Genomic DNA, 72,089 nt, shown 5'->3' on the forward strand with positions numbered 1-72,089 from the left:
AGGGATGGTGACTCCACCACCTCCCTGAGCTGCCTATTGCAATACCTGATCACCCTCTCAGTAAAGAAATGTCTTTCTTGTAGTGAAGGGCCCAAAACTGAACACTATTCAAGGCGCAGCCTCACCAATGCTGAGTACAGGGGTATGATCTCTTCCCTGTCCTGCTGGCCAGACTATTCCTGATACAGGCCAGGATTCTGTTGGTCTTCTTGGCCACCTGAGCAGACTGCTGGCTCATGTTCATATGGCTGTCAACCAACACCCCCAGGTCCTTTTCTGCCAGGTAGCTCTCCAGCCACTCTGCCCCAAGTCTCTAGCATTTTGTGGGCTTGATGTGAGCCAAATGCAGGACCCAGCACTTGGCTTTGTTAAACCTCATGCACCCAAAAATACTGAGGGAGCTGGCTGATGATAAAGCTAAGCCTCTCCTTCATTTTTTAAAAGATCACAGAGAACAGGAGGCAAATTTGAGGGCTGGAGGACAGCCAGTGTCACTCCAGTCTTCAAAAAGGGCAAGAAGGAGGACCCAGAAAAGGTGACAAAACAGCTCATTCTTAAGGTCATGTGAAGGAATAGAAGATTATCAAGAGTAGCCAGCATGAATTCACAATGGGGAAATCATGCTTTAGCAATTTGATAGCTGTGTATGATGGTCTGACCAGCTGGGTATATTAGAGGAGAGCAGTGGATGTTGTCTACCTAGACTTCAGCAAAGCTTTTGATAGTCTCTCATAACATTTTCAGAGGCAACCTTAGGAAGAGTGAGTTGGATGAGTGGACAGTGAAATTGATTGAGAACTGGCTGGAGGACAGAACATTGCAATTAGTGTTGCAGTCTCGTTGGAGGCCTGTAGCTAGTGGTGTTCCCTAGGGGTCAGTACTGGGTCCAGACTTGTTCAACATCTTCATCAATGACCTAGCAGAATGGATGGAGTGTACTCTCAGTAAGTTTACTGACAATAGAAAGCTGAAAGGACTGGCTGACACACCAGAAGGCTGTGCTGCAGTTAAGTGATACCTGGACAAGCTGGGTGGAGAGGAATCTAATGAAGTTAAAAAAGAGAAAGTGTAGAGTCCTGCACCTGGAGAGGAATAACACCAGTACAGATTAGGGATTAACTTGATGGAAAACAGATCTGCAGAGAAGAACTTGGGAGTCCTGGTGGACAGCAAGTTAACCATGAGCTAACAATGTGCTCTTGTGGTCAAGAAAGCCAATGGTATCTTAAGGGAGGTTCTCCTCTCCCTCTAGTCTGCCCTAGTGAGGTATGACCTCACCAGGGCAAACTAGAACGCAGGAAGTTCTGCCTAAACATAGAGAAAAACTTCTTTAATTTGAGCATGATTGGAGCACTGCAACAGACTGCCTAGAGAGACAGCGGAGCCTCCTCTGGAGACTTTCAAAACCCACGCGGATGCAACTGTGCAACCTGATCCAGGCAAAATTGGTTTTGTAAGGGGGGTTGGATTGGTGATCCCTAGAGGGTTCTTCCAACCCCCACCATTCTGCAGTTCTATGATTTATTAGTTCTTACTATGTTGAAACAATGTTTATAAGCAAAAATATTCTCAGAAACTCTGATAATTCAGATAATTTATACTGTAAAGTATAAAACCTGTTAAATTTAAATGCAGTACTTAAGTAAGGAATTAATGTATCCTGATGTAATAAAATTGAGTTTTAAACATAAAAATGCAATCTGAAAATGAAATTAACTTGCATATAGCAGAGTGGTTGGATGTTGACCATATGAAATAGAAAGATTTTTTCAAGAGCTAAGGGAAAAGAAATTTAAAAAGATAATTATTTCTGCTCAATTCATCTAACTTTAAAATACAAATCTAATGGATAAAGACAAATGGCTGAAAAATAAAATAACTGCTATGTTTGGGTAGTAGAGAGATTTTTACTAAATTTGAAAGAATCGTTAAATATACTGTGAATGCAAGAAATAGTGGAATTGCTAAAATTCAAAGACAAATAAGAAAATCTCTACCTCAATAAGTTTTATTGTGAATAAATCAATCCTAAATCAGATACAGCAAAGTATAAAAACTAAAGATTATTTTGTCTTTGTGAAGTACTGTCACCAGCTCCTCGAGCAAAGCAAAGCAAAGCAAATCAGTCTATCAAGCATAGAGCCAGGGAAACTGTCAGACTCTAAACCCAAGGGAGTACATGCTGACTAGATTATGCATGAAATCCATTCTTCAGGATAACCCATCATTTTAGGCATTTTCTTCCACATGTAAGCACCATTATGGACTGGAAAATGAGATAATTCAGTAGGTTTCAAAACAGGTGTATTAAAGATGTGATAGTAGCTCTTTTATTTCCCCTAAAACCCTGAAGAACCAAGGGAATATTCACATGACATAACTCAACAAAGACAAGTTTATTAAAGATGCATTAGTAGCTCTTCTGCATACACTAAAGCCCTGAAAACCAAAGGGTCCTGTTAAAATCACATTTCACCACAAAGTAATTTGGCATAAGTCTTTTCGTAATCCAATAAGGCAGAGAAAGAACAGGCCAGGAAACTGATTAGTGATTGAAAGTGGAGGAGGAGAAAAATAGTTTTGTGAGCCGTGCAAAGACAGAGAAGTTGCTCAATCTATTAAACATACCTGGCTTAAAAATCTGTTTTGTGTTGACTTCATGTAAGAGAAGATTGCCAGGAAATGGTAAAATTAAAGCAAGTAAAATGCAAATATTCTACCTTGTTCAGGTTTTCCTCAGGTTTTCATGTTAAATAAAGGACAAAAATAGAGTCCAACAGAGAAGAAAGATTTGGCCATGTAATTACTAAATCTGCTCACAGGGAACCAAACTGTGTCTTTTAACATGTTTATATTCAATTGAAGCCAACATGAAAATGGGCAGAATAAATGCAATTTATATTTGATGTTTTCAATTAAAATTTTATCTGTTCTTCCCAAGCCAAATAAATGAGTGACAGGGTGAAAAAAAAACAAAACCAAACAACAAAAAAACTGGGACTTGAGCAGCTGAGTCTAGCTGAGAGCTATCCACATCCATGGTGGGGAGTTTGGAGTAGATGATTTCTAAGGTCCTTTCTAACATAAGCCAAACTATGATTCTGTGATTCTATATTTTCTCACCACTTATGACATTGATAGAGCACACCACTAAAAGCAGTGTAATAACAGAACCAAGACCAAGATGTTTCGAACAAAAAATCTTGAAGAATGGGAAACCAAAAAAGCCTCTAGTGGAAACAGCAGAAATAAAAGAATAGATAAAAAAATAATAAAGAGACAGAATGAGAGAACAAAATTTAACAATTAGGTCCCTACAAGCTTCTGAGATATACAGGAGGATATTAATTTAGAAATAGTGTAGTATGTTTGATAGACAGCAATGTTCCAGCTATCTTTTATGTACACAAATACATTTTAATAAGGAACTTTTGATTATCACCTTCAGTATTAACAAGACTGAACTTATTAATTAAGCACTATTTTTTGAAATTAGGTTTTAAAGACTAAACTGCAGATTTTGTATGGATCTTCTGATGTCCTGCAATTTGGCATTCTCATTTAGTGCTCAAGAAAGTTCACTAAAATCTATTATCTAAAAAGCATCATGAAATTTTCATCAGCAAAAATATATGTTAAATCATAGTTATTAAAATAATATGACATCAAATTAGGGCTAGTCTGAAGTCAATAATAGTGCTTTTAAAAGTATATTGTCAAGTCTGCAATGTCTGAAATGTCTACCTGAAGACAAGAAATTTCAGTATAAGGGTAAATGAGGCACTACTGAATTGCTGTCATATTCAGCTATGCTGAGCTATGCGGCTTCATCAAAAGTGAAAGTGTATTTCAGCCACTTTAATTTGGTACAGAGAAACATTAAAACCAGCTTTTCTCATTTTCTTTGGAACACATGCAACACTTGACAAAAGTCAATTCTCACAAGATTTTAGATTGATTTACTAAAATACATTTCTGCATCTGAGTAGATGTGAAAGCAATGACTTTGTCTGTGTCCTGAGGAGAGGTGAGCTCAGCTTGCTTCCTTTTCATGCAAATTGGAAGTCGCAGACTAGTAAACCCTAGAGCACATCAGCACATCTCTCCAGCCTGCTTGCTCCTGTCCAATATGGAGGTGTTTCCATATGACTAAAATTGTAGGTAAAAGTGAAAGATCATCATCCCTTGAGTGTGAATATTAAACCAAGAACAGGCCTCTGGTAACTTGGTGAGATGGCTTTCACACCAAAGGTGGCATGCATGTCTACAACTACCTGTCTGGAATTGTAACCATATCTTACTTTTTACTTTTAGCATTTTCTGAATAGAAGATAATACTTTTTCTTCTGAAGTAACAAAGTAATTTCTTGTGTAGTCACTCAAACCATACAGGGGTCCTAAAAATATTTTCCTGTTTCTTTGAAGTGAGTTAGAAGGAAAAAGGAAATCCAAGGTAAAGCCTATACTATTCAAGGTGTAGGATAGATCAGTGACATCATGACCTGTGACCTGTTTTGTGAGTCACTACAAGCAATCTGACATATTAACATCATAGACAAGGTGCTATGAGTAATACGGTCATATCTGAGACACTGAAATTTAATAACAGACCTGTGAAACCTGAAGAATGTCTTTTCCTGAATTGGTGAGGTGGATTGAGCACTGGAGAATATATTTCAGGACTGTGATATTGTAATAGGTTTACAAAGCTGTAACTGACAGTTTTCTCAATGTTCATTCAAGTGTATGATAGCAACTAGATGAAAATATAAAAATAACGAAGCCACCAAAGCAGGAATAATTCAATGGACAATATTATTCAGGATGAAAATCAACAGCCTTCTGAATTTGAATATGGAACACAACTGCAACCTATATGACTTCTATATGATCTCCAAGGTGGAGTGAAAATGTAAAGAGGGAGGGTTGTGGAAACAAAATTAGGGTGTCAAGCCACACATATGACACCATCACCTTGTTACCAAAAAAGCCCACAGATCTTATCAGAACTTTATATTTTTATTTATTTTTCTTTTCATGGGACTAAAGGATTGTACTAGATAGAAAAGTAAAATTTCTACTATTAAGATGTTCCTTCACGTTTTAAAATTTTAGGCATAATGCTTTTCTTAAAAGGAGATGTTATTAGTCATAGCTGTCCAGAGTAAATTTCTGGTTTATACACTTAGTTAATACATAACAGAACTCTATTTCTTAGTGGCTTTCATGGCAATAGTCAATTTATATTGCTGTGTAAAACACTTCTTTACTTACTTCTTCATACACTATAATGATTTTTTTAAAGACCATTTTAAAGGAAAAGCTATATGGAGATGAAAATTATTTAGTAGCACAAGCCCAATTTTTATGTCACAAACCAAAACACACTTAGAATTTGCCACTAAATTCTGGGCCAGCTGTGGATTTAGGCAGCTGTACAATTCAGGAAAATGAACCCCCCATTATTTAAATTGGTATTCTAAACAGAATTCTGAGAACATTCCTCACAATCAGGTCTGGTATTATTTACATATTTCAATTACATTAATACCACTACACTAAGTTAAGAAGACCTCAGAGAACTAGAGTGGATGTAGTATCTCCATAATCAGATTTTCTAGAATAATGTCTTGACAATCTCTGTAGCTAGACCTAGAGACTTTTAAGTAGCCCTTTCTATTTTTAAACCCAGAATTTCTCTCCTGAAATGACATTCTATTATTCCTTCTTTTCTGTGTTGTTTAATAGATCCTCCCTAGATGGTACAATAAAAAAAATGATCAAACTGCCCTGTTCTGTATTTAAAACTAATTTGGTAGCCAAAAAAAACCCAAACCAAACCAGAACAAACCACAAACAATATTCATGACAAATTATTATTTGGAGAATGGCAATTTTAATAACCTTGGCTAATTTTTAGCTTTTTGAAATAGCAAGATAAATCATGAACCTCTTCAACTGTGCCTTTTTTACCTTGCACATGTAGATGGATCTTGGACCCTCCCTACTTTGATGTTCAAGATTAGTGTTGAAAATAACTGTTCAAAACTAGTAACGTACATAATATACAGTCATATGCAAAAAAATATTCTGACTAGAATCTTCTATTTGCTGTTCCATTCAATTTGATACATTATCTAGACTTCTTCAAGACTGAGGGCTTTTAATAATAATTTTAAATTACAGACCTTGAAGCTTGACATGGAAGAACCACAGTAAAAACAGTCAATAGCAATGCAGAAAGAAGACCATATATTTGTCCAGTTCCTTTTCAGAGACACAACTTGAAAGTATATTTAATTCCAGGCTTCCTAGTCACAAAGGCTGCTGATGCTCAGAGCTGACCATGCATATGCTAATAGCATTATTCAGAGATCATGAAGAAAAGGCAAGTTCTTTGTTTCATGCAGCAATACCCCTTTCAATCAACCTCATGCTGAGAACCATTTATTACCATAACATATGACACAGGAAATCTGAAGAGGCAGTAAGGGGTAAATTTTCAGATTATCACATGCCATTCTAGCTGTGACTTTCTTATTAACTTTTGAAGAGTCATGTGTCTTAGATCAGCTCCAAGCTCTGAAATGCATCCCTACACATGCCCTCAAATAAATCTTTACAGACCTCATAATTTTCCATATTTCCCTTAGTTTCTATAAAATAACAGACACTACTACCTAAGCAGACCATTCACAAATTTTCTTCAAACTTCAGGTAGTGTTTAAGGTGACCTTGTAGTATGCATGGGTACAAACCTCAGCTCTTCAGCAGTTTCAGGTCAATAAGGGAGATTAGCGAAGAGAAAATTCTAGTCATAATGCACCGGTAATGATCCTACACTATGCAGAGAATAGGATCTTATTATTCATTTCCTTTACCTCAAAGAAGCTTTGCAAAATAGTTAATAAGAAATTTATAAAGAAATATATATATACAGAAAGGAATTATGTTTTATTAGATAGACATCCTGAGGTGGTGTACAGGTTTATCCACTCAAAATGAGGATGTAACAAGGATATGCCAACTTTTTTATCCTGTCTTCTCAAGTGGAAAATTCTGTACGCTTGCCTACTCAAAGCTTGCTGTCTATTATATGCTCAAAGGCCATAATTATTTCAAAAATAGACTTTTGAGGAAACCACATAATTAGTCCATTGCAGCTGGTATAAAAATTACTGGCAGAAGTAGCAGTATCATTAAAAAATTGGAACTATACCATACCAGCTATACTCCAGGGCAAGTTAAACACACAGAACCCCTAGTAAATATTTTAGAATCCAGGATGGTATACACTGAGGACACTCAATTTCATTCTTCCTTATTTTTACACCACTGATCCAGACCCCACAGAAAAAAATCTCTACCAAGATGGAACAATAGTGGAGTCTGGTTTATATAAGTCTAGTAAAGCGGAAGAAGAAACTCAGGGGTTTGCATAATGACAGAATGTTATGCGTTTAAAGGGATGTCTGAAGATCACAAAATTTATTTCAACTGCCCTGCAGGATCACCTAGAATAAACCACACAGGAATGCATCCAGACAAGTTTTGAATGCCTCAAGGGACTGACTTCACAATTTTCTGCTTAGCCTGTTCCAGTGGGAGTGGGCAGTCTTGAAGGGATTCACAATTTTATCATAATACCCCAGCAAGAGCTCCTTAAATATAAGGTGGCTGGGATGCTGTGTTAAGTTTCTCTGAGGATTCAGTGTCAGGATTTGATGCAACAGCTCCTGAAATTTTCCAGTTGTCTCTTCTCTTTCCAGTTCTCTGCCACTCTCAAAGTGAAGAATTATTTTCTTTAAGTTTACATGGAACCTCCTGTGTTCCAATTTGTGTCTCCTCAGTCATGCAATGAACTGTAATGCAAACTAATCTGTAATATCTGTGATTCTGTAAGGAACCTGACAGAGTAGCTTTCTCAGATAAAAAATTTCCTCTTTAGTTGTGACTTTTTTACAATTATTCAGGAGCCTAGCACTGGCTGCTTTTAGAACTGAGATGCCTACACCCTAAATTATGCTTCTAGATACATCTTTTTAAATGCTCCAATGAAACTGCACTTATAGATACACCAGCATCTTATGTTTAGATTTTCCAAGTGCTTGAGGTGTGCTGTGGTGTAAGTACATCAATTTTTAAGGTCAAGTGGTTTTCAGCTTTGCTAGGGTCAATATGGGGTTTTTGCACCTTAAAGTTCTGAAGGATCCAATCTGGAAATTGCATTTCAAGCCTCTCTAATTCATCTAACACCAAAATCCCACAGATAGGAAAAGAGTCATCTTATACATTAGCCTAACTGCTACAAAAAAACCCCAAACCAAACCAAACCAAACCAAAACAAAAAAAACACACAACGAAAAAAGTTTGAGTTTGGATTCAGCAATCTTCATGGTCTCTAGATTTTTAGTCACACACCTCCACAGTGATGAGAAAGACTAAAGTGAAGGGAAATTGCTGACTGAAATTTTTGTATAGCACTACAAAGAGCTGGAGTTTTGCAGATGAGAGGGAAAGATAGTATTACTTTGGGTATCAGGAATCTTACAGGTTATATATGCAATTTGGCTTTCCCTGCTTTTTATTGTCCTAAATACCCCTAAATGAGGGAGCAACAGACAAGGAGAGGACTAGGAATCAGAGCAAGGAACAGCAGCTGGCCCCAGTGGTCAGTTAGGAGACAATGAATTAAGCAGACCTTGATTTCAACCACGTTATGAATGTGTTCCAGAAAGTATGCATATTGCAGTAGGCTCAAAATATCTCTTTCTTTAAAGCTGGATATTTTTTATAACAAACCAGAAAAATTGGAGCCTAAGCTATGTATTTGGAGATTTTTCTTCCTTTTTTCTCCCCTGCATTTATACTAATATAATATAGCTGCTTCATCTCTTCTGTCCCTTCATCCTGCTTGCTTCTGTTTTCTTCCTCTCCAACCTACCTTTTAATATATTCATCTGTGCTTTCTTCCTTCATTCAGATCTTTTCTGTGTGAATGTTATTATCATTGTCATTGCATTCTTACTGATCATGAAAGGTAAAAACCTGAGAAATAATCACTGCACAGTGACCAAACAGAAAGTAATCCTTCCTGTAAATACTACTTTTGTGTCATGGGCATGGTCAAATCAGCACTAGAAATGTAGTGAGATCAGTTCATCTACATCTTTTTTTTTTGCTCTACAAAAAGTTTGCTGTGGGCTTTTTCATACTTTAGAGTCCATGAGAATTAATCTTTTTTCTTTTTTTTTTCTTTTTTTTTTTTTAGCTCCTATTCTTTCATACTTTTGCTTTATGAAAAACAGACTTCTGTCATAATGACTGTCTCAAAGTCATCCTTCATCCATGTAGTAAGACTTGTCTGTGAGCTTTCTTTTTTTACATCAATGACAATTTTCTTTTGACTCCTGAACACTTTTTGTTCTTCCTATTTTATAATTCATGCACAGTTGTGTTATAAAGACTCATCAAAGTCACCACTGTTCTACACTTATCTGCATTGAACTGTCTTTGTCATTTATTAGTCTTTTAAATGTTCTTTATATTTTTTATCTTGTTACATTCTCCTTCATTATTTACTGTTCTTCTATCATCTTTTTCTAATTCACGCTACTCTCCTCTTTCTCTTTAATTTTCTGGGCTTCAAACACTTTCAAATTAATCTTCAAAGTCAAAAGTCTTAACAGCAATTTTATTGTAAGTTAATAATGTGACTTTTTATTAATTAATATTATTTGAATCAAGGCACCCTTTCCTATTTTGAAAAGTTGGAAGTAGTCTTGAAGTACTGTGGGAGGGTATGTCCATGAAATTCCCATTGGTTTTGATGGGAATTGTAGTGCAGAAACCCTATGACATGCTTTGGCACTTCAAACTAACGATCTAACAGAATTTTTATAAAATGACCACCCACTTTGTATCTCAACTGCTAAATTCTGTCCTTAAGCCAACATGCAGCTTCCAACAGTTCCGAGTGTGTGGCACGTCAAAACAAAGGGTAGACTTTTGTCCACAGAATATGTAATCACTTACAAGATCAGTCACTTTCCTTTAGTTTTATTTAAGTCACGGGCATGGATTTTCAACGATTCATACTTTTTATGTATCTCTTATGATGGTATCAAGCTCTGCTAAGTTTGCACATCTATTTCTTTACCATATAAATATAAAAATATTTCTGTCTCATTTGTTAGGTACTCTGTTATTTAGTCAGTTGAAGATGAACCTGGGTAAAGTAGTTCTACTGGTGAGGTGGACTGTGGGGAAGAGATGCAATATTACCCTCCAACAATATGAAACATTTCTATGGCAAGTACAGTTGAGAAGACTTCTTTCCATATGGGATTTTTCACTCAGTTGTGAAGTTTATTAGAAGTACTGTGCCAAAATCAGAGCTTTACACTCAAGGAATACTGAATATGCTATAGTTCAATAGCAAAACAACTTTCTTACAAGCCTTGCAGATGAGGCAGGCATTTGAGATTCTTGCTTTACAGTAATTGCTTCCATTTGTGTGTGTGTGTGTATGGGCTTACACAGAAATGCATACATTTTATTGCTACTTAATGCCTAATTTTTAGGCAGCAAACTGAGATACATCATCTGTTTTAAAAGAACTGAAAGCATCCATCCACTTTCCATCTTCTGGTGTTGTATACATGCATTGTAACCATCTCATAAACAGTAGAATCCATGCCTACTCTTATCCATGAAATTAAATATTGAAAATCTCATTTGTGAATTTCTTAGAATAGAATTTCTTAGAAGTTCATAGAACAGAATAGAAGGATATTTTCAGCAAAACATCTCTCCCCTTTAAGTTTAATAATTAATCTTCAGTAGTAAAGTTCCATCATAAAGCCTTACAGAAATCTTTCATATCTGAAGTTGGTCTCATTACAAAAGGAAATTACCTCTAAAAGCTAATATTTCAATACTAGGAACTATATTTCTAAACTATCAGAAGCATTACATCTAGTATTTGTTATAATGTGTGTATGGGCTAACACATAAATTTATAAATTTTATTCCTTTAACAAAAGTATGACTTTTTTTAGGTGTCTGTATCATTTGATACATCAAGAATCATTAAAAAATCCAAGAAATTAGAAACTATGTACCATGCAGCTGTACAGGACATGATTTGTACATAGGAATCAATATTCCTCTTGCATAGAATTCCATAGAAAATTTTTTCTAATCAAAGTTTTACCCCAAATTACTAGGTAGATTCAACATCCAATTATTGCAGTCCCTATCAGTTGAACAAAACAGCACAGTTTGAAAGTAAAAATATACCTGCTGCATGATTATAAAGGAACCAAGGGCAGTTTTTTTTAATGATATGCAATATATTTCCTTTGAAAATTAAGAAAATAAAATTAGTGCTCAAACAAGTTTTAAAGAACTTGATCACATTCATACTCCAACTGATATCAATACTAAAGAGTGATGATAAACATCACACCTTTTCTGAAAAATCTCTGGAGCAGTGAAAAGTGTCTCTAAGCCCAGAATATGCAAGGTGGGACTAATTCGTTGCCTATCCAGTTGTTGATCTGATATGGTCATATTCAGAACTTGCTTCCCCAAGACAATGGCAAAAAAACAGTATCATTTTTGTTAATACAAGGCAAAACAAGCTCAGCAGTTAGTGGTGCTTCCATTAGCAGTCTATGGTACTTCACAGATAATTATGTCTACCAGCTGATATGCTGGGTGGATATTTTTGACTTTCAGTAAACACCCGCACTTTGTCTAAGCTTTCTCTCCCAATATCAATGTTCATCAATAAACATTTACTTGTGACATTTAAAGTCATACCTACTTCTGATTTTACAAAGATGGAATCTATTAACAGACAGTTATTAAAGACATTTGTCTGACACCATTTCACTAAGACATCTAATTGCATGTTACTTTAAAGTTAAATGGAATGAACGATTTGAGCATGTCCCTAAAAATAAGCATGTTTAACTAGATTGTGAATGAGTACCATGAGAGATACCTTCTCACAGACAGAGAGCTTTAGGCTGATTAATGTAAATTTTTTTTTTTTTTACACAGTAATAAACAAAAAAGCTATCAATTAATTCGTATTAAGAGATAAGAACAGACATCTGTAACTGGTTTATTTTGTAAGTGATGCACATGTGCATGCATTCATGTATAGTGAGGAGTCACAAAAAACCCAAACCAAATCAAAACAAAAACCTGAAAAACCAAAACCCAAACCAAGTAAGTCTTTAATATATACCAATAATTTCCATGTAAAACAACAAAGAAGCACATGTAAGGACAATTAACATTTAGTGTGAATTGTCTTATTGCACTAAGTGATTGTGAAAAGGAGAAATGAAAGAAACATTTTTATGCTTCACAAGCTTCTTCCTAATTTCCCTCATAGAAATGCAGGAGCTACCTGGATCAGATGGCATTACGCCAGTTTTGCAACACAGCTGCTCAACCCAAGAGTGCTCCCTTGAAAGAAAATCAGGTGGATGGTGGGTGGTAGCCATGTAAGGTCTTTAAATTTTGTACCTATGCAAGAAGAAAATGTAAACTCCTTTTCATGACCACAGTAGCCTATTTCTTAGAATTGCCGTACTTGTTTTGGTAATTCACAAAAAGATTCACATAAATCCTTTTTATTGTACTTAAAACATGGTGAGTGAATTAATTTGTCAAAAAATTAATCAAAGGCCTGTATTGTCTTGTTGTGTTTTTGGTTTTTTTTTTCCCCATTGGAAGAACATTTATATTCTTACAGAGAACAAAAGATTGTTAACATTTCAGATACTGCAATTCCCTTGTCTCCCCCTAAGTTTCAGTAAATGTTCTCTATTGAAAGACTTTTCATTCTATTTCTGTTAGGCAAAGTCAGAGTCAATTACAGAGTCATTATGTCTACATTTTCTTCAGACATCCTTTGCATCTGACTGGCAAATAAAGATGGTTTTAATTTTTATTATTATGTGTCCCTAAGGGTTTTATATTAGAAGTATTTATAGTTTCTAGTTTCCAGACTTCTCAAGGTTTTAAGAAAAAAGAATAATCCAAAGGCGAAAGTAATAAATAAATAGATTTCTAATCCAGCCACAGAAAAAGTTATCTACACAAGAGTTCCAGTGTTCCATTACTGTCTAATATTTATTGCTACAGTATATACAAAATTCAGTATCACAGAATTGTCAGGGTTGGAAGGCACCTCAAGGATCATGTAGTTCCAGCCCCCACGCCATGGTCAGGGACACTTTCCACTGGATCAGGTTGCCCAGGGTCACATCAGCCTGGCCTTAAAAACAGAATAGAATACATAGAATACATAGAATAAACCAGGTTGGAAGAGACCTTCAAGATCATCGTGTCCAACCCATCAACCAATCCAACACCACCTAAACAACTAACCCATGGCACCAAGCAGCCCATCAAGTCTTCTCCAATGATGGCGACTCCACCACCTCCCCAGGCAGCTCATTCCAATGGGCAGTCACTCTTTCTGTATAGAACTTTTTCTTAACATCTAGCCTGAACCTCCCCTGGTGTCAGCCTGAGACTGTGTCCTCTTGTCCTGGTACTGGCCGCCTGGGAGAAGAGACCAACATCTGTCTGTCTACAACCTCCCTTCCAGTAGTTGTAGAGAGTAATAAGGTCACCCCCCTGAGTCTCCTCTTCTCCAGGCTAAGCAACCCCAGCTCCCTCAGCCTGTCCTCGTAGGGCTTATGTTCCAAACCCCTCACCAACTTTGTTGCTCTTCTCTGGACATCCAGGGATGGGGCTTCCACCACCTCCCTAGGCAACCTGTTCCATTGCCTCACCACCCTCACGGTGAAGATCTTCTTTCTGATGTCTAATCTAAATCTCTCCCTTCCTCTACCTTGGATCTGTTTCCCATAGGCCTATCTCAGCATCTTTCTTGTAGGCCCCCTTCAGATACTGAAAGGCCCCAATAAGGTGTCCTTGGAGCCTTCCTTTCTCCAAACTTAACAACAGGGAAACGACTGTCAGAATTTCTGTTACATGTGTCCCATAGTACAATATAGAAAACAAAGACTTTTCCGTCAGCTGGAGTTGTGACTTCTCAAATAATTCCTAGAGATAACATAGATTTTTAATGTTTTCACTCAGTTACATTTTATTTTCTTGACATTTCAGCATTAAAGGAAAGGAAAGAGTGTTCTTTATGCTAAACTAAATTTTGGAATCTTACATACATGTGTGTTATTGCAAGTGTATACACTACTAAAAAGTAGAAATCTGGGTCCAAGGTGTGGGTCATGTGAAATTCTGATATTGGTCAAAATAAATCAAATAAAATAAATTATGCTACATCAGTTTTAGCAAAAAAAAAAAAAAAAAATTTCTAGAATTTGCCAGTTTTCTTAAAGATGAGTTAGAGCTTAACTCCATTACATTTATTTTTGTTTATCTCATTTGAAGAAATGTATCATAGGTCTTGGTCAGACACCGCCTCATTATCGTTTATTCATCATAACACCATTTTAAGCAGCTAATAATTATTTAGAATGATTTACTGTAAGTGACTGTGTCTTATGTCAGTTTTCATTAATCAATGACAAAATGCAAAATTTACAGTTTTCACCCTGATTATTCGAGTACAGGTCTCTCCTCTTCATGTTTGATATAAGATGTGATTAATGAATATTTTGTTAATGATAAAAGCAATTATGTTTTTGTGACACATGATTTTTATTTTGCAGATCTTCTTTAACCAAAAATAGTGGATGTAAGCATTGCTTTAAGTTAGCAGGGAAAAAGTAAAATTATTTGAGTATGAGAAAGCAAGGAGAATAATATCCTAAAGGTAGAGTCCTTAAATGCCAAGTGCCCTTTCTGAGCCTCAACCATTCATTCTGAAAATAGCCTATCAAAAAGGCTTAGAGGGAGCACTTTAATTACTGTTCCTTTGACATATGTAATATATTTTCAGAAGCAGGCCCATACATTTATTTAAGGCCAAATGTTGTACAACAAAACTGTCCTCAGATGTATTTTATTCTACCATCCTGGGTTTTTTTTCCACCTGGGTTACACTGCTGTTTTTTCAATAACTATAGTATTTCAGGAGAAAATTTAAAATGAACCTTAAATCATGTTCTCTTTTAACAGCACATAAGCTACCTGACCAGGTGTGAGAAAAACAAAACATAGTGTAAATAATCACAGAGTTTTTACAATTTTCTCATAAGAAATCAAACACCACCACCCTATGTCACGCCCTACAAATACCCTTCATGAATACAGCTGAAAAATCCTGAAACCTGTCATGGATATGTACAAATAAAGAGTCCAACATATTTCCATGCAGACACTTCTTCCCTGCTCTGTCTCAGGAATTACCATATTCCATTGACTGCTGCATTACTTTTTTGAGGTTAAATGGAAACAAATAATAGGCTGGAAGGGAGTTTTGTCTAGAGGTCAGCTCAGACACAAGTCCTGGAGGTGAAGAGCATTTCCAAAAATCCAAGTGGCACAAGCCAATTTCATGAATAGATCTGTGTAGCTATGCAGTAGGAATAGGTCTGCAAAACCTTTCTGCTTTTGATACATACTGAGCAAGCAAGCTATTGTATGTTCAATTATCCCTGCACAACAAAGGAGTGGGGGCGCCTGTTGATTTGCAAAAATTATTGTGGCAAGATCAGAATAAAATGGGTATTTTGAAAGTTTATATAGAGACTAAATTTAAAAAGACATAAAAGATAGATATCTTACACACACACAAAAATGAACCTAGTAGCTATCACATAATCCTAAATAAATCCAGTGCATTGGCCCCAGTTGACATGCAGATGCTCCTATGACCCAATCCTCACATTAATTTCTGCAGAATTATTTTTTTTCACACTAATAGGTTCTATTTATCATATAGTGTTACAAACACATTTGTTTTGTCAGCTTCTGTATGAAGGTGAAATTCTTCAGTTAGTTTTTGAGCACCATAGAGCTGTCTCAGTACTCTGTTTGTGCACAAAAATAAATAAATAAACTAATTAAACTCTTTTCATTACAACTTATCCTCAGTAGCAAGAGAATCATGTCCCCAGTAATTAGAACTGCATTTGGCAATGCTTACATACTGTAATTGAAAAATCTGTGGGAAAAGAAAAAGGAAGGAAGGAAGGAAGGAAGGAAGGAAGGAAGGAAGGAAGGAAGGAAGGAAGGAAGGAAGGAAGGAAGGAAGGAAGGAAGGAAGGAAGGAAGGAAGGAAGGAAGGAAGGAAGGAAGGAAGGAAGGAAGGAAGGAGGGAAGGAAGGAAGGAAGAAAGAACATGGAGTAGTGCAGCTTTTTTCTATATTCAGATTTGATGAATTAAATTAAAGTGATTTCTTTGGTAAATTAAATGACTTTAAAATTGAAATTAATCTCTGAAAAAGAAACAGAATTTAAAAATGAGTAATGGAATTGTTTTCAAATAATGAAAAATAAAGCTAGCTGAAAGAGTTTTCCAGTTTGGTGCAAATGAGGGACAGTTAATCTCTATTTCATCTTTTCCTTCATCCAAGGAGAATATAAAATAATTTCCTTTCTTTCTAGACTATTTAGCCCAAGAAGGAAAAAACAAAACAAAACAAAAAAACCACCTGATTCTTGTGGCTTTCTTTTCTGGATATGCATGATCAGTCACTGCATGTGTCTTGACTCCATCATAATCTCAGTGCCTGTTTCTGTTTTTACATTCATCTTTGGTATCATAGGTTTAGTTTTAATATAGTCCGATTGATTTATCTGCAGCTACAAGACTGTTTTCATTCTGTTGCCCTCTGAAACATCTTTATAGCACAAATACAAACCTGTCCATACTCTCAAGCTGTGTAAAATTGATTTCTGAGAACAGATAGCAGAATTTAAGTGTATGGTAATATATAGCCCAGCTCTACAATGCCTGCACTAAAGATGGTAGAGTGGAGGTAAGAAGTATGTGATTTTTTTAGGACTTTTCAAAAATTCCAATCACCTTTACTCATTTTCATCCCAGCTCTCATGAAAGAAATGGGAATCAAAATATCTTTGTACAGTATAAATGGAAGTGTCTATGCCATTATGCACAACGGAACACCATTCCTTATAACATTTCTAGTTGTCTCAAGCTATTTATTATTCAAGGATTTAATGCTGTGTCCTTCCTAATCAGCATGAGCTCTGCCATGACTTTCAGAGGACTCAGCAGATAAGTAAAATCAACAAAATGAAGCATATGATCAAGCCTATGGGTAATTCTGGGAATGGCTCCTGGAATGCCTTTCATCTTCTACACATTTGAATGCAATTAATACCACTCTTGATTTAAAGCAGTTTGGCTATAATCAGTTCCTCACTTACGTTTACAGTACATCACTTACTCTTTTTAGCCATTCTTACATTGTTTTTTTGTAAGTTATAGGGATTATTTCATCTATTTATTTTTTCTAATGGATTTCAGAAATGCTGTCATACATTGAAAATTATTGTATTGTACCACACAGGACTGCAGGAAAACAGCACTAGAAATAAACAATCTATTCTTGAGATATTATGAGGAGAGTGGTCCTAACTAGGCTTAGGTATTTAGAACATGTTAACTAATATCTGAATTTATTATAGATATAATATCAGCAAGTAGAACCAAATATCTGAGCAACAGACCTGGAATAGTTTGATTGATGATGCTAGTAACAGTCATTAATTTGTGCTGGAAACTATTTTAAAAACTAGATGTTGTTATTAATAATTTTCTCAATGCATCAAATAAAAAAGAAGATGAAAGTTATCATTGCATAAAAATATTTTTTTCTTTCTCTAATTTCCTGAGTCATGAGTTTAAGTGCATGAGATAAAAATAAAATCTTGAGTTCTGCAGAATAAAAATACATGTATGACCAGTTGGACAGTGCTTTGGAAAGAAAGATCTATTCCACTAATTCTGTTGTGTTGGAAAGTTTTAGAACCTTCTGTTATTCCTAGAATCTCCGTGTGTGTAGAAGATCAGGTTCTGACAGCACAGAATGAAAGCACACGCTAAGTAAAAAATATGGTTAATAGACTAGAGGGCTCTGCTTATCATGTTTAAAACACAAGACATCTCACATTTATGCCACTGTAATAAAAGCCTTAAGGACTTGCATCATTTAGTTAATTTTTACAAAGCATTTTGAATAAATGTAGGATTATTTTTCTATTTAGAAATACAGAGAATGATATTCTACACATATTGATAATCCAAGGTAATTTTTCTTGAAGAATCAGAAGGCAAGCCCATATTCAGTAACTTGAATTATTGTGTGGGGTGGTAGTTACACTTTAAACTAAGAGACTGAAATAGGACATTGGAGTTCAGGAGTGTCAAAGAATTAGTTGCAGCAGTACAAGTTCTGAAGAAAGTCTAGAAATAAACTTATTCTCCTGAGACTAGAAAAAGTTCTGAAGTAACGAGTGTTATAAATTATGGAAGCTGCTAGAGCCTAATTGAATCAATCTCTAACAAAAAAAAAAAGGACATGGAGCAAAAAGTCAAAGTTTATTTCTATAATTTGTAGATGGAAGCATGTGAGACAATTAAGCAAACCTTCTCAGCCCGGCTAAGCTATAGAAATCGTAGCTGTACGACTTTCTTCACCATTCCATCCTCTCTTGGGAGGCCAAGCCTCTTTTTAACTGAGCCTCTTTTTTACTGAGAAAAACAGTGCAGAAAAATACTCTGGGTGGAGAGAGAGGTATACAGAGAAACATAATGATTTAGTAAAGATACAAATAGGATATGTTTTTTCAATTTTTTACCAAAATAGTTATGTTTCATTGTCATCACCCCCCACCCCCCAATTATATTCATAATGATAATGATTAATCACATCAATTCTACTACAGAGGAATGACAGGACAGTTTATGAAATGAGGGACTATGAGAAGATTTGTACTTTGTGACACCTATAAACCAAAAAATGGAAAATACAAGGAGTGTTTGTGAGGAAACTATGGTTATCAAAACATCTAAAACCCAAAAATATCGTAGCAAAAATATCCCAAAATCTCTCACATTTTCATTGTGTTGTTACAGATATCAAAGGGATTTGGAATTAACTTGTATCCTGACTGTTCTGTACCATTTCATATTGCCATAGCAGTTGTCATTTCTTTCTGAAGTACAGAAAAGAATTGATTCAAATGTTTTCTTCCATGCATTCAGTGTATTAAAGCATGGTAAACATGACAAATTCCTTGCAGGCTGGTAAATTATTTTAACCTGACTTATGTCGAAGTTTGGAAGTCATAAAAAGCAATCATTTGAAGACAAGTCAGGAGAGTAAATATTGCTTTAATGGAGGGATATGTCTGACTGCCTCTTCTCTGTCTTAGTTTCCATTGCTAACAGGTGGTTACACATCAGAGCTCTTGTGTAACCACATAGGAATAATGAATAATCACTGGTTGGTCAGTGGGCATCAAGTTAAGCATTGTACATCTCTCAGAACCAATGGAAGACAATCATACTTCCTATTCCTATCTATGACAGATTTGAAAACACAAACAAAAAAAGAATTATTCCTATATTTTTAAAAAAAATCATTATGTAGGAAACTATTTATTTGCAATACTGACAACTCTCACATGGTAATATTTAAATTCCTACAATTAAAATCAACAAGTACTCTCACTGTAATTCTTTCCACTACATGCTTACGGTTTTCACAAAATACACTTACTGAAAATTGTTTTTCATTTATTCATTGAGGCCAGTGCAATATACAAATTCAATTTAGTGTCCACTTTAACTAGAGGTCTTCAAAATACAGACTCTTTGACTTGATTTTATTCTAACCCAGCAGTTGAAATAAGCAGAGTGACTGTGTGAAATTGTATCCACTTGCAATTTCTGAAGTATTTTATTTTGCAGTGAAGTTTCTCAATGCTCTTTGTCTCAGGTGATATTTTTATCTACCTATGAAAGTGCTTAGTGGATTAGAATACATTTATCTGTAAAGAGCATGAAATCTGTCTTTTTCCAGATTATGTAAAACTAATACATGGAGGAACAAAAAACAATAGGATATTAGCCAAAAGAAAATGCTATCCAAACTAATGGTATCTCAATAAAGACAATTGCACTTTTGTTCTTCTGTCCCCTCAAAACCTATCTAGTATTGTTCGAAATGTTTCAATTCTGATACGTCTGTTTCAGTCTTTTGTATACTCTTCTAAATAAAAATCTTTGGTTTAAATATCAAACTGAAGATACTTTCTTGATTAAAAAAACAAAACCAGATCAAAACTGTTTAGTATGTCACAAAACTATTGGAGCTGGGGTTTCTCTTTTTTTTTGTTAAAAAAAAAATATACGTATATATATTTAACAAGAACAATTCATTACTGAGATGACTTGCAAATCAGTTTTATTTTAAGGGAAATTTGCATATTAGTGGAACATATTCGTATTGAACTGTCCTCAACCTTACCACCAATTCACAGTTCTTACAACTAAAGGAACAGGACCACTCTACATAGTGTTTGAATCATTCAGTTTCAGGAGATTTTTGTTCTTTCTCCTAAGCTTCACCTACCTGTCTGAATACAAACCATGGACATGCATGAGTACAGTGAATGCAGTGTGTTTCCTCATGCTCTAAAAACATTCAATTCTGCTGTTTGCTTACTTTGTGTGAGCAAGACACAAGTAGGATCACCAGTAACATCTTGTATGAGCGTAACCCATAGGAAAATACAATTATTTTTAAAATCTAACTATCTTTACACACAGCTTTACAAACTTTGGCTGAATAAATGTCTATTTATGCCACAGATCTCTCTCTTTCTCACAATAACTAGAGAGTTTATAAGGAAATTTATTATAAAGTTGACTTCCAAAGTGTTTCTTTTTTCCTTTGTTTTTTTGTGCTTTCCTTTCTTTAAAGGAATCAGAAGTATAATTTGATAATTAATAATATCAGCCTCACACTCACTATCATAGTAACAACTCTTTGTGACGCTTCCTTTCCTTCAGTGACTTCTTCAAAACATTATAGAATCATAGAATGCACTGGGTTGAAAGGACCTTTAAAGGTCATCTAATACAACCACCCTGCAGTTATCAGGGACATCCTCGACTCGTCATGTTGCTCAGAGCCCCATCAAGCCTGACCTTTAATGTCTCCAGGGATGGGGCTGCCACCACTTCCTTGGGCAACCTGTTCCTGTGTTTCGCCACCCTCATAGTATAGAATTTCCTCCTAACATCCAATCTAAATCTGCTTTGCTCTAGTTTTGCTATATGCCTTTGTAAATATTCCCTCCCTAGGTTCCTTGGAGGCCTCCTTCAGGCACCAAAAGGCTGCTAGAAGGTCTCCAGCAGGTCCACATCCCTCTTGTGTTGGGTATACCAGACCTCAACACAGTACTCCAGGTGAGGTCTCATCAGAGCAGAGGAGAGTGGCATAATCTTCTCTTTTGATCTGCTGGCTGTTCTGGAAGAGGCATTAACAAGCTAACTAAAACTGGCCACTGCCTTTTCTCCTCCCTCCCTGTTGCAGGGTCCAGGTTTGAGGTCGAGCCAATAGGCAGGTGCCGTTAAGGCTGCCTGGAGGGGGTGGAAGCTGGACCCATGCCTCAAGTTTCAGAGAGGCAACTGCATGTGTCAGATGCTATACGAGAAGGCATGCACAGTTTTGCCTGCCAGACAATATTTTGAACTGATTGGCAGCATTTGAATAGCTAATGGGCCATTGGGCCATTCAGTTTTCAAAAAGGGAATTTATAGGGGATGATTTCAAAGTCCACATCTCTGTCTCTCCTCTTCTTCTCCCCCGTTTGTTAATGGATTCCAGGCAGCATAGTGTTTGAGTCACAGATCTCCACCACAGCAGCATGCTCTCCTCTCTCTCACTTACACTAATTTTGGATTCTACCTTTCAGATTACTCCTGCCTTTGGGATTACAACTACAAACTCAGAGAATCGTTTCATTCAGCAAAGGTTTTAGTAGCTAACAGCTCAGCAGTTTGTGAGTAACTTACACTAATTTACCTGGCTGTTTCTAAGGTTTACGGTCTGTTTACCTGTTGCTTAATTCCATTGTGGTCGATCTCGCCACCAGAGGCAGCATTGTCGTTTGCTTTTGCATGCATAAGAGCTTTCCAGGACTGCTTCCAGGTTGCATGGTGTCTTCTTCTGCGTCTGTCTTTTTCTCTCTTTGTTTTCCCTCCTTCTGAGTAGGCATTACTCAGGTCTTTTATACAGTTTTTTTAGTTACAAAGTTTTTTAGGTATGTGTCCAGGTATTGTTCCAAGGGAATCTTCCTGTGTATTCCTTGTGTGCTTACAGGGGTCAGGCAGAGGGCAGGGACCTCTGCCTCCTCCTTCACCTTTTACCTGCCCATACACACAATAGACATCAGGGGCTTACCATGCCAGGTGGTGTATCCATTGTATAGTCCAGCCTTTTCAGCATCTTCCCTTTCTGAGAGGGATGTTGTGGAGGACCATGTCAAAGGCCTTTCAGAAGTCCAGATATATTACACCCTTGCATATTAGACACATGCATATTATCAGTAGTCACAAGGTGATGAGATATAATAATGCTTTCTTCCCTTATTCCAGTCAGGAAACTCTCTTTGTAACTGTGTGGTAGAAAACATTGATAACAATACCTGACCTCTTCACAGAAGAACTATAAATAAAAAATGTTATCATACTGAACTGATCTATCAGTGCTTGTTTAAACATTACTAAGATGATGCATACTCCACTACATTTATATTTAGAAGTAATAATTACCTTAAAGAACATATTGATGAAAGTAGAATTATCTCTTTCGGTAAGGATAATTTGTTTTTCAAGAGTTGAAAATGAGTGTAAAATATGTGCTAGTTTAATTTTGTAGACCTCCCTGTGTAGCTCATTAAACTACTTTGATATAAAGAGACAGTAATTTACTAGTGATGAGCAGATTATGGCCATAAATAAATAGTTACTGCAAATTTTCTAGGGAAACAATGTAAAAGTCAGTCTGAAAGACAAATCCTCTGAATATAATATTGTAGTAGCTTTTCAGTGTAGTCATAAAAGCTGGAATCAAACCAGTAGTTCAAACTACAAAAATTTAATCCTAAACAAACTACTCTATGTTCCAGCAGTAACATCAGAGGATGACAAGTTTCAAAAGCAATCACAGAAATCAAAAATACTTTAAAGGATTACTAGGTTTTCTATAATTCACAGTAACTACTTATGATCTTTCATATCACAGGAGCAACAAGCAGTTGTTTTCTAAAATCAAAAGTTCCAAAGAGTGTGAATATTTACAAGAAGGTGAAATTTATTAGCCAGTCAATATTTTTCTTGGGGTTTCATTCGAAACCTTTCCTGTTAGTATGGAATCAGCAATTTAGACACTTGAAAAGATCTGCAGAGTCAATCTAGTCTACCATCTTACAAGATAGTTTCACTTTACTGCACAAAAAAACCCAACCAAGTAAAGCAAACAAACTAAAAAAAAACCACAGGCAAAACAAAGCAAAAAATGTGAGGTCATTTTAGATTCTCAGACCAGGCCTGGTTATGTGCTAAGATGAAGGCCAAACAAAATCTCTAACACAGGATAAATACATAGGATAAAATTCTACACAGAGAGGTGTCCCAAAAAAAAGATATTTCAAGGATTATCAGAATTTGCTTTGGTTTTTTCTGCATATTCTTTTTGTGTTGCTGGTGCCCTGTTAATGCATAATGCAGTAGTAAAAATATTTTTTTTTAAAAAATAGCAGTGGTTCATGTGCTTTTCCTCTCATTAGAGCATGAATATCCATGGAAATACCATGTCATCAAATAATTCTGTTGTTTGGCTTCTGCCTTCAGGAAATACTTTGCATTATCGTCCAGGTGATTGTTTGCAAAGTTGTAATATGGATTTCATCTCAGTTTGATTGACTAAACCCCAGCTCATATGACACTATTTCCTAGAGCCAGGATTTAATCAGAGTGACTTGATAAATGTCTACTTCAGAGTTTCTCCCATGAGAAATATTTTTCACCGATAACAAGACCATTTCATACATATTTGCCCAATCAAATGAATTGTATTGGTTAGCAACGCTTAATACCTATTCAAGCAACCATCTCTCTAGATGTTTTAACTTTTAAAACTTCAAATCTTTTATATTTGAATATTCAAATCAATATTCAAACATTAGCAATGCACATTTATTTTTTGTCACTGCTTAGAATACTGAACTACTTAAAGAGGTGCTACCTCTTGGGATTGAGATTAGTATCACTGGCTTTCTAATAAATATTCAACTATGGATACAAAGCATTTTCTCAGTGCAGGGCACCTCTTGTGCTAGATGTTTCATATAAATATTGCTGAATGCACTAAAACTGTCATGCTGATTATGAAGGAATTCAATTTACATCTGAACTATATATTTTTCAATATGTTTTTCTATCTGCTTTCATTCATTTGTTCCATCAATTAACAAATATTTAACTATGTCAGTTTCAGTAATTTTAGCACGCAAATGTAAATCAAGTTAAGTATGACACAAAACCCAAGACTTCATTATCTCTGTCCACATAAGTGGTAACTCCAAAAGCAACCTATGAAAGGGTTTGTTTTATCATGGATGAAAACTAAACTGGTGTATCAAATGTAAGATGCTTCCACTGTCACGAAGCTAAACACTTTTTGCAACAATTTACTGCTTAGACTTACAAAACTTAAACAAATTTTGTTCATGCACACATAAAAAAAAAACAAAACACAACATAAAACACAACATACCCCTCACTACATTAGAAGGACTTCCACAACTTTCCATGGTTTTATGTAGTATTTGTCACATCTTGGAATAGGTACCAATTTCTGAACCCTTTCATGTTTGGGATGCGCTCAATTTCTCATTTAAAGTGATTCCAACTTGCTTCTGTTGTGCTATGTTCCATCCTAAACTGAAAGCTGCAGTGTCATTCTGCTGCCTTTTCTTATTATTCCTAAGAAAGCAGAAAAAGTTTAAACGTGGTAGGATGAGAGGGCATTGTCCCTGAATACTCAGGGACTCATATGAGCCAAAAATAGATTTTCTGAATTGATCGTAATGTATGTAAAATGTTTGGGGTTTGATTGTTTGTTTTGTTGTGGTTTGGGTTTTTTTTTTTAGTAAAACTCCAACACTGTCAACAAAGTTGTACTAAAGCTAATTTTGCAGTAATGTACAGCTACAGCAGCAGCAGCAGAATGCTTGTCTCATTCACTGGTAGGTAGTCATGGCAACATGGAGCTGACTCACACTAGGGACTACATAGAGCAGTAGTAACAAAGCTAATGTCACAGCCCTTGAGCACTGTAAGGCAGCTTCTGATTTGGACTCATGCAGGTTATGTAAATGGTGTACCACATGGTAGCAGTATGAATTGGATCTGTGACTTGGGATCTAGACATAAACATCATTGTTTGTACGTGGATTTTTCAAACGCAAAATAATTCTGTGTGCAAAAGGCAGTTCAGCAGCAGTCAGCATTCCTGTTGGCTGAAGAAAAAAAATCACAACTGTTCTCTTTTGCTTTTTTATTAGTCACAAAATCAAATTCTACAGCTGCATGAAAGTTGGTTATCCAGAATACTGTGGATGTCTAGGTTATATTAATTACCTTGTTTAATCATTCTCTATAAAACAGTCTGCATCAAAACTTTATCAGTGAGTTAACTTTTCTGTTAGATGAGTACTGCAATGCTGTAAGATGAGCATCCATCCTTCAGAATAGAACACCCATTTTAGGTGCCTGTGATCTTTTTACGTGTTGAGAGAAAGTGAAAAATGCATTCTGATCAGACAGGCAGGTACAATCAATACTTTTAGGATTCATCTGTGTTAGAACCTGGCTTCCTGAGCCAACTCTGGACATCAGGCAAGTCATGTTAAGATTCAAAAATTTCCTGTGGAGTAAATTAAAGTGAACTGGCATCAAATTGCTGATGAGTTAGGTTTACTAGATCAAATTAAAGCTCTCAGTCTCTTGCACATTAAGGATGCTTGGATGGACTGGAGAAGAGGAAAAATGGAAGAAAAAGAAGAGGAAAAAAGAGACAGAGTTAAGAAGAAAGAAAGAAAGAAAGAAAGAAAGAAAGAAAGAAAGAAAGAAAGAAAGAAAGAAAGAAAGAAAGAAAGAAAGAAAGAAAGAAAGAAAGAAAGAAAGAAAGAAAGAAAGAAAGAAAGAAAGAAAGAAAGAAAGAAAGAAAGAAAGAAAGAAAGAAAGAAAGAAAGAGAGAGAGAGAAAGAAAGAAAGAGAGAGAAAGAAAGAAAGAGAGAGAAAGAAAGAAAGAGAGAAGGAAGGAAAGAAAACTCTTCTGTGGTAGATGGAACATGGAATGTGGAAGTTGTAGTCTTTTTATACCCTTTTGGTGGTATGGGGAGCAGTCTCTCAAAATCACAGAGAGGTGTGCACTCCAGTGTCTGCCATTGACTTTTTCGTGACACTGTTGTAGTGGTTCTAAAATATTAAGCCATCTGTCAAGCCTATTCAGGATGTTGGGAAAGTCATTAAGGGTCATTGGTTAGACTCTGCCATGTTCATTGTATTGAGATGATAGAGTCATTAAGGCAATCCTATAGTTAGCAACTATGAAATGATGAAGGTAAAACTCTGTCTCAGGTCCTTTCTTTCACCTACCTTACTGAAAACTCCCCTGAACCAGCCCTAACCAATGATCCAAAGACTCTCTGAAAGTCAGACATCTTTGTCTTTGCTGTCAAAAATGGAGCAGAGCTCATTCTTCTCTTCCGAAATATAGCAGGTCATGGTGGCATCTTGTTACATAGTAATTACAGCCCTTAGAAAGAAGGTGATACTCAGTATCCTCCCTGGACATGCAGGATACAAACCTCAATCCTTCAGTCCTGGTAAACTATCAGACAGAAGCCACTGCAGGCTGTTCTGGATGCAGAAATAGAAGACAATTACCAGATCTTTTGTGGAAATTTTTCCACCATGCAGCAAAACAATGATTTCAGTCCCCATTAAAGATAACAATGAATAAGAAAAAAGAGGGAATGAGAAAGGCTATCAGATGGCTTTGCCCCTTACTGATTGGGGCACTTGAGCGGCATCAAGGAGATTTAGCATCTGTAACTATTTTTCTCTTTTGTACAAACCATGACTGCACATGGTGGCTGACATGTACTTTTGAAAGGAGCCCAGCACTTTCATTTAGTGTTTACTGAGCTTTATGGCTGCTTATCCAGTGTGAAACTGCCATAACTCTCTTCAGGGAACTTAAAGACAGGGACAGATCACTCCTGACTCAGTGCAGTGTTGGCTTGAGCTAGACACTTCACCTTCTGTATCCACCAGAATAGATTCTGCATGCACATGAATATAGGTCTGGGCTGTCTCTAGGGTGCAAAGAGTCCTGTTGTTGGCAATCCTATTTAAATAGGATTTTAATGTAACAGGATAATGTACACCATATGGAGCTTTACAAGAGCTCCCTCACTCCTTGTTCATTATGTGCATTGATATATTTTCAAACTAAAATACACTAAGGAGAAACACTCCACGTTCTTCTGTAATCCTGGAGTGAGGAAAGCCAAAATAATATTATCTTTATCTTGCAGGTAATTCAGTCAATTTAAATATCACGTGTTGCACCCAGCCTAAAGTAGCTCATTCTACCACCAAATAGCCATATTTCAATCCTGTGTTCTCTACCGAGGAGGCTTTACAGTAAATCAAAAGTTTCTAAAAGTAAAACAGGAAAATAAAACAAATAAACTAAAATGTTCAAAAAGCAAACAGAAAAAAGAACACAAGTAGTTTCTACCTGAGAGTATGAAGCCATTATTTCCTGCTGTTGGGCTACATCCCTTAAGTCACTTAAATTGTGTTGTATATAGTTACACAGCAGTTTAGTGTCTGTACCTTAGCAATAGCCTTTGTTGCATGATTCAGGTGATTATGTTGCCACTTTTGGAACTCATTATCATTTGGGCAATCTTTACCACTTCTATTTTGTTTTCATTTTCTCCATCATCATAAATAATTAAAAATCCCCTCTGTATCTTCATTAAATGGCTTCTATTCAAATTGGCCTCTATAGGTTAATGAAGGTTCTAAATATGCTTCAAATGCACTGAGAGTTCATAGGTTGTTGATTTATTATTTTCCTGTGACAGAACACTGCACTAAAAGCTATTTCCTTTCATTTATCTGATGTACTATGTTCACAGTTATTATGCAAAATACAGCAAGATGTAGCCTCTGAAATTAGAGATATTTCTTCATTTACAACTATGCATGAGTATGCACATGTATTAAGTACACTATAGGATTAATTTTGAATGTCTGATTCATGACATATAGTGGTGAAGCAGTCTGCAATCCCATAAGTTACTATTTCCATTGGAGACAGTGGCTTATGAATTTCCAGTTTGTTCCTCTGTATTCCAAGTTTCTGATTTTCCTAGACTCTTATTCCTCTGTTTATTAGCATCCTATCATGTGTAATCATCTTATCATTGACCAGGCAAATGAATCTGGATCAAAATAGCTCAGAAAAATAATTTCTGATAGCTAATAAATCATATCCATATTTTATCATATTTCTGGGTTATAAATTTGATCATAAACAATATCAGTTTGTCACACTATTCCTGATATAGGTTAAATGCCACTGGCCTTAGGCACCTGGACACACTGCTGGCTCATATTCAGGTAACTGTCTGTGAACATCTCCCCCAGGGCTTTCTCTGCTGGGCAGCTTTACAGCCCCTCTTCCTCAGGCTTGTAGCATTGCCTGGGGTGGTCGTGATCCAAGTGCAACTGACCGCAACCCATCAATCCAGCCTGTTCAGAATCCTTTGCAGAGCCTCCCTACCCTCAAGAAGATCAACTGTCCCTTCTAGCTTAGGTTCACCTGAAAACTTACTAAAGATGCACTCAATCCCTTCATCAAGATATTAAACAAGACTGCTCCAAATACTGAATGTGGGGAAGACCACATATGACCAATTGTCAACTGGATTTAATTCTATTGACCACCATTTTTTGGGCCTGCCATCCAGCCATTTTTTTACCCAACAAAGCGTCCACCATTCATGCTGTGAACAGCCAGTTTCTCCAGGAGAATGTTGTGGGATCTAGTGTTGAATGCTTTAATAAAGTTCAGGTAAACAACATCCAAAGCTTTTCTCTCTGTTAAATGTGTCACCTTGTTATACAAGGGGATCAGGTTCATCAAGCAGGATCTGCTCTTGGTGAACCCATGCTGGCTGGGTCTGATCACTTGGTTGACCTGCATATGCTGCATAAGGGCACTCGATATGACCTGCTCCATGACCTTCCCTGGCACAGAGATCAGACCTTCTTGTAGACGGGCAAAACCTTTGCCAGTCTTCAGTCAGCTGGAACCTTCCCACTTAGCCAGGACTCCAGGTAAATGATGAAAAGTGTCTTGGGAAACACTTGGCAAGTTCCCTTGGTGCCCTTGAGTGCATAACATCTGGCCCATAGACTTGTGTATGTCTAAATGATGCAGTAGTTTGCTAACTCCTCTTGGATCAGGGGGGCTTTGTTCTACCCCCATCACTATCTTCCAGCTCAGGGGGCTGGGTACTCTGGGAAAAAAAATCATTAAAAAAAAAAAAAAAAATCTCCTTTTCATGTGTATCTTGGTTATCTCACATGAACTTTTTGGCACAAATCACTCAAACAAATGTATTTTGTTCTACAGCTACAAGCTACATATTTGTGCTTATGTGTTTATTCATTTAAGCTTTCACATCACTTAAGAATCAGTAGGCTAAATACTCTCATAATGTCATAATTTCAAGTAAGTTTCTCTGAATATGCATTTTTTTGAGGGCTCAGTGGAAAGAAGTCCAACTTTAACAGAGTAGCATAATCCTGTATAGGATATCTAGATGGTTTTGGAGTAATAACAGCATACATGGCTTGAGATTTGCAAGCTATGAGCTTTACTGGGGGAGAATAACCTCCCTGTATAGAAAAAGTTTCTTTCTTTTTATCATTTTCTTGTTTGCTTCTTAATTTTCTTCTCAATTATCTTCTGTTCCTGGAGTAGCCACATATTCCCTCTGTGTCAATTTACATGCAAAAAACAAACAAACAAACAAAAACCCCACAAGCAACAACAACAAAAGAAAACAAACAAACAGAAATTACAAGCCATAAAATAAAAATGAAGAGAAGATGTCTCAAGGGAAATAAGACATTGATCAACAGAATTCCTGTGAAATACAATAATATGTTGATGCTAAATGAACATAACTATAGACAGGAACTGCCATTTCTAGTGTGATATATGGTTTAGTCATGAGGTCTGTGGTGACAGGTTGGATTTGATGATCTTTGAGGTCTCTTCCAACCTTGGTGACTCTATGATTCTGTGATTCTGTGATATTGAGTTGAACCTAAGAGGGAGATGATAAGGTGACAAGAAAGTTCTTTGCAGAAAGAGTAATTGACCAGTGGAATGGGCTGCCCAGGGAGGTTGTGGAGTCACCATCCTAGGAGATGTTCAAAAAAGGACTGGATGTGGCACTTAGAGCCATGGTTTAGTTATCAGGAGGTATTAAGCATTAGGTAACAGGTTGGACTTGATCTCTGAGGTCTTTTTTATCTGTTATTCTGTGGTAAATAAAATTATTGTAATCTTATGCATTGTACACCCAATACACAATAATGAGTTTCTACTTCCTTTCACATCATTTATACAGTAAAGAGTTTGTCTAAATCAAGCAAAAAAACCATGTATTTGATAAATAAAAGCCTTTTAGAATCATCTGTCTGAAGTATATTATATTACAATTCTTAATAATCTGTTATTGTTATTATTGTTGCTATTTATGTTGTCATTCCAGTAATACAATAACAATTTTAATTTCTTTTCATAACCCATACAGTAACAATACGTATGTGAAAAATACTTTGCCAGAATTTACCAGTTTTACACTCAATGCTGGATTTGTTTTAATCAGAAACAGAAAGAAAATGTGCATATGCTCAATTATATTCAGAGAGTTTGCAGAGCAAGAGGTTGTTTATTTTTGACCAGTATTAACTCATTTTCTTGAAACACAAATTGTAGCCGAAAAGTACCAACCTGCTTAATCCTGGTCTCATTACTAGATGAAAATTTGAAGAAGTCACTTTTTATTTGTAGTACTCTCACACAACAAATCCCCACAGTAAGTAATCATCAAGTGTTTGAGGCAACCCTTTAAAATGACCTTAAAAACAATGTCATTTTTAAAGATGCCATTTTATGCTGATGAAACTACTGACCAGTTGTCATGCAGAGTACAAAAGCCCAAATAAACATTGGAACATATAAATAATAGTAGCTTTTTTATTAAAAGCAGTTAATGAGATTCTTGGCTTTTGAGAAAGAATTGGTGAACATTTAAAAGACGAACAACAGAAGAATAGTTGAATCATGCACTGTTTGGTTGATCTGCAACTCTGAAGAAAGTCAAGGAGAAAAAGGCGTACTTGATCTAGTAAAAATACTAACATAAAAACTCTTACACCTAGACTGCAATTTTTTCCCCCCTTCTTATTTCTCTTTGTGAGGGTGTTTTTACTTTCAGCACTTTCCAACTATTTTTAAAGAAGAAATGCATTATATTCATAGCACTGTCTGTAAAGACAATCTTTCTATTGAATGATCTGTGTGCAACAGAACAAACTAATTTTTGCATGATGATGTTCAACACAGCTGGATTTCAGGTGCAAAGTTGTATGCATTTAATGGATTGGTTAGGGCTGGCAGGCAAGATGCTTAAGGAACAGTTCTGAGAAAAGGCTGTTTTGCTGGCAAAATTTGAGAACATGTTTTGAAACAGAAGCTCTGCTACACTTTGTTCAAGTGTATTGTGTATTCCTTGTTTATGGTGGACTAGAAGAGAAGTAGTAGCAAACTGTGTAGTATTTTACCAAAGATTTACTTCATGCAGTTATCTTCTCTCTAAATGACAATGGGTCAGAATACTGCATGGACATCCATAGCTATACTGTGTCTCAGGGCAACAAAGAAAAGTGATTGAAGAAATCCTGAATAGTACATAATGACCTAGAGCTGCCAGTTAGAAAACAATCTGCACTAATGAGATCTTGCTCATAAATCAGGGTTGCAGACAGATATCTCTGCACATTCAGCATTCAAGTCTGTGTCTAATAGTGACACTTCAGACCTGTGGTCTGCTTCTGTCTTAAATGTCTAACAAACTCATTTACAATCCAAATTATTGTTTAATGTCTATTTTCATTTAAGAGCACTACTGTGTCTTTTATATGAGGAATCCTGATAGGACTTTCTGGCAGGCCTTATGTGAGGCCTTCTTGCATATATACGAGCACCTTAGTATTTGAACCTGCTGCTCTATTTTTTTGTTTTCCACAAAAACTGTCAAAGCTGCAAGCATTTCTTTTAGATTAGCTGTGTTTTGCTTTAACATATCCAGATTCTCATGCTATTCTTGGAGATAAAGAATACCAACTCTGTGCATTGAGTTTCAGTCTGCTGGGTTTTGAAACAGAAAATGGTGAATGGTTTGGACTTTAACCATGAGCAGCAAGGACCAATATGTGTTACAGAGAGAGGTTAATTAGAGTAGAAAGCTGCCAAAAAGATATCAACAACGTACTTAGCTGAGCTAACTTTGGTGAAGCAGTGTACTTGGGAATATTTTTTACAACAGAAGTAACCTTGATAATATCAATAACAGCTTTTTGTTTGCTTGAATTTTCTGTTTGCTAAATATAGGTTCCCCAAACAGTTTTGATTAAATTTCAGATTTGTGTTTCTAGTTTGTGTGATTTTATAGAAAGAATCATTTTTATAGAAAGAATCTTAAAATGCACATAATACCTCATTATACTCACTTTTATTTTTGCCAGAAAAAAAAGCATTAACCAGGAAGGAAAGACTCCGGGAAACAGTGTTATAAATAAAGTCATACTTTGGATCACAGACAAAGGTATACCAGAGAGAAATTGAAAGAGTAATCTTTCAGCACATTAAAAAAAACCAAAAAAACCCAAAAACCTGAGGTTGGTGTGGACTCTTAATCTAGGACTCTTCATATCACATCATTTGATAAATTGTTCAGATTCCAGTAACTAAATGAATATTTGGTCAGCATGTTCTTCACTGAGGCAGATTTTAATAAGTTGTGTAAATAAGTATATAAATACAGATTTTTTTCTCATGGTGGTTCAGTGATTTAACCATCCCCTTGCATTTGAATCCATTTGATCTTCTGCAATAGCTTCTAGTTTCATTAATTGTCCTTTAATGATACAGAGATTTACAATGATGTTTAGTGAAACTGGCGGAGCAAAGACACTTGTCTGCTTACAGCACAGATGTGGCCCATAGCTTTCCTAACTACAATGATATGTAAATATGTTTCTTGTGTAGTTTGTTTTTGCCATCACTTTAGTTCTAATTTCTCTCCTTAATGTAGACAAAATTGTTTGGAAAACCCTAGGAGGACTCATTAGCCCCTGCATTACATATATTATTTGTTGACACTTTCTTCTGTGTCACAAGCCGCTACCTGCAAACGGTCAGTGAAATGTTACTAGCCTCCAGCAGAATCTGATCCAGTTGTTAGTCTCCTAATCTGTGTTTTGCTGATAATGAGATGCTAAAGATTTTGATTAGTTGGATTCAGCCCCTTACAGCTGATGATACAGCTCCCAGAACTACAGATTCATTGTAATCCATGTTAAAAAAATCCCTCTTTCTCCACAACTCAATTACCTGGTTACCTGTAGGAAAATGTGTTTTTGTTAATACACCCTGTATTTTGCTGGTTTTGAGAAATATTTGTGTTGTTTGAAGAGCTGTGTGCTTTCAACATTTCTAAGTTTCTGTATTCTTCCCTTATGTTGGAGTTGTTAGATCCTCTTACACTCAGAAACCTATTTATGGAGGGTGAAGTTCGTTTTATATATAAAAATTAGGCCAATAATTGTTAACATAGCGGAAATTTTAACAGCCTTTTTCAGGAATTATCACTAGTCTAGATCTAATTATTACAGAGAAATAATGGATAATGATGCAGTTAGAGTACTTACATACAGAAAAGGTTACCATAATATCAATAATACAATTGTGCCATGTAAACTTAGTTACTATCACTTTTCCTAGTGTTACGCTTACCCTTCCACTGCTGGTCTGGTTATGAAGAGCACTGTTTTCATGCTGATGTTGCTAGTAGAGTTATGACAAATCAGCAACCAGAGTCTTTTTCCAGGAGGAATATAATGTTCTTATCAATGATTTCTTCCCTTATTTTCTTTTCCTTTCCACCTCAGGCCATTTTTATGTGTTTGTTAGTATCCTTAAATGGTCCATGGTTCCAGGTTACATCTGAATTTACTATAAATGGCATATTTTATCAATGTGAGATCTTATTTCTTTTTCTCTTTCTCACCCCTAGAACCATTAATACCCAATTCCAGCTCTGTTTTTCTCATTGACCACTAGTGAGTCTACTGGACTCCAGTGTGAAGCCTGTGTCCTATCACTTATACCTCCCCATGCCTTTACCAGTTTACACAACACCCTGGGTCTTCTCAAGGCTCCCATCATTATACAACTCTACACTACATCGTCATGTAGTAAAACTCTCTACCTGCACCAACATTTCATAATTGCTATCTCTGTAAAACCGTGGGTGCACCACGCAAAGCTATACAAAGTAAAAGAAATTAAGCTTAGAGACCAGGTCAATCAGAGAAATTGTCACAACTAAGACAAGTAAAATGAAGCTGTGGGAAGGTTAAGAGAAGTTCAGACAGAACAAGCCTAAAGAAAAAGAGAAGTGTTTCCCTTGTTTATTATTGCTCATCCTGGTATCACAGTATCACAGTATCACAGTAACTAAGGTTGGAAGAGACCCCAAGGGTCTTCTCAAAAGAGTCATGGTAGGGTCAAACAGCCCCAGCACAAATCCAGACAGACCCTTGAGTGTCCAAGGGCTAAGAGAGTAGCTGGAGTGCAACATAATTATTTTGTTGAATTTATGGTTTAAAAATTAAAAACATCAGTCTTAATAAATGTAATGGAAATTAATCCATATGTCTAAAAAAGTAGTTTCTCATATCTTTTGTGCAAAAGCAACTTTCAGGAATAGAGACATGAAATTTTACAAATATCAAAATTGTGTGATTAAAAATCAGCATTACTAGTATGAAGTCAGGTTTCGGTTTCAAAATACAGGTTTTAAACTCAAAGTTCATGGCAATAGCTAGTCCAGGGAATGTTTACTAAGATCTATAAAAAACTAACTGGATTTTATTAGCTCTGCTTTCTTGGTTACAATAAAGATCAGGTAAATTGCATAAAGACATTTCTGTATTTGCAGTAGATAAAATGAGATTGTTATTAGGTGTTCAGCATTTTAATGTGAAGAAATGTAATACATAGGATTGTTTCTGTTAACATGTCAATTGCTAGCAGAAACTTTACTTGCTTGTTAAGATACCAGCAAAGTCAACAGGGCAGCCAACTTCTTTTACTTAAGCCTTCCAACTTGCATTAGGATCTCATATTTAATTTTCTTTTCAGTAGTTCAGCAACCAGATCAGTCTAGAATTAGAAAGATCATTCAGACAACTTCCATCTTACAGTAAGTTCATTAATCAAGTATTTCACAATGCTTTTGGGAGGCTTGCTACACTGCACTTGGACTGGTACGTAAGAGAGGCTACTTGGACAGATATTTTGTCACTTATCTAATTTACAGAACAAATTAGACCTTATCCTATAATAGTGGGGTCTGTAATTAAAAACATATTTCAATTTTTAAAATGTACAAACAAAAGTGAAATAAGTTTTAGGAAATCTGCTCTCAAAAAGAATTTGTTCTATTCATGATTCATGACAAAATCACTTGAAATTCTTCTAATCCTATTTTTCACTTGTCTTCAGGATACAAGATCATAATACCCCTCAGTAGTATGAAGTGGAAATGAAATATTGGTAATAGGAAATTGAGCACAGCATTATAAACTGCTCTTGTGGCAGATCAAAAAGATGATTTTTTTTTTTTAATTGCTACAGAGAAACAGAGAATACAGATTGGGTTTTAGATGCACAGATTTTTCTTTTTAATTCATGTTCTGTAAAATGAGTCTAGTGATAATGACTTATACAATTGACAGGTGTCTATAGAATATGCTGGGGTAAGAACAATCTACCTATATTATCTCACATTTCAGGCTGAGATGATACAAGTAAATGTCAAAGATTATTTCTATGGTTTTCAGCCCTGATTCCTAGTTCTATGAAACACCTGAGTGTAACTCCACTAAGTGTAACAGATGTGAGTGTTTTGTGAATGATTATCAACAACAAGATATTGTATGGGGTGGGTAGGATGATACTCAGCAACAAGAGGCTGGAAACACCTACCCAACCACCTGAAAATTCCTTCCCTATCTGATCTCTGTTCATTCTCCTCCCTGAAGGCCTCAATAGACACAAGAATCCTTACCTTACTGCTGTGTATATTTAATGCAGCTATGGCACACAATCAGTTATGCTTAAGTGAAAATCCATTGCAATGAAACATTTGTAAGTTACTTTCAACTTCAGAAATATTCAAAAGCAGCATTTGTAAAGTGCTTAGCTGGACTTGACAATATGAATATAGATTTCCTCCATGAATACTTTCTGTATCATTAATATTTTTTTTCCTGCATGGCTTTTATTTATATATATATATATATATATATATAATATTGTTTACATTACTTTTCACTGCAGTTTAATATTAGAATAATCACATTTTGTAGCCCCATAAACTTACAAAGGCTATACCTATTTCTAGCATAATATTTTTATGGAAATGACAAAGATTTTCCATGAAGTCAGCCTTCCAAAAAGGCCTGTGGTACTGCTCTACACAGATGGTGATAATAGCAATAATATTTATTTAGTACCTTTCATCAAAGAATGGGAAATTTTTGCATGAAGTTCTAGCTCTGTGTTTACTTTATATCATACCATTGCATTTTGTCTCAGCAGGAGTATGAAGATAAATAAGAATATTGATTTATGGATGCAATACTTATAATGAGAGTGTAAATGATACACTCTTTGCAGAGATATGACCATCAGCACTACCAGGCATCTTCCTTCTCTTGTTGGGCACTGAATACTGACACATCACCCTTTACCTACAGCTCTTTACTCCAGTTATTTGAGTCTCTATTGTGCTGCAAGGTAAAGAGCTATTTTTCTGCTTTTCTGACAGCAAATTTGAATGGCAAGAATTAAGATGATTGTGACAAGTTCATATCAGCAGTGGGATTGAGGTTATTTGCTCCAAATAAATAGTTCTTCATTTTAATGATTTGATCAGTACCTTTACAGTGTGAGTCATTTAACTTTGGTGCATATTGGAAAAGCATACATTCACCCAACTTGATAGCACTACGGAAAATGTAATATAAACTTTTTTTCTGCATACAGCAGGGAACTCGAACCTGATTATGACAAAAAATCAATGGACAAACCAAATATATGCTCCTTTTAGAATGGCTTCCTAAAATTATTTATTAATAATTTTTATTTTCTCATTGATCAAGTGATTTTTTTTTTAATTTACTCTTTTTGTTGTCAAAACAGATTACATTTTAATAGCTTTAATGGCGGAAAACTGAGATCATGTTCAGTTCTTTTAAGATATAGAACTGGTAAGAAATTTCAAGCCCTGTTTACAATTTCACTTCTTCCAGGTAGTCCAAATTTGTCATGAAAGTCTAAAGCTTTAAGTCTCTGGAATGCAATAAGAATTTTGTTGCTGACTTGGTTTTGCAAGAATTTAATCCTTTTGTAGTGTGGAAACAGGAATGCAGTGCAGAAATATCCAAAGGACACAACATGAAGTTGTTGCATTAGTAATATCAATTTATTACCATAGAAATGTCACTCTTCTAATCTTTAACTTTGAATATTGGAAATTATAGTCTGTTCTGTGAAAGAAAAAAATAATGGTTTTTTAAAAATTATTATTTTATATACTTAACATAAGAAAATGACCTTTAAACTCCAAACTGGTAAAATAATTGATGTTGTTCCAAGTACACATTTGAATTTCCCCTCCCACTTAGTGCTTTCTTCCAAATTTTACAGAAGGTCTCGGAAAAGCATTTTGAATTTTTTTTTCTTTTAAGAAAAATGCCTAAAAATATGACTTGGACTCTTGTCAGACTGTAAATGGTATAATCTCTTTATCAGTACTTCAGCTTTAGTCATAGCTGCCAAGATTATTTTCCACTTTACCTGAAATATTGCTGCCTCATATTTTAGGTTCTGTTTACTTGTTTTCCTTCTGCAGCCTAGTATCCCAGTAAGTATGGCATTACCATTATTTATAACAAGCTGCAGACTTTGTGCCAAGTTAACACCACAGACTTCCAGCCTGTCTGGACCTTCCTCAAGACTTTTAAGTTTTAATACCAGTTATTTAAGGACTTATTGTCTACTCTGGTTTCTATTTGCTTAATCTGACACACTTCTGCATGTATTGTTATGCATACTATAGCTAAGGCAGTAGTAAGAAGTTACTGGCCAGGATGAATTATGTATTTCCCCAGCAAAAAAAGCAGTGTAGAAGAGTACATGCATGGGAAGATAAAAGAAGCCTTCAAAATACTTGCACAGGATGATAGTAGAGGACATAGGGCTATAAAAAATTCAGGCATGGTGAGCTACTGGTCATAAAATGACCACAGCCTCAGGGGCTTGAGAGAATCACTAACAAAAAGAACAAAGTACAAGTACCCAACATCTGTGACATACATATCTTACACGATAAATTGAGACTTAATGTGGATTTGCAGCAAAAGGAGGAAAGGACAGTGTAAAGCTTACTAGAAAACATAACAAAATCATGGTAAAAGCATCCTAGACTCATGATGAAAAAAATGGTAAACATTAATACTTGCCTTTGCAATAGACTTTGTATGCTGAAGACTTTCTGTAAAACTCCCTGCTAATATTGATGGTGTTTACTTTAGTATCCAGAAGGCCAGTAGAAGACTGAACAATCCACCCAGGAAAAGGGCAGGTACTAAAAAGTTTGGGTGTACTTAGTTTTAACTGTATATAATGTGAACCCATAATAATTATTGCATTAGATTAATAAGATTTTAATTAGAGAAACATAAATTATTTTGGTAGTAGTCAGTAGTAAGATGCCACTTTTAAGACAGAAATGAGAACTAGAGCAACTTAATCTGCCACCTAAATGCAGTGAATTGGTAATACCCTTCAGTGCAGTATTTTTAACATTAACTCCATCTCTCCTTACTGTTTTTTCTCCTGTTTTCCTGTGTTGTCTTATGATTGTCACTCAACCAGCTTGTCATATTCATTTGCTATTCAGATTTTAGTTTGGTACACAAAACTTCTAAAAAGCACACTTTCAAGAATTTATTATAAACTCATTAATCTCTCTTCCTTAAAATCCTTCCTTATAAGCCATAGAAAAATATGAATTAATGGTGACTCTCTGACCTTTGATTTTTTTTTAACTGAAAAGAAAAAAAATCAGTTAAAAATATACTTTTAATGCCTTTCTAATTTCTGAATAGCCTGCTACTTAGTTAGAAGAAAGGATACTACATTTGTCAATAGATTCTTGTCAGAGTCTGCCATGAAACTGCAATAATTCAAATGTGATCCATCTACACGCCATTGGGCATATAGACTCAAGAGTTCTCCAAGTTCTTTTCGCCTGCAACCTGTGTTCTGCATTTCAGTGCTGTGCAAACTACTACACCTTTTGCATTTCTAGTCACAGTGGTATTTTTTCAGGAAGAACCTTCCAAATACATATTTAAATAAAGTGAGAAATAAATGTGTGTCCTTGAAAGTTTTTATAACATACACTTTTTAATAAAGGAGTAAATCTCCATTATCGTACAGTGACACGAGGACACAATCCTGACAGAAGCCTCTCATCTCAATAGCCATGATTCAAAGTTTAAAGAACCCTTTTGCACTGTTCTCTGTGTCTGGGTGATTGTTTGATTTTTCTGGTTTGTTTTTTGTTTGGTTTGGTGCTTGTTTGTTGCTTGTTTGTTTTGGGAATTCTTTGGCAGAGTGGTTTTGGGTTTTTTTGGATGGTTGTTTTATTGTATTATATGAATAATTAATTATGTTTCTAAAAGAGAAAAAAAAAAAAAAGGAAAAAAAGAAGAGGATTAATACTCCTCAGATCATGGGACAGAAACCAAATAAGAGCAAAATTTGATTTATGTCATCATTATACATCAGACTTTGGTGGCTAAATATTAGTTGAGAAACTTGCACATTTTCTATGTCTTTACTTTTTATTATACTTATTTGGTTTTGTCTAATGAATAGCTGTCAGTTGCATACAAAAAATAAGATTTAATAATATTTAATGATCCCACAATTTAAGTAGTCATGCTTATTTTCTGTGAGGCTGCAGGCTACTGGCTAGACTAGTCTGTAGACTAGCAGCCACATTTTTTTGTCTGTGCACTTCATTACCCAGCTATTACCTTTGATTTACGTTTTTTTCAGTCATGAAGTAGCTCCCATTACATCTCCTTATATCTCTGCAAAGTATTAGATTTCTGAAAATCCTGCCTCTATGTTGTAGTTTTATTGATTTAAGAAATGGCATCTGTTAATTCAAACCCAGAGGCTACAGCTGCTTGCCAAACTTTTGTAGAGATCTGGAGGAAAGCAGTAAGTCATAAATACTCTGAGTAGTTCATTGTCCATATGCTATGCCTTTCCAGGAGAATACTATATATGCACTTTAGAAAAAGAGTGATAGAAAGAGGATATTTGTGTTGCTGAGGCACAGGGCAGGCCACAGAGATTCTGCACCCACAATATAGGGTTCTTATGCAAACTCTACTGGACAAAAAACAAAACAAAACAAAACAAAAACAGAGAAGAAATATTGCTCTCAGGGACATCATGACAAGAGGACACAGTCCTAAGCTGCGCCAGGGGAAGTGTAGGCTCGAGGTGAGGAGAAAGTTCTTCACAGAGAGAGTTGTTAGCCCATTGGGATGTGCTGCCCAAGGAGGTGACGGAGTCACCATCCCTGGAGGTGTTCAAGAGGGGATTGGACATGGCACTTGGTGCCATGGTTTAGTAGTCATGAGGTCTTGGGTGACTGGTTGGACTTGATGGTCTTTGAGGTCTCTTCCAATCTCATTGATCCTATGATTGATTCTATGGGCACAGCTTTATAACTGACCATTGTCAGGCTTGTGCAGTCTGCAGTAGCCACAGCTGTGTTCTTATGGTCTTGTTACTGGTGAATAAAATGAAACAAGACTTCTATTCTGAAATTCCATGTGATCACCTGTAATGGAGACACCCTCTTCAAACTCCCATTGCTTGAGTACCTGAAAATACTCATGTAGCTACAGCCATTGCTTCAAAAAAGGCATTCTTACACAGCATATTTGAGCTCCAAAGAATCTAAGATATTCTTCATAACATTTAAACTTGCTATACCGTCCTTATAATTAGCCCTGTCTTTTGAATAGGTGAAACTAGATCTTATTTCTTCATATGAACGTGTTAGTCTCATGAGGAACAGAAGAGCTGAAAAACAAATTATGGAAAAAATAAATCATATCATGCCACAATGTCATTGTCCTTCTCCTCAGCCATTTTTCACTATCTTCTAGTGTCATTGTAACCTTCTGCACAAGGTTAAATGTCACAGTGTAGTTGTTTCAAAATAGCAACTTCCCTTACATGTGAAAAATACAGTACCATTGACTTATTTCCTGGAGAGAGATGTTACAAAGACATGCTAGCACACTAGAAAGAAAAGCTAGACTGATTTCTACATTTGAATTATGGTGTGTCAGTCATATGAAATTAAACAAATGTCACTATACATTCAGGTGAGAAATTAGCTCTGTCAGTGTTCCAGGTTTGTATACAAATTTGTTGTGTTTTAAATGCTATCAAATTTGTTTGGCAAGCTAAAAATTAAAATATTGGATGACCCCAAACCAGTATATATATAAACAGAATTACTACAGAGATGATTAGCGTGGAGAACAGAGGGCATGAGAAACTCCATGAACTGAAAATTGAAGAAAATTCTTGAAAAGCACAAGCAAATCAAATTATTCAAAATAGCTTACAATATTTACTAACAAACAAAAGAATATTAACACCAGCTAAAGCTAGGGCATGTCTCAGATATCGGTACAAGGTGCTCCTAAGCAGTCTTGTAAGGTATATCATGCCAGACAGCAAAACATAGGTAACAGTGTCCTATATAATACGAGTATATCACATATTTGTCCTATGTTATGTCTTCTCTTTCTGTCTTACAGGAAGCTGGGATTTGTTGTCACTCTTATCTGCCTGCTGTCTCTTCATAGTCCTTTGTAACTCAGTACAGAAACCTGTGGGCCTAGAAACATCTTGAGATTTTAATTTAATTTTCCTGGATAAGGTGTCCTTAATCCATGTACTTATGGATTTTTATTTTAATGAAAGTCTTCATTTTTTAATGATTTTTTTTTTCACATTTCTTTCCTTAGAAAACCTTATTAGAATTTGATGGCAGTATATACTTCCAGTTTAGAAACTTCCAGAATAGATTCATAAACAATAAAAAAGAGCTCAGTCTTTAACAAAAGTTATACTTATTTGATGCCTTTCTAGAAAGGGAGAGGTAAATAAATTTAAAAAAAAATCCATACCAAATTTTATATGCCAGGATAAGGAAGAGCTGTTCTTTGGAATCCCCTGTTCTCAGATGGGGATAGATTTCTTTTCACAAATGTTTTTTGTTCCTTCTCTTGGTCTTCCTACTACTGTGAGGAAGTGAACACAGCTTTTCTCCTTTACTATCTATCCACTGTGGTCTTTTCTGCATATATTTCTGGTTTCTGAGTACTCTATTCATCCATTCTGCTATTTTTGTCCTTCATATATCTATCCAGCTATTGATTTTAGCTAATACTTGCATGGATTGTTAAAACATGGAGCGTTGATTTATTTAGCCCTCTACAAAATGTTCCGTCAATGTAATCTGTACCGTATCTCCAGAGTATACTGGAAATGAGTTTTAGTCAGCAATCAGGGGGAAAACAAACAACAATACCCAATCATATTTTACTAGGAAATTCTAAACTGCATAATTAATACAATTGTAATACATTCATTTTCTGAATGTCCATTTTCATAGGAGTCTAACCACTAAATACAATGGTTTGCTGCTATTCAGTTTTCTGTGGGGTTTTTATGTTTGTTTTTGTTTGTTTTGCTTTAATTTATTTCCTGTTTAACCCTATTTATTCATTGTTACCATTTTCATAGAATCATAAAAACATCTATATTGGCAAAGTCCTTTACGATCCTCAAGTCTAACGATTAACCTGGCACTGCCAAGTCCACCACTAAACCATGCCTTTTGGCACCACATCTACCTGTCTTTCAAGTACCTCCAGCTTTGGTAACTCAACCATTTCTCTGGACACCTTGTTCCAATGCCTAACATCCCTTTTGGTGAAGAAATTTTTCCTAATGTCCAATCTAAACCTCCATTGGTACAACGTCAATATATTTCTTCTTGTCCTATCTCTTGTTACTTAGGAAGAGACCGTCCTCCACCTCACTGCAACTTTTAGGTAGTTGTACACAGTGATAAGATCCCCCCTGAGCTTCCTTTTCTCCAAGCTAAAAGCCAAAAAACAGTTCCCTCATCCACTTCTCCAGCCCCTCCAGACCTGCTCCAGCACCTCAATGTCTTTCTTGTAGTAAGGCTCCCAAAAACAAACACAACACTCCAGGTATGGCCTCACCACTCCTGCTGGGCACAATATTCCTAATATAGGCCAGGATGCCGTTGGCCTTCTTGGTCACCTGAGCACACTGCTGGCTCATATTCAGCTGGCTTGTAACCAACACTCCCAGGTCTTTTCTATCAGCCAGGCTTCCAGCCACTCTTCCCCAAGACTATAGTGTTGCATGGGGTCCTTGTGACCCAAGTATGGGACACTTGTTGCACCTCATACAAGCGACCTTCATAGAGCCTCCCTACCCTCAAGCAGATCAACACTCCCTCCCCAACTAGTGTAATCTGCAGGCTTACTGAGAGTGTCCTCAATCCATTAATCCATATAATTTGTGAAAATATTAAAGAGAATTAACTCTAATACCAGCCACCAACTGGATTTAATTCAATTCACCATCACTATTTGGGCCCAGTTATCCATCCATTTTTTTACAGAGTAGACCCTTCCAAGTCATGAACAACCAGTTTCTACTCGAGAATGCTGTCGGAAGTAGTGTGAAAAGCTTTACTGCGATTTAGGTAGACAATATTAAGAGCCTTTCATTCATTCACTAAATATGACACCTTGTCAGAGGAGGAGATCAGGTTAGTTCCTGTTTTGTTCCTTCCTAAATCCCTTTTCACCTTTGGAATTTGCAGCCCTTATACAGACACAATGTTCTCACATTTTTTTCTATTGTATATAGAGTAGCATTTGACTTTTACATCTTTTTATTCCTAAATGTTTTCCCTCCTCTTCTGTTCATTTTTACTGTTCTGCTCTGAAACGTATCTCATTTGCTCTTTTCCTTTTCTAATAAACCATTGTCCAGGACTGAATGAAATGTTCCAGGCTTAGTTGCACAAGTGTTATGCTATGAATGATTATTATTTCCTCACTCTTGGACACCTCTTTGTATGATATGCAAAAGCTCATTGGCCTCTCTTAATACCATATCACTCTATAGATTTATGTCTAGTTTTTCACCCATTACCACCTCCATGGCTCTTTAGCCATTATTGCTTTCCAGGTTTCTCTCTCCCATTCCATGGCTATGTTTTGGATTATTTTTCTTCAGATGCTATTAGATAGCTGTGCTCCAAATTTAATATCATTGTAGTGTCATGCCCATGTTTCTAATATTGCTTGGTCCCTTCCTATTATCCTTTTGCCATTGCTGGTGTTAGCAACACCTCCCAGTTTAGTACAATACGTGAATTTCATTAACTTGATGTTTACTTCCACTTTCAAATCATTGATGAAGATATAAAAAAACTCTGCAACTAACACTAGTCCCTTCACTGCTACTAGTCATTTCTCCCACAATGTAATACATTACAGTGTATCATTATCCCTTGTTAATGATGCTTCAGTCACTTTCCAGTCCATAAGGCAGCGTCCCTGTCCAAATGACTTTTAATTAATTTTGAGAGAGAGATTTTGACAGGTAATACAAAATCATTAGATTTTGTTGGGGCTTTCTGGGGGGTTTGATGTTGGTTTTGGTTTTTGGTTTGTTTGGGTTTTTTTCAGTTCCTGAATCAGGATTCAGGCAAAAACAGATTTTATCTATTTTTCCTTTTTTTTTTTATTTTTTAATTACTAAAATTAAAATTCTACCATTAACAACAAACTCATGTCTTCTTTTCCTGACAACATCATGCTGTTCCTTATGATGCCATGACCTGCCAGCTAGTCAATGGACAATTTCCTCCTGATATTTATTTCCTTGCTTCATTCATGCTAATAATCAAGCTTATGATCTGACAGATTCAGAACTATTCATAATTCCACTGCTTGTTTGCTTTTTTGCTAGTATTTCAGCAGCTCTCAAGCTGTCTTTAAATCTTACAGTAAAATAATTATCAGGCTTCCCTCCCTCCCACTATGGACTCCTCAAAATGTATGTCTGCTACAATTAAATTGCCTGTTACAGTATTTCCAAGGTTTCCCTTGCTGTTCCCCTTGTCAGTAACTTTGAGTATGAGTGGTTTTGAAATTGCCTAGCTTCTTTCCTTTCTTTCTTAACTGAAAAAAAATCCATCTGCAATTTGTGTCACAAATTTCCTCCATCTTTGTACTCAGAACTCTTATTAGGATGGATAGTGTGGGGTGCATTTTCACAATCATTTTTGATTGCTTTCACTGTAACCAGTGTTTTTAAGCAGATTTCTTAGCACTTACAATTCCCCAGGAGTATAGATTCATAGATTACAAAGCTACAAGGGACCATTATGATCATCTACTCTGACCTTCTGCACAGTACATAACAGCAGTGGTTACGAGAACCTTCAAACCACCTACTGTGAAAGCAAAATGATACGTAAAATGTTTAAAGTAAAAATCTGCTCATTCATCTCTATTCTATTCAGATTCCCCTATTACACTCATCACAGTAACAACTGCAAGATTCAAGGCAATATCTGGTGAAACATGTCTAATGTGATATACACCTCTCTTTGGAGATGTGATATATACCTCTTTTTGGATCAGTTTAGTGGGGCCAAGGTTTATTAGAACACTGCATCTATGCCCTTAGCTGTTAAAAAAACAAACACCACAAAAACTTAGCAAAAAACCCCTTGTGAGCTTACAGGAACATTTATAAAGATTAGGAAAACACTTCGCTCTGGGGATCAAGAGGCTAAAGAGTTCTTTCTTTTCTCCCCAGCACAGCAGCCATGTAGTAGATTGTGTGCTATTTAAGTGCTGAGTACACATTGAATTCTGTCACATATGTATAAAAATTCCTGAGTTCTTTTAGGATAAGCAATTATCACCTAATGACAGTTAGAGATAGGAATGATGAAAGATCCAATTAAATTACTGATGCACTGCAAGATCTCACATCAGATCCTAAATTATACATCCACTAGCAGTTTAGGTACTGGCTGTGGTGGCATGCCATAAAGCCAGCACATTATGTCCTGATAACAGCACCATAAAAGAGATTCACTACTACTCTTATCCCCACTATTCACCAGAGTACATTTATGGCAAGCTTCCAACAAGACTGCAAACTTTGCTGTTTCTTTTACAGTTTATGATGCTCATTTCTGGATTTTTTAAAAATCATTCTTATATAAATATATAAATACTACAGAATTATGGTATCTACAGCTAGCTGCTTCTGCAGCTATTCTATTTATATGGGAAATCTAGCAATTTACATTCACTGTGTTTTATTCCATCTGTCTTGGTATCTAAATGACTAAGAAATAACTACTGAAAGGTTTTTCGGTGCCTGTTTGTTTTGTTTTGATTTTTTTTTTTCAAAGAAGGTCTTGCTACAATGCATTCTCATACACTACTTGAGAAAACAAGGGGAAGAAGAAAAAATAGAGAATATCCACATCTTTTTTTTCATGACTTGCTGCAGTCAAAAGCAAGATATTTAGTAATTATTGAATCTGGACCATGATTTGCTGTGAAGTGATTTTTATTGCTTTTTCAGAAAAAAGCAACAAAAAACTATAAACTAATATCCCCAAAGTGTAGGCTTTTGAAGCTTTGAGAGAATGTTAAGGGACCTAGCTGCTTCCCAAAAGAGTTTGCCCTTCTCACTGCTTTTTTCAACTCAGGGAATTGTCACTTGTCACAGTACACCTTAGAGTATGCCTTCCAACAATGTTGCTTAAATTTAGAAATGCAAAAATGACAAAACTGCACATATCAAAACACTTAGCTATTCACCTGCAATGTTGTGGTATAATAAATAAATAATAAAAGAAACAGTGATTTCTTAGGTGTCCATAAATGGTCCATGATGTGTTATGTATTTTGTGGCTAACACGCGTTCAGTAAGACCACTATTGACTCAGCCATCCACATCTTTTTTATTTTGTTATAGAGATGTGTTGCATTTCCACAAGAGTATTAAAAATTATAGAACTGTTTTAAAATAAAATTCTTAAACAATTTCAAATCTAAAAAAACAAGTTAGACTGCTTGCACTATGGTGATCTTGGATGAATACAAGGTAAGTACCAATATATAACAAATGAGACAGTACAACTAGTTTTCCTCTTTTTATATCTTCTCCCCTTACTGAAAATATGAAACTGAAATACTCACATAACAGACATTTCAAGACTATCTATTGTCTCTAATTTGGGTTTAGAATACTGAATTCAAGATTAGAATAATAATATGGTTGCAGACAGAAACTTGAACAATATGTAGGAACCAATGAATAGTCACTTGGCACCAGACAATGTTTCTGCCAAACTCTATGTAGGAATGCCTAAGCCACAGGTCAGAAAATAAGTGCTGGCAAACTGAAATCAATCACAAAAAAACAAAACCAAAAAAACCCCTAACATTTAAACTGGAAATAAAAGGTTTGTATGCATATGTGGTGAGAAATCCAGTGATAAAAACAGATACAGAGCAATCCACAGTGAGACAAAAATCTCATGGTACCTTTTAGTTGTAACAACATCAAAATACTTATCACAGCATTTAAATTCACTTGGAACTACAAACATCCAAGGCCTAAAATTAGCCACTAAAAAGTGGAGCAGGAATAGCTAGTCCTTGGCAGGGGGAGGAGGCAGGAGGAAGAAAGAAAATTAAAAGAGGAAATCCATTTGTTTTTCACACTGGTGAAGATTCTGTTCACTTAGAATCCTGACTGACTTTTGTGTTTGTAGCACTTTGGAAAATACAAGATATTATCTGTTTATGTCAACCCCTCTACATTTAAGAGTAGGTAAATGTTTAAATACCACTGAAGGTGAGATACTGTAATTATTGGTATTCATACTCAACATTGCTTCTTCATAAATACCTAACATGAAGATTTGTATATGTCTGAACGTGGACACCCAAACCTTCCAGTGGCATCTAATCTTATCATCTTGAACTGGATTTTACTCTGGATTTAGAGAGAACAGAAAAGAATCACAAAATCTCACTTTAAAATAGGTTAATCTCTATCACAGGATGTCAATTTATTAAAATAATCTTATCTTTATCAAAATGTTTAATAATAAAACACAGCACATATTACCAGTGGTCTAAACTAAATCACAGTAGTGATTAAAAAAACAGTCGAAATATTCCATGATAAAGATATTTATGCTTCTTTCTTTGAACTGGTGAGGAAAAACTATTAAGAAATTACAGTTTTCCAGTCACATGTATTAACCAATACATGGGATTAAAATAAATAGAAGTGGGATTGGGAAGGCATTGCAAGGAAATAAGAGAGGAAGTAAATTGTAATCCCTTCATCAGAAACACACATTTCCTAGATTGCAGTCATTATTCATGAAGGGAATGTTAACACAGAACTTAGGTTGACTAGAACCTGGAAATTTAATAGGAATCTATAATGGATCTTTGTTTAGGGCAAATTGTCTTAGTAACCTAGAGTTTAGGGAGCTCTGTGTGTGTAGGGCTGCCATACATTGCCAGGGGGGTTGCAGAATCTACAGACTTCAAGGTTTTTAAAACTATTTTAAGACTATGGGGTTTTAAGGATAATTCCTGGCTGTTCTGATCTGGCATTAGTGATATCTGTACTTGAAGTAGGAGACTGAGGTGGTGATCTCTAGTGGTTCTGTCTGAGCAGCAGTTCTATGATTATGTGTCAAATTGAAGCATCTGACTTCATTACATTTTCTTACATTGTGTAAGTAGATATAACATGAGAGTTTTACAGTAACAAAGAGTAAAAAAGCCTTAGAATTTTGTTTAGACTAAGTAGAGCAAAGGCCAGCATCATCTCCAAAAGGCATGGGATTTTAATTATAGTCACATTCAAGATTCTCAGCAATAACACAGCCTTAACTATGCATTGTTTTCAATTTAGGCAGGACTCCAGGTGCACGTTGACTTAGGCAGACTCCATCCAGTTACAATCAGTCCAGTTTTAGATTTTCTTGATGCCTGTACATTCAAAAGACCTTCCAGTACCTGAAGGGGGCCTACGAGAAGGATGGAGGCAAAGGCATGTAGTGATAGGACAAGGGGCAATGGCTTCAAACTAGACAAAAGTGGATTTATATTGGATGTTAGGTACAAGTTGTTTATCATGAGGGTAGTGGAACAGGCTGCCCAGGGAGGTGATTGGGGCCTCATGCCAACCAAGGTGAGGATCAACAGGGCTCTGGCAACCTGATCTAGTTGAGGATGCCCCTGCTTACTGCAGAAGGGGTTGACCTAGATGACTTTTAGAAGTCAATTCCAACCCAGACTGTTCTGTGATTCTATAATTCTATGATAGTCATATTGCAGCATGCATGGCAGCATTCACTGAATATCAGTGAGCAAACCAGTGGGGTGTGTGTGCAATCCACCTGGATCCCTGCTGCACACATGAGACATCTTCACTTTCCCAACAACTGCTTTTCTAGACACCTCACAGCCCTAGAAAAATTATTTGGAAAACAAAGGAAATGTTCACTTTCCATAGAGCTGACTCATATGACACAGAAAAGCTCTTGTTTTATGGGAAAATGGTAACAACTTCAGTGACAGATCTTCTAAAACCTTTTGAACAGGGTTTGCCCTACAGGAAGCAAGAGGAGCAGTTACAGATTTAGAGACCATTAAGCATTCTGGACAAAACAGGCTAGAGGTGATAACATTTTTCATGTCAGCTTTTGGCATATCTAAATAACACTGGAGATGGCAGAGCAGCCAAGGATTAAGTGGGAGTGAAGGACAATTAAAGATGTTCTGGCTTCCCTGTCTCTGGACCACAAGTCTTGCCTCAGCTATTTCTCTCAAATGCAAGTCTTTAGAAACATGAAGCTGACAAGTGAGTTCTGAGATAAGCATATATAGCGGACACATATATGCATATGTATTATGGCACAGGCCATGGAACAACTTCTAAAGATCAGTACAAAATCATAATTGCCCCTTCATTTTCATTTAACTGCAAATACACATCTTGCACACAAAAGTCTCTGCTATGAAGGTTCAGTTATATTTCTCCATTTGCTGTGCATATTTTTCAGCTGTAATGTAGACATTCGTGTTTTACAAATGTGTCCTTTTGCCTTATTTCTCCCACCTTCATCTCTATTGCATCAGGCTTAATCAATCCAGTGTAAAAAAGAAGGAAAGCACGCCAAATACAGCACATTTGATATCTGAAGTGTACCTATTGACCTTTGACTGAGATGGATATTTTAATCCCACACTCGAAAATTACCCTTCAAAAGACTTGAATTCAAATTGCTAACATGATATGTCATCTTCTAATCTGATGTGACTGGAATGATAACATTTGCTTTGATATGCAATGTAATCCAGTGTGACTGATCAGATGCAACCTGCCATAACACTGCAAAGGGCAATACATCATGCTCAGAAATTAAAACCCTCCTATTTTCTGCAAGTTATAGTAAAAGTAATTCACCTGAATTTTGCATATTGCAGGATTTTTCAAGAGCTTTTTAACCCACAATGACAACTGCTTTTTAAAAATGAGTCTGTTTTTGTCTCTTGAGTCTGGCTCTAGTCACTACTACAGTATCTGCATTTTGGCTATTTTTCTGCTAAGAAATAGGAAAACCTCAAAACACTGCAGAACATCTAATGATTGCATTTGAACTGTATTATAGCATTCTGCTTGGAAAAAATGCAGTTTACAACTTTTAAACTCAGAAAATACTTCTTTGTGGTCTGAGCTGGCCATCCAAGTGCAGGAAAAAGTAGCATTCAGCAGCACCAGAAATCAGCAGCTGTTTATCTTTCCTCTCACATTATCTCAGATTACAGCAGTTTTGGGAAAGATTTCACAGAATTCAGTGTCTCCCCATGTGAACTTTTAAGTTACTTGCAATCTGAAAGGCCAGTCTCATACACACAATTGGAAGTAACTCTTTATAGTCCTCTGAGAATGTCAGAAAAGTTTAATTATAAAGCAATGGAGTGACAAGTAAAAGCATATGAGATAGAGGAGGTGGAGCAAAACAAGGAGGAGTCATCTTACTGTTCAGTAGGAAAGAAATTTGGAAAATCTGAAATAGAAATGGTAGGTTTTAAAAATAGTTGACAATCAGAGTCTTCTGTTTCCATTAAACAATTATATATTTAAATCTAATCCATTATTTTCTGGCCAAAGCGCTTCAGAGGACTCTGCTAGTCTTTTCCCTACAACACAGAAGTGAGGGAAAGTAACACACACACAAAAATGCCTCCAATTTGAGATAAAGACTTGAGATAAGAGTTTAATAGGAATGAGATAACATAATGCACAATTACCATAGCCTATAGCAGAAAGCCAGCAAACTGAAAAACCCAAACCAGGGAGCTACCTCTCTATCCCTCCCTGTCTGGCTGCCATGCCAGCAAAAGAGAGCCAACATCCAAAAACCCCGAGCCCAAAAGCAGCAAGCAGAACAGGAAGCCTTCTGTGTTACAATCTGAACTTCAAGCCCTGCAATACTTTGCTCCAGCCAGCACATTCATTTGAAGAAGGCATGAGGCAGGATGGTATGAATAGCAGCATATTAAAACTCAGCCTATGACAAGGACCTTGCCAGTAGTATTCCCAGGTACAATTTGCTTCTGCTCCACTAAAAATTCAGGAAGGGGAGGGTAGATATAATATGAACATGATGTCCCTGTTATTGCAGAAGCAAGAATTTTTTAAAGTAAATTATTACTTTGGCCTCTGGTGCAAAAGGAACAGCAATGTTTTTTTCTGATGGAGGCAGGATGCAAAAAGGTAGTGGAAATTACAGAGAAAATAATTTTCCAGTGTAAAGATTTTTCATCAAATCCCTGCATAAAAGCAGTAATTCATAAAAAAAAACAACAAAAAAACAAAACAAACCAAAACCAAAAACACAACCAAAACCAAAACCAAACAAAAACACACCCACAAACAAAGAAACAAACCTAAAAAATCTAACCTTCACTTGATAAAGATAGTCCTCTGATAGGCAAATAATTCTGCAACTCTTTTGGGTAAAAGGCATTATGCTGATATTAGACCACAGACCTGAAAAAACATTAAAAAGTCTGATTTGACAGCTCATTTCCTATTAATGTAATCTCTAAAAACAGTCCTTTTGATTCAAATTTCCAACATCATACATAATTTTTCAGCGTGAGGTGATTAGAATGATGCACACACACACACACATACGTGTGAAACATAATTTGGTGTGATTAGTCAGATGCAATGTGCCACAACACAGGGCGATGCTTTTCACTGGAAATTTTAACCCAAGCTCTTTTTTTTTTTTTTTTTCTTTTTTTCAGAAAACAGCAAAGAAGGAGAAAAGCTATACCACCTCACTGAATTCCTGAAGGTTGTAGGGTTATACTTTTCCTATTATCATTTTGGCAGACTTCCGATATGATAGGCACTTATCCACCCCATACATCTAAGGAGGAAGTGACATTCCTATTTCCTAACTTATACTGAAAAGCAAATTACAAGTCCTTTTCCCCAGGTGCCCTTCCCACAAAGTCATCCTTACATGTGTATCCTTGCTGGATGACACCCAAGCTGCCTTCCTTCTTCAATTCACTCTGATTCATCAATATTTATCCTGACCGTGATGTGATTGCAATTCCAAGTACAGTTATAACATTGTGATTGCCGCTGGACCAAACAGTAAGTAGATATTGCACTTGAGTGTATGCATTTGGAACGAGCTTATTCTCACTTCTGCATTGTACCCAGAATTTTGACCTGATACTTTTGTTACCCTTAATACTATTAGTGTTAATGGAAAAATGCCAAAATGTCAAGCCATTTTCTACAAACATGTATTAATACCAGATGTCTGGAAAGGGGGATTAAGAAGTTTATTCTGTATTACTTATTGAATTTCTGATAACTTAACCTTTCCATTTATATAAATCAGGGGAAAAAATTGAAAACCTACACACACTTGGAGTAGTCTCTGAAAGTCCAGTAAGATTTTGCTGAGAACATGTCTTCTATTTCTCATCATTTTTTCCTGTCTTTTCCACAGAAGGGCCCATGCCTTTTCATCTGCTCTTTTTATAGTGGGTAATTGAGAAAGCAGTTACATGTCATTCTTATAAAATCTAAGCACTCCTTCCAGAATTTTGCCCCCAAAATGTGTTTAGGATTTTTTCCTGTGAAAAGCCTTTAACAGATTCTAATTGTAATAACTTTGCAGGGGAACCTAGCTGTGAACAGTGCTATAAGTAGAGCAACTAGAGGATTTGACTCAATAGAGACTTTCTGATATAAAGAAAACACAGGAAAGATAGAGATAGGCGAAGTGTTCTGGAGCAGAAGAATCAGACCAAGTGTCCACATTTAGCCTGTATCCGGTACTAAATTTGAGCAGTGACTGTATCACCCAGTGACTCCTTCCAGCAAAGAAGGGATTTGCTGAGCTCTGAATTTAGAAAAGGTAAAATTCTGAATGAAAAAAAATATTCTATTTTAATTTAAAAACAATATGGCATTTTAAAATCTACCAGTTTAGATTAAAAAAAAAAATAAATTAAAAATCAAGTTGTTTTAATAGGAGAACAAAACTGAATCAAAATACATTGCAATCCAAAATGCTGTGTTTCATTTTTCATTTGACCAACAGACAAAAGTGGCTGTTACTTGCCCAACCTTGCTCCTAAACAATGAAACTGGGAAATATAAAGGACAGAAAAACAAATAGTTTTGCACTCTTTCTCAAACTTGTATTCAGACTTCAAAAGCATCACTGCCATCGAATAATTCGAAGAACTGTTACAGAACTGTTATAACTTTTCAGTCTGCTTAAAATTGCTCCCTCTTAATGGCAAGCCTCATTTATCCTTTTTTCTTTTTATTTTTACTGTGCAGATATTAAAGAATCTAAAAGAAGAAAGGCAAAGAAAGGGAAAGAAGGATAGACTGAGATAGAATGAAAATCTTGACAGCTGTATAATAAACAAGAACATAGTAGGAACAAATGCTGCATTGTTGCACTAAAGTTGAAAATTCTTTTTGAAAAATATAAAAAATATCAAGTAGCATATTACACAATGCAGAAAGATTTTTATTTGTTTGCCTGGCTTTTATTTTATGAACTACCTATTTTGAGAAGAATGGAGATGGAATTTAAATGCTAATAAAATCTTAGCTGAACTAACATAATCACAGCAAAATGTATCTGATATCAGTACATATAACTGGAAATATAAGAACTATAATGCTAACATAAGGCACCGTGGAGACAGGCGCATGAAATGAGCCTGTAGTGAATGAGGCTTTACATCACAGCAGTGACCTGTTGGCAGAGAAGATAGTAGGAAAAGGACTTGTCTCTTCTTGAACTTCTTCCTGATCCTAAAGGACCATGTCTTTTCTAAAGGAGTTTAAACATCAACTAACAGTGGATTGCATTAGAGTTTTCTCCAGCTTACTTTTCTGCAAGAGGGATTGTGTTCCAAAACAAGAGTCACAGTATCACCAAGGGTGGAAGAGACCTCAAAGATCATCAAGTCCAACCTGTCACCACAGACCTCATGACTAGACCATGGCACCAAGTGCCACGTCAAATCCCCTATTGAACACCTCCAGGGACAGTAATTCCACCACCTCCCCAGGCAGCCCATTCCAATGACAAATGACTCTTTCTGTGAAGAGCTTTCTACTCACCTCGAGCCTAAACCTGCCCTGATGCAGCCTGAGACTGTGTCCTCTCGTTCTGGTGCTGGTTGCTTGAGAGAAGAAACCAACTCCCACCTGGCTACAATCCCCGTTCAGGTAGTTGTAGACAGCCATGAGGTCTCCCCTGAGTCCATCCTGTCTAGTGGCATATAACAGTACTTACACACATTATCCACTATCTTTTAGAACATGAAGAGTTTTTTATCAAAATGTATTTCTTTACACTCTGATTATGGCATGAAATAATTTCAACCATTCGTGGTGGAGATGGAAGCATCCAAACAGACAGGAAGCATTCTTAATATTACACAGTTTCAATAGCTGGCAGGAGAAAATTCTGTCAGAAATAATCCTGCAAATACCTGTTGTATTAAAATCTTGCAGCAAAATAATTAAAAGTTTGTTTGTTATAAATGATATATTTTTAAAGCCCATAATTTTTTTATAATGCTACTTATTTTAAACTCTTACCATATGCTCTGCAAATGATGCTGGCATATGGTTCACATAACAATGCCATATGTCTGATAATATTTTGCTGTATATTACTGCAATAGCAAACATTTTTAATTTGTAGAGAAACTCAATTTAAATTATGTTTTCTCTTCATTTTTTTCCATATATAAACAATTCTGATGACATTTCTGAAGAAGCCTATAAATCTTCCAAACAGCTTTATATCTCAAACTACAGATTTAGGGCATATCATACGGCTAAAACCATCCATTCATCACTGTGAAAAAAGACTACTGTGCTTTGATAAAACATGGAGGGGGAAGGAAAAAAAAAAGAAACAAAAAAAGACGACATACACTTAAACTATAATGCATGTGAACAGCTCTTCCTTTTTTTCATACACATTTGCCACTGTCTCACCTCAAGTACCTAGTGTCTGAAGTCTTCAAGTTTGGGCTTTTTTCTTGTTTTCTATGATATTTAGTTGTGTATTGAATCAACAACTAAGTAAGAGATGAACCACAAGCAAACACTTCAAAGACTTCACAGGATCACAGGATGTTAGGGGTTGGAAGGGACCTCTGGAGATCATTAAGCCCAACCCCCCTGCCAGAGCAGGACCATAGAATCCAGCACAGATTGCACAGGAATGCATCCAGATGGATCTTGAAAGTCTCCAGAGAAGGAGACTTCACAACCTTTCTGGGGAGTTTGTTCCAGTGCCCTGCGACCCTCACAGTGAAGAAGTTCCTCCTCATGTTGAGGTGGAACTTCCTGTGCTGTAGTTTATATCCACTGCCCCTTGTCCTACCACAAGGTGCAACTGAGATTCTCCCTATCACAGGGTGCAACTTATCTTCCTTGATACAAAATTGCTTTTGAAGAGATGAAAGGAGAAAAAGGAGATTAGTTCTGTCTCCTTCAGTTTAGTGATGCTCTTGTTCATGGATCTTACCACAGCCAAGCACCATCGTGCTGGATATCCCTTCCTATGGAACATTAACCCCATAAGCAGAGGTGAAAGCAGGAAGAATAGTTTAGAATATGCCTCTCAATGCAAGCTCATGGGAGGAGACAAAATGCTATGGGTTTTTTTGTGTGTTCACACAGCCACCTCCCCTTTTCAGCAAATGACTTGATAGCCAGATACCTCAGAAAAAAAAGTGGAAGAATTTAATTTCAGGATTAAACAGAGAAGCCAGTGACTTTTGACAAGGACATAAGACATGATAAGAAATAAGAAAAAAAATCCATCTATTTCTGGAAGAGATTTTAATCATGGTAGATATAGGGACGTTAGTTTTCCAAGCCAGAATTGATGAAGTGTTTGCTAGGAATGTTACTGGCTTGTACTCATCTATAAGGTGATGAAGTAAGAATAATTCATAAATTTGGAGATAACTAGAATGCCCAGTCACTTCAACATTCAGAGAATAGAATAGAATAGAATAGAATAGAATAGAATAGAATAGAATAGAATAGAATAGAATAGAATAGAATAGGTTGGAAGAGACCTACAAGATCATTGTGTCCAACCTATCAATAAAAATAATACATTAAAGGATGGCAGTGACATGGACAGTCATGTGGCTGTCAGTGATGACAGCGGCCTGAGATACATGAAAAGATTAAAAAGGGAGGATCAATAATACCTTCTTTTGGGTTTAAGGTACTTACAAAATATCCAGAAGAAAAAAGTAAATAAATTGGTATGCAGAGAAAAGATGAACTAAAGCTTCTGTTCTTTCTTGTGGAAAATCTTACTCCCCTGCCTCTGGAGCTCAGATGCTCCAGTTGTCTCCTATGGGAAGATAACCTCTTGCTGTCTTCCACTGTGATGATGCAGCTCCTTACCATTTCCTACTGAGCACACTATTTACCAAGTGCCGTGAGCTTCCACCAAAGAAAAAGAACAATATAGCTGCTATGGAAGCAGTACAAACTAGATGGAAAAAAAAATAAAATCCCTTTCCCATAAATCTGCAACCTACTCTAACTTCCAGAAAGAAGTTACACAGAAAAAAAATAAAAATAAAAAAGCTAGCCATTTCATTTACATGGACAAATTAAAAATTCACAGCTAGGTGCATAGAGAAAATAAGTGTCATTCTACTTATAGCTGTTTAATTGCAGTCATAGCAATTTCATGCCCCACCATCAAAAGACAAGAGAATTTTATAGCAATGAAGAGGAAATTCCATCTCTGCATAACACCTACAGCTTATTCTGTAGGTCTTGCTCTTTCAACATCTTGTTAGTAGAGTGAAAACAATGGAAAGCAAAATGAGTCCTTAATTCCTTGATTGTTTACATTCACTGATAAAATAACATTTAATGCAACCAAGTATTCTAGGCTGGTGCTTAAAATGGTAATTGCTCCCAAGAAGCATCAACATGCATCAACATCAATTCTGATACACATCTGTGCCTGCAATCTGGATAACCAGTCAATTTGGTGACTGAAGAGTAGTGGAGATCTGCTTTCAAATCTCTTTGAGGTCACTGGTTTTCAGTGGATCTCGTATCCAAGAAATAAAGGAGGTAAAACTGAAATTTAGTGGCATAATCAAAATATCTGGTGAATTTCTGTGAGGGTAGGCTGGAAAGATATGACTGTTGTGTGGCAGAAAGATACAGGTAATATAACTGTGGGGAAACTGTGATGTAAAATGGTATTGTGGGAGAGTTATCAGTAATATCCTTTCAGCCAAAAAAAAAAAAAATTATTTATAATGATTATTAATGCACACACACACACCCCCTAGCATTTGCATTACCAATGTGATTAGCTATATTTAAGATATTGTTAAATGTGGGTACAGTAGATAAAATGTGGATAAAATGTGGAACAGGATTCCTGATCCAAATGACCTACACTTTAAGATTCAGAATCTGTTACCAGCAATGTGCACAGAATCCTTGATCTGAACAGATTTGAATGGTACTGGAGCTTAATATGTCTTTATTTTCATAGCACTGACTAATGCTATCTTAACATTTCTGTCCACAGAATTTTTGGGGTTTTACAACTCTACCAATTTCTGTTCACTATATCCTGAAGTCAATATAGTAATGAAAAGAAAATTTCCTGTCTTGGAAGAAGACAAGTGTGCATTACGGCAATGATGATAATCATAGCCAGGAAATCACCAAGCAAATAACAAGCCAAGGCAAAAGCCAATTCTTCCTTACAGACTTGTTATATGCATAGACAAATTAAAACACAGAGTGGAAGTTCACAGAAATACAGTAATCAGTGAAATGTTTCTGAAGGAAGAGGAATAATTTCACTCAGTTTAAAACTCATTTTAATTGGGTACACTATATCACAACTTTACTACTAATACAATAAACAAATACACTCTTTCATTTCCTTGAAAGACAGCTTAGATCATATTTCTCCCATTCCTAGGAAGTTTTTCTTCTTGGTCAGAAGTCAAAAGCTCATATCTTTCTCATGCAGTAGCTTTTGCATTGAGATAAGATGGTAAAGTTGATTTCCTAGCATTTCCTTGCATTTTTTTGTGAGCAGGACTTTTCTCATGGCCCTCTTGTTAAGGGAAAACAATTTTTCTTTACTTCAAAGCCTATCGCTTTCAGCAGACTTTATGGTCTGTACATAGGACTGAATTCATATTGGATCAGCACCTATCATGTTTCAAATAAATGGGAGCAATTATCTCTCTGAAATAGTCTAAGAAACATTGGAAACCCTTATGAGTTCTTTCCCATAATCTTACCTAAACTTTCAGGTTTACCTTACGCATGTTCTGGAGGGTAATTGAAGGCTTGTCCTTGTCAGGACTGAACATGAACATTATTCTAAATAATTGTCCTGAAATAGATGTTCGTGTGTCAGTCACACTGAAAGAAGTTTTGTCGTAAACTTACAAGTATGAACAACAGAACTCAGAAAGGTCTTTGAATTTCTGAAACACTCATGGTAGTTATACTACAGTAACCTGACTCAAAAACACATACAAAAATATTAATTATGTGGTGCTTGTTCTTATATGGTATTGGCAATGGTTGCAGAAGTCTATATGACTGCTATGCAATATAGTGGAATCAGTCAACTTGAATAGAATAGCATAGCATAGCATAGCATAGCATAGCATAGCATAGCATAGCATAGCATAGAATAGAATAGAATAGAATAGAATAGAATAGAATAGAATAGAATAGAATCAAATAGAATAGAATAGAACAGGCATCCCCCAGGGATCAGTGCTGGGCCCCATCCTCTTTAATATCTTCATTGATGATCTGGGTGAGGGGATTGAGACAGTCATCAGCAAATTTGCAGATGACACCAAGCTGGGAGCAGATGTTGGTCAGTTAGAGGGTTGAAGGGCTCTGCAGAGGGACCTCGACTGACTGGACAGATGGGCAGAGTGCAATGGGATGGCATTCAACAAGTCCAAGTGCCGGGTGCTGTACTTCGGCTACAGCAACCCCATGCAGAGCTACAGGCTGGGGTCAGAGTGGCTGGAGAGCTGCCAAACAGAGAGGGACCTACGGGTGCTGATTGACAGCTGCCTAAACATGAGCCAGCAGTGTGCCCAAGTGGCCAAGAGGGCCAATGGCATCCTGGTCTGCATTAGGAATACTGTGGTCAGCAGGAGCAGGGGAGTCATTGTGCCCCTGTACTCTGCATTGGTTAGGCCACACCTTGAGTACTGTGTCCAGTTCTGGGCCCCTCAGTTTAGCAAGGACATCGAGACACTTGAATGTGTCCAGAGAAGGGCAACGAGGCTGGTGAGAGGCCTTGAGCACAAGCCCTATGAGGAGAGGCTGAGGGAGCTGGGGTTGCTTAGCCTGGAGAAGAGGAGGCTCAGGGGTGACCTCATTGCTCTCTACAACTACCTGATAGGTGGCTGTAGCCAGGAAGGGGTCGGTCTCTTCTCTCTAGCAACCAGCACCAGAACAAGAGGACACAGTCTCAAGTTGCACCAGGGGAAGTTTAGGCTTGAGGTGAGGAGAAAGTTCTTCACTGAGTCATTCACCATTGGAATGGGCTGCCCAGGGAGGTGGTGGAGTCACTGTCCCTGGAGGGGTTCAGGAGGGGATTGGACATGGCACTTGATGCCATGGTTTAGTCATGAGGTCTGTGGTGACAGGTTGGACTCGATGACCTTTGAGGTCTCTTCCAACCTTGGTGACACTGTGATTGGAATGGAATGGAATGGAATGGAATGGAATGGAATGGAATGGAATGGAATGGAATGGAATGGAATGGAATAGAATAGAATAGAATAGAATAGAATAGAATAGACCAGACCAGGTTGGAAGAGACCTTCAAGACTGTTGAATCCAACCCATCATCCAACACCATCTAATCAACTAAACCATGGCACCAAGCACCCCATCAAGTCTCCTCCTAAACACCCCCAATGATGGTGACTCCACCACCTCCCCGGGCACGCCATTCCAATGGGCAATTACTCTCTCTATGAAGAATTTCTTCCTAACATCCAGTCTAAACCTTCCCTGGCACAGCTTGAGACTGTTTCCTCTTGTTCTGGTGCTGGTTGCCTGGGAGAAGAGACCAGCCACCACCTGTCTACAACCTCCCTTCAGGAAGTTGTAGAGAGCAACCTCAACTTACCTCAGAAAAAGGGTTCTACAACATAGTGGAGAGGAATAAATACATGTGGGGAAATCTATTTAATTCCTAGGTATCATAATTATTTACCAGCTTGTAGGTGAGATGTTATAAATTCTTTGACCTCTCAATAAATGTCATTTTTCTAAGCAACATCATAAAAATGAGTGGTAGAATTCTTACCTAGGTAATTTTTTTACTAAATTAATTTCCTTTTCCTTGAGTAACGAGCTCAGGCTGAAGACCAAGTAGTTCAGATTATGTTGTTAAAAGACAGCACTGATCTAGAGAGGCAGACTGTTTAGTCATTGTCTGATTCATTAGCAGCAGTATTTTCATTCTGATACCCTAATCCAATGTAGTATTAAATCTTGCAAGGTTAACTTTGAAGTGTTCAGTAATAGAGTCTCATCAGTTTTCAGTAACAGTCTAGAGCTCACATGTTTAGTAATGACTTTTGCCACTTCAGTATTAATTTTATGTATGTTTTCACAGATGAATAAGGCACCTGGTTACTAAACAGAACTCGCATAACTTTGCTGATCTTTAGCGATACAGCCTGCTTGTTTTCACATGCATTCATGTTGAAAACACTTGCAGTGGCAGGAGATGATTAATCATTAAGCTCAGGGTTTAAGGTATCAACAGTATATGGAAACTTTCTCTAAGGATGCAATTTTAAAAGCCAGAGAATCGATCCAAAGTCACTAAAAGGAACACAAACACTGCTCTGCTTGCTCTTCAGGTTCCTGCTGTGTTAGTGTCTCCAACAGAGGACAGACACGGCTTCCCCTAAGAGTGCTTCGGCTTGAATGATTGAACATCCCGAGCAACAGCATTCATATGCAGTGATCCACATTGAAGCCACTTGGCCTTGAACCAAATGTCCCAGAGAAATGTAACTATTTCACTGCAACTACAGAGACCGTGACATTATTTCCAGGATGCTTTGTAACAAGGCATTTGATTAGATCAGTTTGTTGTTGATATCCTTTCTGCAGCTTCTGTAGAAGTTCCTGGGTTTTTATTTTGTCATATGTAAAATGGAGCCTCCAGATAGGTATTTTATGCACAACCCTGCATTTTTGTTGCTTCAGGTGACTTTGCTGTTGGTCCTAAGTTCCATATTCTCTGACATTGCTGGTAGTCATTTTAAGAGTGGTAGGAAGCTTTTCTTTCAGCATAGACCTCCACAGCTCTCCAGAGTAACTTGCAATTCAAAAAGAACAATCTCTTGCACAGAATACAATGATGGCAGGAAGATCACTGATACTGTATTCCAGCCACTGCCCTTTACATTGCTATTTCCCCTCACACATGAATGCTGCAGTCATGTCTGGGGCAGATTTCCCCCCCAACTCCTTAACAATTACAAACTGTAAGTAAAGGACCAAATGTGGTTAGGGGATAGAACACATAGGTATGCTGAACTCCTTTCTTAAGCATGTGGGAATTCTACCCTTTAAGATGCATCAGCCTCACTGATATTTCTGCTGAGTATATCTGTATAATTACAATGAAAAGCATCCTTTTAACAAAAGATAAGTGCTACAAATGTTCATACATAGTTATCTTTCCTACAGTATAGTCTATTTTGTTGGTTGTTAGTGTTGTTTTTCTGTCATTGTTTTGATGTTGTTTGGTTGTTTTTGTTTGGTTGGTGTTTTGTTTGGTTTGATTTGGATTTTGTTGTTGTTGTTGGGTTTTGTGGGTTTGTTTATGGTTTTAAACTATTAGGAAGGATTGACTTTGGTTGTCTGCCAGGCATCCATGCAGTTGCTCTCTTATCACCATCTGTCCCCTCCAGGACAACTTCAAAACCGTTCTGGATAAAGACAGGATATTGGTTACCATTTCCCATCACAGGCAAATCACATTTGATTTGGGAAAAATTAATTTTTGATTGCCAATTAAAAATAGAGTAGGATGATGAGAAACAAAGAGAAAACTAAAAACACCTTACCCCAACCTCTCCCTTCTTCCCAAATCCAACTTAATTCCTTTGTTCCCAACTCTTTTACCTTCTCCTCATGCAGCCAAGGGAGAATAGAGAATTGAGGTTTGTGATCAGTTTATAACACTTTGGTTCTGCTACTCCTTTCTCCTCATACTTTTCCCATGCTCCAGTGTGCAGTTTCTCCCATGAGGCACAGTCCTTCACAAACAGCTCCACTATACAACTACCCGTGTATTGCAGTTCTTCAACAACAGCGTCAGTGTAGGTTCTCTCCACGGATCCAGTCCATCAAGAGTAGACTGCTTCAGCATGGATATCCTACAAACCACAGCTCCAGCCTACTTTAGTGTGGACTCTCCAAGGGCTACAGGGCAGAAACCTCAGTGCAAATTCACTTGTTCCATCGTCCTCCATCAGTGTAGGATCAGCTCCACTGGGGACATACTTGGGCTACAGTGGAACAACATTTTTCTTCATGATCTTCACATGTTGCAGAGAAGTATCTGCTCTAGTGTCTGGAGCACCTCCTTCCCCTCCTTTGTCACTGACTTTGATGGTTTTTAAAGTATTTTCTCTCATATTTTTCTCTCTGTCTCATAGCTGCTGCCTGGTGGTTTTTATCCTTTCTTAAACACACTGCCACAGAAGAACCTCATCTTTGCCCTGAAGTGGGATTCTTTTGGAGCTGCTTGAATGGGACATGGAGCAGCCTTTAATCTCTGTTCTTAAAACATCCACCACTGTAGCCTTCCCTTACTATGCAAATCTTGCCACATAAGCTCAATGCAACTATTTTTGGTGATCACACACATTTCAAAAATTACCACCTCATGATAACTCAAATTACAGAGAAATCCAGAATATGTATGGACAATAGACTTAACATGAGGTGGGGTGGGTTTTTTTTGTTTGTTTTTGGTGGTGTGGGTTTTTTTGTTGGTTGGTTGTTTGTTTTTTGATGTGGTTTGTTTTTTTTTTAATTTCTATCTTTTTAAAGCTTTTTTTTTCTGTTTTTTTTTGGTTTTTTTTTTCCCTACAACTCACCTCTGGAATAACCTTCATGAACACTTTCAACATTTAAACCATTCCTTCAGGGATTTCAATTATGCTCTGATTTTCAAAACAATTCAGTTAAACACAGAGTTTTAGTTTGAAACCAGTCTTATTATTTAGAGACATTGTCATTCAAAGGCAATATAACTGCTATATTTTTCATACTTTCAGCTGTTACACATAAATCCTTATAGGAAAACTACTCTATATCCTTCAATCTGTACACTTTGGAGCTGCTCCTCAGTTAAGGTCATGAGGAATTTTACATGTGACTCATCCTCTCAATTCCAAAAATAAATCTTCCTTTTTCCTGCAGTTTTGCGTAATTGGTCTCTGATAAGAGTACCAGAATTATGCAAATATTTGATATGCATTAAGGCAGCTGTTTGAGACATATGTGATTTTAGAAAGCGAGTCGCATTTCCCTTCTGAAAGAGTAGAGCAAATTTGTCATGACTCATTCTTGAGGAAAGGCTGAGCCGAGAAGCTCAGAACTTACTGTGCTTGAACAGAATTATGTACACTGCATGTCAAAAAAGACAGGAACATTCCATTGCATGAGTTTTGGTTTAAACTGTACCTAAGTAGAGTTACACTGGACTATGTCAATTGCACAGCTATAAGGTAGACGTAAAGTGTCCTCGGTCACACTGTTTAAAAAATGTAACTGCTAGGACAAACATACATTTCCACTAAAACAGAAATGAACATTTCCTTCAAAACTGTAAAGGTTTCCAGAGAAAATGAATTTCAGTGCCAGATCAAAATAAAAAATATCTTTTTTTAAGGGTTTATAATATTGCAGTGGGGGAAAATGCTTCATTTTGGAACTATTTTACTTGTAAAGTTCCTCCAATTTCATTTAAAAATGTTAAAAAACTCAAAAACATCAAGCAGTTTGTTTCCTTTGATCCATTGCATGTATTTATTCATTGTTTGGGCCAACAAACCAAAAAATCAATCTTTTGCACAGCTCTAGTTAATATAATATGCCTGCCCTGACCCTCCAAGGAAGCTGTTCATAAACAGGAAATACAAATTCAATTTATAACCACAATGATGAGATGAAACAAGGCAATTCTTTAAAATGAACCTAAATAATTGTCCCTTGACCTCCTCTCACACTTCAACACAACAGAGGTAGATAAAAAGCATCTTGTCTGATTACTTATTTCCGAACTGAGTGTGGCTACAGAAGCAATCAGTTAAAAGCCTCTCCTCAGTTTCAGCATTTTTGTAGTATCTGAATATAAACACATCTGAGTTTTCAGTAGCATATGTACTTGAACAATTAAAGATTTTGTGTCACATAAAGCACACTTTATTTAAGCTTCCCAGAAACATTAGGATCTTTTCTTAAAATTGTTGTCTTTCCCACATATATCTTATGACTCAGACAGACCACACTATTTATCAAATAAAACACATGAAGACAGATAAACTGCACTGTAGCAGTTTGAGGTTTAAGGAGATATGCATTTAGAAGGTAGGAAATGCCAGAATTAACATGCAACCTTAAGTGATCATGAGTACCCCTCCTATTCATTGTTGTATATTCTTTAGCTTCCTGATGACACAAAAATATTTTAAAATTCCTCTTTTATTTTGTGTATTGGGTAGATGGCTTTCTTTTAATATTTGATATGATGTTTTGTTTCTTTCAGCTTTTTGTAGTGTCTATCTCTAACATTTATTTACCTGAGCCAATACAAACACAGAAGACAGATTTACCAATTTCTGTGGGAAACTTCCTGTCCCAATCAGAAAAGTAGTACTAGAAGTCTTCACAAGTATTATTCAGTCATTGAATTTATGTTCACAATGCTCCCCTGAAATAAGAGAAATATTACTATGTGTGTTGTACAGATGCAGAAACTGTATTTAGTAGCCAGAAAGCATATCTATATGTCCTATTGTTAGAACCCGGTTTTCCAGTACAAATGTCACATTATGGTCAAATTGCAACCATGGTACCATGGAGTTTTGACATTTATACAGATGTGGCTATAGGGTTCTCAGAAAATCAAGGAAATAAAAAATCACTTTGTTGCATGATGTTAGCTTTCACTTTTATCACAGCAGAATTTTTCAGGAGTTAGTGAATATATGAGCCCAGCTGCAAACTGTAGATTAGGTTTTTTTCTTAACCCATAGCTTCCTAGAAAGCAAAATGTCATCACGTTTCTCTGTAATTTCAGGCAAATCTTTGCAATTTTACATGTTTCTTACTCTCTCTTGAAATAGCCACAATGTTAGGAAACAAAATCTGGATTTATTTATTTTAGCCATTCTTGCCTACCCTTTGAGCTGACAGAAATAATTGGTTGTCTTCTCCTATGATCTTCACTGGAGTCCCATAGGTTATTTTGTCACTTGTTTTCATAATAGTCTGATTGAAAAACAAAGGAGAGGTTCAGAAGCATTTCCATGTAGGAAAGTAAGAATGTAGTAAAATTGGACTTTTTACTATATTCCTCCAAATTACAATATCACTAACTCTGTCTCTTTATAACTGACTTTGTTGACTTCTGTTTCTTTGTACTATGCCAACTCTTCTTAGTTATGCATTCCCAGGCCCTCAGCCAAGATGTTCATCTCATGTACAGTACTAGCAGACACACATTTTTTCCCCAGAATTGCCTGTTCCTGTTCAACATTTTTCCCAGCCTCCATGTTTACAGGTTCTTCCTTTCAGTTTCTATAGCCTCAGTACCTGTCTTCCCATGCTCCTAATCACTTTGCTTCTTATATCTTGTCTGCACCTCCAGTTGTTCTCTCTCACCCATTCCTGTTTCCAGTTAACGCAGTGTCTGTGTCCCTCAAGCTCCTGGAAGTCTCATGTCACTGTTGAGGTGTAGGCTCCTCATCCAGTCAGGGAATACCCATTGGAGTTCAGCAATGGCCTTTCTAGCACCAGGACGAGGCAAGTTCAGTGTGAAAAAAACCCTCTATTAAATTTCAGTATACTGTGCTTTTATGTTTAATCTTAGCTCATAGACAAGTTCAGACAGAATTCACTATGACAGAAAAGGCACATATTGCAACACCTTGCCAGTTTTCAAGTTCAAAGCATGAGTTTACTTAAAAATCTCCAAAGAAAAGGTCACTTTTTAATTTTCTTTTTCTTTTGCTATGGTCTAGCCATAGCAATATTTTTACTGGTATCATTCCTGGAAAGAACTAAATTACTTTGGATGGCAAAATTTGAACAAATTCACTTTGTTCAGCATGAGAAATTTCAGTCTGACTAGTTAGCCTGGGAAAGTCTTAAGTGCATGGACACAAAATCTTGTAGTAGGAGTCTTTAACAACACACTATTACAGAGTGTGAAGGGGACAGACTCCCATCTCTTTGGTTTCATTCACTTTCCTTTTAGCCAAGTCTAAAGAAGAGAAAATGCTGAATATAGAGTGTAACATATGTTGAATTGGAATGATTTTATTTTTTTTTCATTTTCAAGACATTTTTCTCATACAGACTACTGAGCAGCTCATAGAAAGAAGCTTAGATTTCACTTACTGAAGCATAATTTGGGAAATATTTATAAATTCTGCTAGCATTTTCCTTTTGTTTATATTGAGAAAGGGAAATGCAACTTCCCCCTTCCTTCTCTCTTCCTCCATCTTGTGAAAAAGCCTTGCTATAAGTGCTCGAACTGATAAATATATACAACAGTGTTAAGTAAAAATCTGCTGTCTACTTTTCTACAATATGCCCTAGGTGTTGGAACTAAGCTAAATTTGTATCTCTAGTAAAATAAATTACTCTCCTGTGTATGAATATGCAATTCTTGAATTCTCAGATAATCCCTACTTCGTCCACTTCTGTCTTTCTAAAACCACATTTGCATTTGGCATCTAGACATAATTTATTATGTATAGTACAGTCACATGCCCTATTCCAACAAGATGAGGAGTTTAAATTTTGTGCATATGGTCAGATATAGACAGCAGAAGGATGCTTCCCCCATGTAGAAAGACTGTGACTCTCTTATGGAAGGGAAATCTGAACAATGTCCACTTCCTTCCCAGCTCAAATATCTACACTTCCAAAACACTTAAGATATCTGTTGTAATATCCTTCTTAATCTGTTCCAAAGCATATGGGCGGAAGCTTTTAATTGAGATAAAAAATTAATATGAAAAAGCTCAGAAAAGCATCACATTTTAATAAGAGGCCTGACAAATACCTAGAAAGGCAGCAGTTGGGCTGGAAAATACATTCCTTTTCTCATGAAGTCTAAAATAGACTTCTCTTCTGCTGAGCTTACCTACAGGATAATATGCGGAAGAATATATTTCTGTCATATCACCTCCCAGTCACACAACTTTTACAAGCAGCAAAAGCATCTTAGGAAATTTCTTTTAGGAGGTTCAACTTTCAAATATGTCATGGAAATAGAAATGAAAAAGTTCCTGCAAATTGGTAAGAATCAAGAGATCTCCCTGGTAATGGTCATAGGAAATCCTTGAAACAGTTCTTGGGGGCAAAACAATTGTCTTCACATCAAGCTAAAAAAAATAACGGCCAAAGGAAGTTTAAATCCCTTTAGAGTACACTTGAACATGCTGGAACACAACAGTGAGAGACTTGGCAAGAAGTTTGATAAAACCTCAAGAAAGGAAGACAGCTTCATTAATTAAAGTATTTGAAAAATGCAAAGTAGTAAAACTAAATGTTAACAAGTATCTGTCTAGAAAAACGAAAGCGTGTTTTCGGTTGAGAAAATATCAACTTGTGAAAACAACAGTAGCCTGTTTTTAGATCAACACACATATAAATAAAATAGAAATAAACCATATTGGCATATAATTTAACAGTAATTTAAAAATAAGATGAAAGAAACCAGATACTAATGACAGAACTACACTGATTCATTTCTTGTAGCTCTACCCTTTTTAAATATTTGTCTGTTTTTGTGGTGTCCTTGGAAGTAAAGGAATCCACAGGTGCTCTTAAATCCCTTAGAACAACCAAGATGCTTTAGTTTGATTAATCTAGCCATCAGTTTTGTTGATCCTCTTTAGAAATAAACATTTTGGAAATGTGTGTCCTAAACCAGGGGATTAGACACACAATAGTACACAATTGTGTACATATTCTGTATATAAGAAAAGACTGATGACAAAACGTATGACTTTTAGTACTCTTACAAGATCTTCTGTGTCCTAATTTAAACAAATTATACCTTGAAATATGTGCAGAACCTCATGATAAGTGCTCTCACCAAATGCATTGCTATAAGTTTGTTTATCCATTGTAACCTTATCTCAAATTTGCAATTTTTCTAGGAAAATGAATACATTATTTCTTCCATGTTCTATCTTTTCTCTCCTTTCTACATGTGCTCTAAGCACAGTCTTTAAGAAGAACTGTTCATTAATAATGATCTGTAAGTCACCATAAAGCAAAATCTGGTTTGAGTGTGGTTGAATTATCATAGCTCTCAAAGCTATCAGAGAGCTACCAGTTTAAAACTTGTCTTTTAGCCACAGAACATTTGGCAGTGGCAACATTAGATGAAGGTTGGCAGAGACAGATAAATTTTGAAAGCTTTTCTATGAAACAGATTAATAATGCAATTGACTTCATTGGAATAAAAAAAGGGTAATCAAGGAGAGTGTATTAGTATAAATCAATTAATATCATTAGTGTTTAAATATACAATAGGAGTGGTTATGTGCTGGAGCCATGTCAGAGTTTTGTGGCATATGCATGTTTACATCTGTAATGAGAGCTTGCAGGTATTTATTGCCAGATGAACCTTATTATCAAACTCAAACGAGACCCAGATGTCTTACATTTTCCTGAACACTTTTTAATTGACTTTTTTAGAAAAAGTTTAACCCTCTCTCAATTTTCCTCTAGCAGTTTTGTAAACAATTCATTGAGAAAAAATGAGTTTAACTGTTTTATAAAGGATAAACAGCTTGTTTCAGGAGTAGCAGTAATTAAAAAAAGCAATAGACAAAGAGCGGCAAATGCAAGAATCTGCTGGAGTGATATAGACAACGAATTCTCTGCAAGTCCCTGGCCAAGTTAGACACAGATAGTAATGAATGTGAATGTGAAAGCATTCTTGATGAGGTAGATAAAGAGAGGCAAGTGTCTATTTCAAGTGAAAAGGTCTTCATCAGGAGGATGTCAGCTGGAAGAGGAACAGAATCCATCAACGCTGAACCTGACGATCAAGATTGAGAAAGACACTTTTTGTTTGTTCAATTATACTCACCATTGGGCTTCTTTAGGATTTCTTTTGTACTGCTGAAAACACTGAAGGCCATACTAACCTTCATAGTGTAAGGTTTTGTCTAGAATAGCAAGATAGTCAAAGAAGCTACTTGATAATCTGTTGGTAGAAATAAATATTAGGAGAAATTTTTCAGGGACATCTACAACCACATTTGGTTCCTGACACGGTTTGAATGACAATTTTTGCCCACAGAGGGAGAGTCCCTCAGGGGTCTGTACTGGTACCAGTACTATTCAACATATTCATCAACAACTTGGATGAGGGCACAGAGTGCACTGTCAGCAAGTTTGCTGATGACACAAAACTGTGAGGAGTGGCTGACACACCAGAGGGTTGTGCTGCTATTCAGCAAGACCTGAACAGACTGGAGAGTTGGGCAGGCAGAATTTTAATGATATACAAGGACAAATATAGTCTTGCATCTCAGAAAGAACAATCCCACATAACAGTATAGGTTGGGGGCTGGTCTGTTAAAGACTAGTTCTGGGCACTCCTGGTGGACAACAGGAGGACCATGAGCCAGCAATGTGTCCTTGTGGCCAAGAAGGTCAATGGCATCCTGGGGTGTAATAGAAGGCTGTGGCCAGTAGATCAAGAGAGATTCTCCTCCCTCTCTACTCTGCCCTGGTGAGGCCACATCTGGAACATCGAGCCTAGTTCTGGGCCCCTCAGATCAAGAAGGACAAGGAGGTGCTTGAATGAATCCATCACAGAACCATAAAGATGGTGGAGTGGAACATCTCCCTTATTAGGAAAGGCTGAGTGAGCTACATCCCTTTATACTGGAGAAGAGGAGACCGAGAGGTGACCTCATTAAGGGTAAGTGTCAGGATGATGGAGCCAGGCTTTTCTCAGTGATGACCAGTGACAGGACAAGGGGCAATGGGTGCAAGCTGGAGCGCAAGAGGTTCCATGTAAACATAAGGAAAAACTTTTTCTCTATGATGGTGACAGAAAACTGCCCAGAGAGATTGTGGAGACATTCAAAACTGTTCCTGTGTGACCTACTCTAGGTGATCATGATCTGGCAGAGGGGTAGAACTACATGATCTTTCATGGTCCCTTCCAACCCTTAACATTCTGTGATGCTGAAAAAAAATGTATATGACTTTATTTTTAAAAGAGTTAAGTAATCCATTATTGCACAGCACAACTAGAAATAGATCTCAACTTCAGAAGAAACGTTTCAAAATAAAAGTAAGAGCTTGAAAATAGTGTGTTTACAAAATGCACTGAAAGATTTTCTTATTTCTGGTATAAAAAAAAAAAAAAAAGCTTCATTTTTGACTACTTACACTCTTTCCCTTGTTATCATACCTTGCTACTATACACTGGCATATTGCTAC

The sequence above is a fragment of the Dryobates pubescens genome, chromosome 1, assembly GCF_014839835.1.
Source record: "Dryobates pubescens isolate bDryPub1 chromosome 1, bDryPub1.pri, whole genome shotgun sequence".
Taxonomy (NCBI): domain Eukaryota; kingdom Metazoa; phylum Chordata; class Aves; order Piciformes; family Picidae; genus Dryobates; species Dryobates pubescens.